We start from the raw sequence: 72,089 nt of genomic DNA, 5'->3' as shown, positions 1-72,089 counted from the left end.
CCTTGTGGAGTGGATTCTTCCTCTCTCATTAGAAAACGGAGCGCTCAGAAAACAAACTGCTGTATGAGCGTGGAGGAGTCTGTCTGAACGGCACCTAACAATCGCAGAGGAAAACCACACAAATGCTTGCTTGGGGGGGGGGGGGGAGGTCTCTTCAATTACACACCTGGTTGCCTTTTGAGATAAAGTGTCTATCTGTATGTGTTTGCAATCAGGAGTGAAATGCATCATTGTCAGTGCGTATCTTAATGTATACTATGTATGTTAATGTATGTAGGAGGAGAGGGTGGGTGCTAAAACTATCTCTTTTGCTGTATCTGTGTGTGTGTGTGGTGTGTGTGTGTGTGTGTGTGTGTGTGTGTGTGTGTGTGTGTGTGTGTGTGTGTGTGTGTGTTTAAAGAGTCTTCTAAACTTTGTGCTGGTAAAGGTCTGAATTTGGGTGGAATGGGGGGTGGGAGGTGTTGACATAGAAGGATGTTTTGGGGTGGCGTTTGGGGAGCGAGTTGGGGTGAAGGTGTAGAATGATGATAGGAAGGAGGGATATGTGATAAGGGTTGTTGTGTTTTAGCGGCTAAGAGTTTGGGAGTATGGTTTTGTATGGTGTGCGTTGTTGTTGTATGTTTGCAGACATGCACACACTTTCTAATTGATCTGCTTTTGCTCATACTTGTGTCTGTGTGAGATAAAACAAAGCAACAAAAATCTCCCACTCATATGCAAGCAACACACACACACACACACACACACACACACACACACACACACACACACACACACACACACACACACACTTACACAGATGCATGCCCACGCACACACACAGACACACACATACTGATATCTAAATTAATGGTCTCCTTGGGGAGTCATCCAAAGGCCACGGGCGTTTGGGAGAAAAGATTCTTGGAAAAAGGCTTCATCATCAGAACATGTGCTCATTAGTAACCCCATCTTAGCCATCCAGAGAGAGAGAGAGAGAGAGAGAGAGAGAGAGAGAGAGAGAGAGGTGCACTAAGGAATACATGGACAAGGTCATATACTTATCATGTTGAAGAGGTATTTACTTTACAGTCTCTCCATATGAAGATGAAAGTGGTAGACAGAGGCAAATGTGGATCAGCCGTTGGTGTGAGGAGCAGAGACACAGGTAACGAGGTAAAGAGCATAAATGGTTCAAAGAAAGTCCAGACACAAAAAAAGAGTAAAAAAAGAAAGATTCTCAGCGAGTTAGACTCCCTCTGTCTCCTTCAGTCTCACTCTGCGCAGGAAGTCATTAAAGAGTAAGCCAATAAAGCTATGTCAGATATATTGTATCCCCGTCCTCCACAGGGATATAAAATATTGGCCTCCCATTCTCATCAGACACAGGGATCAGCATTTTACAGGCTCACAATGTCCTCCTTTGGAGTTCAGAGAGTTTACTGAAGTTATCAACTGTCTTGTTGTTGGTTTTCAACATAATTGTTTCCGGTTTTATTGAGCATGACTCATTCAAAAGGGGCATCCTGGGTAACAAAGGTTTTAAATGTGGAAATGTTCATCTTAACAAGTCAGCAACTCAAGCATTGGGCCTTGAAGTTTGGTTTTTGGCCACTAAAACAACAATTAACTTGATTTGGGAATGATCCTTATCTGGAAAGCTGCAATGCGGCCACGAGGAGGCACATAAACATCAAACAAACATCATATCCTAGCTCATAAAGTTGTTATAGTATTGTGTTAGCATACGATTGCCAATTGCAATTATGTGTTTTGCAGCCACTGAGCACCATTACATTCATTTGGAGTAAGCTTGTAAGGCTACCTGACGAATGTAAATGCAATATTAGCTTGTAGCTATCGACTCCTGAGAAAGAAATGTTGCTATTTAGCTTGTTACTGCAGATGATCAACCAGGCACTTTAACTTCCTCTGTTTGCTGTTTGGTGCTGGACAGGTAGCAAACAGTGGGTTTATTAGAGTGTTTTGCTAGAAACCATTGCATATGAGGGTTGATGAGAGTGGTAAGACTGCAACATACAGTAGATTTGCAAGTAAAAACAAATTCAATTTTTGTACCATACTTTGACATTTAACAATGTTCGGAATCAATGCAATGATTCATGTTGTGGGGGAACTCCACTGGAAACAGGTGAGGTTATTATTACTCAGTACTAGCTTAAGCATAACATTTTATACACCGATGCCCACACACTCACACACACACACACACACACACACACAAAGGAAGTGCTTGATACATGCTCTTTCTTTGTACTCTGTCTTGTTTTCCTCTTCAGATTCAGATTTAACATATTTGGACAAGTATTTTATATCTTGTGCAAACAGAGAGGCTAGTTTGGAGGAAAAATAAGCAGCCCCTGTTGCTTTTTCTGTCGATAAGACTCTTCCAAAATAAACATGCACCATATTAGAAATAGAGCAAGAAGAGAATGTGTGTCATGGAAATTTTTAGTGTACTAGTGTGTTTTGTAGAGAGATAGATAGATAGATAGATAGATAGATAGATAGATAGATAGATAGATAGATAGATAGATAGATAGATAGATAGATAGAAAATGAATGGTAGGAAAAGAAAAGAGCAATAAAACATGATGGAGGGATAGAGAAGGAGAAAGAAGGAGTAAGGAGACAAGGTTAATCCAAACAGACGTGTGCCAGGTTATTTTTACGACAGTCCCATCAGCCATTATCTGCCTGCTCTGTTATGGTTAGGGATAAATACAGACCTGGGCAATACCAAGGAGGAGTAGATTTGTGTGTGTGTGAATGGTTTTGCGCCTGTGTAACAATGTGTAGTTTCGTAGGCGTACGTATGTGGTCCCTCTCCTTTTCTTTGGCTCTACTCCACTGCAGCAGCCAGGGAAGATAACCACGACAGTTTATTCCATTTCATCAGACAAATCCTCTGGCCATTTTAGCCCTAATTGACACAGAGCAGAACTCCTCGTTTTATCTTCTTGCTCAATAAAAATCTCAGGGCCAGTCTGCTCATGAGACTCTCTGTCTCTCTGAGCTAAATAAATATCTGCGTATTGAATGAGCTGGTGAGTGGGGGGAAAAAGAAATGTTTGAGTCTGTGTGTTTGTGATAAGTGAAGTAGAGGGGAATTTTCTGTGGGAAACAATTGTGTGTGGAAGAGAGGACTTGAACATAGTTACATGATAGCATGATATCTGGCATCAGACTCATCTGTAAGCTCTCCAAACACCTGTGTTTAAGGCGTGGAGTGAAGATAAACGAGGGGTTTAAACTTAGACATAAAGAAATTAATCTGTGTGCGTTTATGTTTGTGCATGCAGGCATGTGTTTGAAAGATTTAGCGTTATGTGTATTTAAAAGCCCTTGACACTATTTTTATCATTTAATGCTTATTTAAACGTGCATTTCAGTGTTGCCTATGCAACTATCGACAGCATTTTAGTTTACACACACCTGCTGCCTCAGGGAAAGCCCACAACCATGTGTCAGGCAAGTGTATGTGTGCATGCTCTCATCTCCCAAGCTCCCATCTGGCCATGTGAGTGTTGGTGCGAGAGGAGAAGAGGTGACGGTGAGTTTGGAGCTGCGGAGAAATGATCTGCAAGGTTTATTATCTTTAATTAGCATTCAGGGGGAAGGAAATAGATAAGGACCACCATTTCGCTGATGGATCTGCTCTGTGTTTTTTCCCCCAAAACCAAGAAGAAAGAGTGTAGTATAAAAAGCAGGAAAAACAGAGTGAGGCATCATCAGTCCTGGAAAGTCCAGATGCATCCAGATATACCTTTATTTGTAACACAGATGGCTATACTGCATAGGCGTGATTTACAGGGGGGGTGGTTACAACCCTCCCAATAATCAAAACTAGCCAGTGCACCCCAAAAACCTATTATAATTTCCTTTACATAAATAAAGACATTTGCACCATAAATTAATGCAAAGAAATTCACCAGAATGCAGAAAATGATGATGTTGAACCCAAAATGATGCCCCTGTATCTCCAATTTAATATGTTCTATGCCCAACTACTGAATTACCTAAACTGAACACTACATAAAAAGTTCCGTATGGATTAGAGATGTTCTGATCCGATACTGCCTAAAACGCTGGTATCGGTATCAGGAAGTACTGGAGTATATGCACCGATCCGATACCACATAATACAGCCCTAAAGAAAATCTACATTAAAGTAGTTTATTTATTATTATTATTATTATTTATTTATTTTTCCGTTATAACTGACTGTCAAACTGCATAATAAAAGAAAGTTCTGTGGCATTCATGTTTCACAAAGAGTTTAACCTGAGCCAGACCGACAACAAAGAAATAATATCACATCCATACAGATGATAGTATTCAGCTGTTAAAACATAATAAAATATATGACACACTGGTATCGGATCGGTACTCGGTATCGGCCGATACGCAAGTTCAGGTATTGGAATCGGTATCGGGAAGCAAAAAATGGTATCGGACCATCTCTAGTATGGATCTACTTTGCCTCTGTGAATCCTCTAAAAATGAACATTTCATTTAAATAATCGATTTTGGTGTTGAGCATTTTGCTATGTTGAAAGAAGAAATACATTTACCAGTAGTAAAATGTGTCATATCATGACGGCAATGATGATTTTTACTTATTTATTTAAAAAGTTGAAGTTGAGTTTTTAAGCAAACTTATTTAGCTAAAAATTAAAACTATTAAGTGTGGGGATGATGATGATGATGATAAAACTAAGAATAACACAAACACACACACACACACACACACTTCTCACCTCTTAAGATGCAGATTGCTGCTGTCAAATAAATAAGCCAAAAAGTAAATACAAACCAAACAGCTGGACAACAGCTGATAAACCACAGTCTAAGTGAGTGAGAGGAAGAGCAAGAAAAAAAGAGATTCACGTGTATACCGTGTGTGGTATGTGTGTGTGTGTGTGTGTGTGTGTGTGTGTGTGTGTGTTTCAGAAGCAACAGCACTTTTGGAATATGAGATTAGGTAATTGCCTAACCTCAAAAAACAAGAAGAAAGGCAACAGGAGGGAAAGCGAGTTATACACATAAACACACTACACATAAAGAATGAAAGGAGAGTGGAAAAAGAAACGGAGCGCTAATCAGTTTAAAAGTCAAACCTTTTCAGAGCACACAACATGGATTTGAAAGAGCAGGATTCGATTTGTGTGTGATGGAGGACAGAATCTTGTGCGTGTGAGTTTAGTTGACACTAAATGATTAAAATCACATTCACTTGGTTGGCAAATAGTCTACTTTTAAGCCATTATCGTATTTTGATAGTCAAGTGATATCATAGTGACCGTGTTAGCTTCGTATTAAATTCTATTTCTAGTGTGATTTTCTATTCCTGTTAGCCTTTCAGATGTGTTTTTTATTTTTTTATTTCTTCGTTTTCTGTTTATATGGATCATTTTAACAGACAGGAATTATTTGAACCAGTACTGCCCTCAGAAATCCAATGCTACTGATATGAGGTAGTTGGGTTTACTGTGATCTGATCAGATAACACAAACTTTATGCAAAATGCTAGATGTCTGCAGCATGGCTTTATTGCATTCTGCCATGGTTGGAAAAGTGAGAGGCCTGCCTCTGTTATAATGGATTTAGATGGATATTTCTCTGAGTGATTGTGTCGAACACGGTTGCAATGGTGCTTTTTATGAAACTCTTAAAATGCTTAGAAGCAGATAGCTAAGAGTTTAAAATGTCAGTCAGTCTGGCAACAATAAAGTACAGATATTCTTTTATAACAAGTGCCTGCAGTGTGGCGTCAACATGCACTTGCACTCTGTAATTCAGCATGATAATGTAATAAATTCTACAGGTAACATTTAGCACAGAGATCAGCAGACATCTGTTTGTGGTTACGCCGTAAAGGTAAGGTGCTGTTGTGTCTGTCCTCCGCTACTAAGTGGACCTGTCTGTTAGCTGCACCGGAGCTTGGGTCACACTCACACACACATACACACACACACACACACACACACACACACACACACACACACACACACACACACACAAACAAACACGTGCACACTAATGAGCTAATATGCACACACACACTTGTCTGCTTCCTGCCTTGGGACTTGGGGTTCAGAGGATCTCAGGGGTCTCTTGAGATTTGATGTTAGACGTGTGTGTGTGTGTGTGTGTGTGTGTGTGTGTGTGTGTGTGTGTGTGTGTGTGTGTGTGTGTGTGTGTGTGTGTGTGCATGTGTCAGGGGCTTTTTTTTATCAGAACTCACATCTCACCTTTTAGTCATCTCCTGTTAGCCTCCGGTAGCATTATGTCTGCGTCTCGTGGGAGAACTGATACACACAAACACAGATTAGGTTGAAATGAGATGGGCGAAGGTGCTGCTAAGGTCAGCTACCTTAATCTTACACACACACACACACACACACACACACACACACACACACACACACACCCCATCGGTTGAGTGATATGCCAAATCACAAGTCTAAACAGCCAAACATGTCCGCTCCATTTAATAATTTCAAATTCTTTTCTTTGGCTGTTTTTTTTATTTCCTTGTCTCCAGTTTCACTTTTCTATCATAAAGACAACCGATGGTTTATATTACACGAGTGTAGGAGATTTGTTGTTGTATATTCTATGACTGGCTTTATGTGGGTGTACAGTGTGTGTGAGAGTGTGTAAGAAATTGTACATGTAAGTTTGTAGAAGGTCCCTCCCTGTACATCAGGCCCACTCCTAGAGGAGGGGAGTATCAGCAGAGTAGCCTAGGAGGAGCCTCGATGCTGGGCCTGGTGGGGGAGACAGTTCCCTATGGGACCTGGAGGGAGATTGTAGGCCGGAGGGAAAGCAGCCAGGGTGGGATGACGGTATGTGTAATATCTTCACCCACAAAGGCAGAGGTTTTCCTGCATTTGGGGCAGTCAACACGTCTCCGGCTATCAGCAGTTCTGGATGGTTTACCCGGAGATATCGGCAGGTTATGTGGGTGTATCTTACTCGGGCCTGGAGTTTGTTCATGTGGACAAGAGCAGGCTAACACCCCCTCTCCACAGAGACACATGCAAAGAAATACATAAATGCAAACACACACACACACACACACACACACACACACACACACACACACACACTACTCACAGTGGTGTCTTTAGGGACTGTTCCTATCTCCCTTCCTGGGGTCTGATAATACTCTCCCTCTGCACAGTGATCTACAGTAATTACCACTGAATGCCAGTGAAAGTTATAGATAAACAGTGTGTGTGTGTGTGTGTGTGTGTGTGTGTGTGTGTGTGTGTGTGTGTGTGTGTGTGTGTGTGTCTGTATCAGCGGTCTGTTTGTGTGCAACTATGAGCTAACCGGCCCACTGAGACAGAGGAGATATAATGTGGTGAGATCACTTCATCTGCAAGGGAAAAAATTATATTTTTTCAAAATAAAATAAAGGCGCTGCATTTACACACAATAAATATAATACTCTACAAACAGATTTTTATCCTCCTTGGTAACCACTTATTTAATGTAACGTGTTACAAAAATGTCTACATATACAAAAAGACACACACACCTGTCGCTCCCCACCCCATTCCTGAGTAATGAGAAAGAGGATCAAAGCACAGAACCTGATCCAGCCAATAAGAGCGCAGCACTGTTTATCATCCCTCTCCATCATCACCCTCTGCGTTAACAACAGCCTGAGTAATAAGGTGTGAATAATATCAGTGAAGGTCCAGCATTACATCGCTAATTAGGTGTGTGTAATGATAATCCTGACATTAAATCTCTTTTTCATTTACAGAGATATAGAGATATGAAATGATTCTGTCTTGAATATGTGGTACTTTATGAAATCCTTTACTCAAACACTTGAACCCCAGTGATTTGTGCATTCCTCCTTTGAATCTTAAATCATGAATGTAATCTCTAAAATTAATGTTGAGTCTCTGTAAGGCACGCTGAGAAGCTCTAAACTTAGAATTGTGTAACATTGCAAACATCACACCACAAATCTTTAGTATGAGGCAAAAATCTCAGTAATAAACTTGTTTCATTTCATTTTTGAAAACGTAGTTAAAACATTTAAACCAGATTTTTTTACTTTCAAATCTTAGTTTTAATTTAATGAAATGTAAGTGATAGGCACAATCTTGGATCTTTACAATATAAACCTGATTTTACAGAACATATATAGCATATAATAGCATTGTTATTTATTTAAGATAAACTGAAATGATGGCAATGGAGTCTTTATCATTCCATCATTCCAATAGGTTGTTATTGGTTTGTCCTTTTATTTGTACTTCAGCTTTTATTGCCCTGTGTACACAAGGCACCCATGCAAAATACAGTGAAAAATTCTCATTAGACCAACCTATATAGATATAGGTAAAAATGAATGTATTAATACAATGAATTAATGTATTTAACATTAGTAAAAGCAGGTTTCACTCATGCCTGTGTGAGCCAAACAACCACACATCTCAGTTTACTGTAACCTGGCCTGTAGATTTAAAGATGAATACCACTTTAAACTACAGGTATTAGTGTTTAAACAGGATTGAGTGTGTGGCTGCATCTTGGCTGAAAAGCTTATTTTTGCTCAACTGTTTTGACTCTATTTGTTTTGGCTGGATGGAGTTGACCAGACATCCAGCAACAGAGAGTGGAGTTAGTAGAGGGGACAGTGGAGAGGGGGGGTCAAACGGCTGCTGTGAAGGATTTAGTAGGGTGCTGGGAGTTCTGGTCTGTTGGAGGATCAAACCACACACACACACACACACACACACACACACACACACACACACACACACACACACACACACACACACACACACACACACACACACACACACACACACACACACACACATCCAAACTGTCCAACTGTGTGAGATAGAAAACTGAGCAGTGTCCCTCTCCCTCTCTCTGTTTATTAACTGTAGCATCACTCACAGTGACAGAGACCAGACCTTTGACTCTGAAACCCAGCACTGTCCTACACTGCCCGGTGCTGACAAGTAAAGCCACACACACACACACACACACACACACACACACACACACACACACACACACACACACACACACACACACATTTTATCTGTGTATCCGATCAGCAAGCCACAAGTTAGACCAGAGGTTGCAGCAGAGGTTAGAGAAGTGCCATACTGTAGCACAACACATGCTCACACACAAACACACTCAAACTGCAGCTGCATCACGTCTCACTTACTTCCGACAGGCCACTTTGGGCAATCTGCCAATTCAAGTTCAAGCCAATACAACTTAAGTAACAGTGTGTGTGTGTGTGTGTGTGTGTGTGTGTGTGTGTGTGTGTGTGTGTGTGTGTGTGTGTGTGTGTGTGTGTGTGTGTGTGTGTATTCTGAGCCGAGCCATCAATGCAGCAGTGCCTGTTGGACATTTCAGCCACAAAGTCAGTTCAAGATGCTGTTAATATCTGTGTCAATGTGTTACTTCTCTGTTTCTCTCTATTCTTCTTTCCCACAATTGATTTGTTCCTGACTGCCAACTGTCTGTTTTGATGTGCCTTCCTATCGCTATGACAACTGGCTTTAAAGAAACTTTAACTTTAAAAAGAAAGTAGGCTAGAGGAACATCAAACTAAAAGGTGTGGTCAGACAGACACACTCTCCTCTCTTAAAGGACAAATCCAGGATAAAATTAACCTAGGGGTTAATAACATATGTGTACCTAGTCGAACATTCTCTGGGACATGTTTTCATGCTAATCGAATGCGTCTCTAGTTTTTAACAAGCTACCGCAAAACCGTTGATTAGCTGCTAACACTAGCTTTCGGGGCAGAGGGTAAATCACTACTTTCTACCACTAACAAGGCTCAAAATAGCACCACACTTAAACGGTAGCATAATGAGGGTCCCTACATGCAAACCGAAGCATTGAGAACTTTGTAAATGTACAGGCAGTTTATTAAAAAGATAGATTATAAAGACAGTAGCGTTCTTGTTTACATTTGGCCGCCATCTTAGAAAACAGTCATGAGCAGTCGAATCATGAACGCTTTGTTTGAGCTATGTTACTGGTTACTGGTTGCACGGCGTTCGTGGATGTTTTCCAAGATGGCGGCCAAATGTAAACACAACCGTTACTTTCTAAATAATCTATCTTTTTAATAAACTGTCTGTACACTTACAAAGTTCTCAATGCTTCAGTTTGCATGTAGGGACCCTCATTATGCTACCGTTTAAGTGTGGTGCTATTTTGAGCCTTGCTAGTGGTAGAAAATAGTGATTTACCCCATGCCCCAAAAGCTAGCGTTAGCGGCTAACCACCGGTTTTGCGGTAGCTTGTTAAAAGCTAAAGACGCATTCGATTAGCATGAAACACGTCCCAGAGAACGTTCGACTAGGTACAAATATGTTATTAACCCCTAGGTTCATTTTACGCCGTAATTGTCCTTTAACTTTAATGACACAGATTCATAAAGCGCAAGGGTACATGAACAAGGATACATGCGTCAAACACTTTGCAGGGAACATCTTTTGTTGTCGTTCCAGCCACACAGGTTGTTCATAATCATACCACAAAACTGAGCTTTTCTAAACTGCTTGTAAAACTTGATAAATCTGAAAACGCTGGCCCTGTGGCCAAGTGGAAAATTGTGCTTTTGAAAAACAATGACCTGGTCAGAGGCTGTAATTAAGTTGTAGGCCTATTTATGATGATTTTTGGTGTTTGTGATTGTGGAATAGGGATTTCATCAGTGCCTCAGCACAGCATTGCAGGGGTTACTCTTGACTAAGCAGATGTTGGCTGAGATGCACAGTTTTGTTGTTAGAGTCATTAGCCACTATCCTATAGATTAGGCGCTTCAGTGTGGACGGAGATCTTTACAAAAACAGCTGGAAAACACAAAGGTGTCGTTGCACTTAATTGAACAGGTACGGGTGTGAAAATGTCCACCATTATCCTCCTTTATTCAAGCTAATACAACGTCTTTGAGCACATTGAGAACATCCCAGATTTGTTCTAGTCAAAACACACTATTGTTCATATCATCTGATTGGTCAGTGAGGTTTAAGAGAGGACATTTACTATAAGCAGCCCTGCATATCACACGATTTCTTCACATCACGTTCCACCACATCCATATCCATCCTTCACACACATCGTGAAACCCAATACATTTACCACAGATGCACACATATGCACTTATGCAGATAATGTGTGCAAACATTCCAGAGACCAATACACTCCAACTCCCTCCCACTGTAAGGACAAGACTTCCAGGTCATTAACCTACACTGTGACAGAATATCAGTCTTATTCTGTAGAATCACTGTTAGCCTCCCCCCGGATATTCCTGTCACTGAATATCAAAGGATTGTAGTCTTTTTGAAATATAATATGATATTCCCACTCCGATAAACTTCTTCATAATTCTCTCTTATTGCCTAGTTTGTCCGTCACATCCTTTTTTTCCACCACTCCCTGCTGTATTTGTGCACTTTCTGCAACCTCTTTTTTAGTTGTTTTACTTTGATTTTTCTTCTTTTTTTAGAGGTACTTGAACTGAGGCGGAAACCAATTTCTGCATACGTGTGTGTGTGTGTGTGTGTGTGTGTGTGTGTGTGTGTGTGTGTGTGTGTGTGTGTGTGTGTGTGTGTGTGTGTGTGTGTGTGTGGCTGTGAAAAGAGACAGGGAACTGGAGTGCTTAGACAAAGATGGATGATGTTTTTCTCACCCCAAGCCTCACTCTAAGATTAGCCTACAGTTTCTCATTCTGTTCTTCCACCAAGCAACTTCTTTCTTTCTTTTTCATTTTTTTGTTTTTATTTCTGTTTTTATATAGGCCTATGTCACATAAAAATTCAAGTGGAATGTTTTGCCAATAAATAAACCCATATTTTGCTACAGATTATGCTCCCTTTCTCTTACATTATTCAACTGTTCCTCTCTGAATTGTATTCTCCTCAAGGTGTTTTTGCCCTCTTCAGTTAAGGTTGTAAAAATTGGGTGAGGAAAGAAGATGAGAAAAACAAGTTTTTATGAAAGTGTGTCTATGAGAACATCCAATTGAAAAAATGAAATTTGATAGAGGTCAAAGGGAATCTTAATCTTCATAACCAGGTTAATTATTGGGAATAAGAGCGACCACTGTTGATAAACTAATGTCACAGTGAAGATACAGGAGCTTTTAACATCAATTACAGCTTTTTCTTGTTTTCAGTTTCTATTTTTGTTTTAAGATTTTGAAGTCAAATTTGAAATCTCACTTGTTTGTGTAAGAAAGCAATGGCACTTGAAATCCTGATTGAAAAAAAAAAAAATAGACATATTTGTGGAAACAGTATCTAAGTTTCAAGGCTCTCGATGGGAGTTTCTCGTGTTTTAGCCTAACTTGCTAACGTTAAGCACTGATTCCCACAAGCCGTTAATTTTCAATCATGTTATTTCAACGCCTGTAGAGTCATCATCAGCTCCTGCACACAGTGTTACATTTCCCATATATTATAGGAGGGCGTCTAGCTTGCGTTAGCCGTCTCTTTTTAGTGGGTCTAGTTGTGATTGCAGAAAATAACCAGTCTGCCAAAATTCACAGGTAGTCCTGTGTATTTGGAAGCCTGGTCAATGGCTAACAACGTCGGCGCCCAGCTGATGTTATGGTCTGAATTCAAGTTAACAATTTTTAGTGCTCACCCACACAGATATCGGACCATTTAAATATTTTGTAATCACAACAAATTCACACTCCCTGGAGCATGTTATTATGTATTCTACAGGATATTCCCATAACAATTTCACATATAGATCCACCGTGTCTCAACATATGCATTTAAAAAAGGTGTTGTGTGCATGTGTGTGTGATAGAGAGAGAAATGATAATGACCCGAGGCATCAGGTGTCCCCCTCGGTGGCCCTGCGAGCAACATCTGGAACCCGTCCCTTCGTGGTGACATCACACAACCAGCCTAACCTTTGACCCCAAACCGGCTAATTAGCAGCATGTCCCTCCATAACGGCCAGGGTCCCCTCTTTTTTCTCTCTCCATCTTTCTCACTAACCCCCCCCCCCTCCCACCCCCTCTCCACCTGTTGTCTCATGTCACCGTGTGTGTGTGACCAGGTCTCTAAGTGGGAAAAAAGCGATCACTGAGAAGGTTTCCTAAACAATCGTTTTACATCATTTTACCATTCACATGAAGAGCCGTTAGCCTTTGCAAGTGCCAATGATAATTATGATGGTATTACATTAGGGTCAGTGTTTTTGTGACGCACAGGGCTGTGCTCTTTCATGAGCTATTTTAGTTCATCTCCCTCTCCCTGACTCTCTCTGTAACTTTCTGTTGGATCCATGTATCTCAGAGATGATCATCAATCTAGCAGACTCTATTATTACTTTTCCACAAAGTGCTTTGATTTCCAGCCCACCCAGGAGATTAAGCCCCTCCCCCTCCTCTCTTTGCTCTCCCTCCGTCCCCTCACCTATCTATTCCTTTCTCTCTCTTTCTGTCTGCTCTGTGTAGTGCTTGTTTTTAAAGCTCACTTATTTTTTGATCCAAAATTCAGCAGATTCTAGTGGCTAAATCGTATGTGCTGGTGCCTGTTTAGATGCACTGTGACACCGGAAGCAAAGAGGTTAAAGGTCAGCTCTCATGAGACACACCTCTGATCCATGCACACGCATCAGCTGTGCAGGCAAAAGCATTGTGCGCACACACACACACACACACACACACACACACACACACTGACAATGAACAATTTACATAAAAAGGAAGTCAGCGAGATGCAAATGACTATCATCGGTAATCCCCTGGTGCAACATAACGTTTTTCACTTAAAGCAGCTCCAGAGATTTTGTTGTTTGGACTTGGCCCTGAGAGCATGGAGCATCAGTGTGGAATGATGTGGAAGGCCAAACAGGGGATTGTGGGTGCCGGGGTATCCATTACATCAGAGGGGACCAAGGCGCCAGTTAGCCATTTGAGACGTGACACCCCCTTGTCCTTGCACTTTATCCTGTTAACTGGCAAGATGTGCTGAAAGTTATGTGGGCGCTGTGAGTGGAACAGGCTAATACCAAATACTTCGACATTTTAATTGTAAGGTAAAGTCTACAATATTATTATGCAAGTATTGATTTATGATTTATTTAATACTAAAAATAGCACGTTGTCTACATTATTTTAGTTTTACAACTTTGGATTTAGGGAGTAGTGCAGCCTCTTTAAGATAATATTATAGAAAACAAAATAATCAAATGAAGCATTTTCTTTTATCTAATTTCTATGAGAATAAACATTCTAATGAAAATAACATCACAAGATGATACATAAAAATCAAGTTGACCAAAGTTTGAAAAAAAAAAAATGTTTCAGGTTTTTAAAAGTGCAACAAAAATGAGAGCTGCACATTAGAACCTGCCATCACTCCCAAATTATTATTATTTTTACATCAGTAATATTTGTAACCACACTCAATCAGGACGGACAAAGGTTAAAAGTCTAAAATCTTGAAACATATGTGAATATTACAGATTGAGCCTGTGTTTATAGGCCCCAGACGTTTCTTTCTTTTTTTACAGATATACTATGAATCACAAAGTAAAGTTCAGCCTCCCCTTAGGGTTTCCTTATGTAAATAAAAATATATCAGTAGGCTAATTAATCCATCTTTTCGCAATTGTTCATTTTCCAAAAGGAATACATTACATTACATGTCATTTAGCTGACGCTTTTATCCAAAGCTACTTCCAATTAGGTGCTTTCAACCATGAAGGTCCAAAGTCTGGACAGCAAGAATCAAGTGCAAGCACATTAGCTTCAAATAAGCCAAAAGACAAAAAGTTACATGTAAGTGCAACTGTAAGATGACGTTTTAATAAATACTTAGTGAGTTAAACTGCGGTTAAAATAAACGTTATAGCCTATTCTGCATTTTACTGGGGACCCATCCAGGGTCCCTTCAACACATTTCCCTTGGGATCCTGGAACCCTTTGGGGACCAGCGTCTTAGATCAGCACCAGTGTCTCCTCCCAGCATGAGGTAACGCCCTCTCTATCCATGGAGATAAAAGTCTGTTCCTATCTGCTCTGTTCACGCACAGTTAGCAATTGAGGAACACATGCGTTTGACCACTCTGTTCATTCGTGTCCAGCCTCAGCTTCCTGCTCCCATGTTTTGAGCCTACGGCAGTTGGAGACAGTTCACCATGTCCACCGGGTCTCTCAGCGATGTCGACGACGAGCTCCTGGACGGCATTCTGAAGTTTGGCTCCTCCGGTAAAGACTCCAACGAGAGCACGGAGGAGAGCTCCAACTGCGAGGGCACTTGCGCAAACGACGCGCCGGGCAAGAAACGGAAGACAGCGTCCAGGAAAACGGCACCCAAGGGTGTGGCACCGCAGGAGGGCAAGCATGTGCAGAGAAACGCGGCCAACGCCCGGGAGAGAGCCAGGATGCGCGTCTTGTCCAAAGCCTTTTCCCGGCTGAAGACCACCTTACCCTGGGTACCAGCGGACACCAAGCTCTCCAAACTGGACACACTGCGCCTGGCGTCCAGCTACATCGCGCACCTCCGGCAGATACTGGCCAACGACAAATATGAAAACGGATATATCCACCCCGTTAACCTGGTGAGACTGGGCTAGAGTGGAGGGGAAACCCAGCTAAAAGTTGATTTAGCCTATGTTGAAAAAAAAACAATCAAATCAATGATGATGGTTTGTTTGCCTAATTATAATAATATTTTTTATCTAATGCTACACAACTGGAGTAGCCTATATAGATCTGTAATGATTTTAACATGAGTTGCAGACTCTTGCTAGGCCTCATTGGGACCAATGTGACACATGAGGATGTTAGCTTTGTAAAGCAGGTGCATGAGAGGGTAAAAGCAACAATTTCTATTTATGCTGCTTTTTTTTAAGGCAAAACTCAGGACAAATATCACCCTTTCTGAAGCATAATGCTATAAGAAGGCCTAACATTTTTCGAAATATTGCAGCTGATGCAGTATAAAACTGGGCCTTCAATTATTAATTGAAAATAGCTTAAATAATTGTGCAATATCCTAAATATCATACTAGATCTCCAAATTTATTTATTTTTTATCGCAAAGACACTATGCTATAAAGCCATACACTGTTGAGTCGATTAGATACATTTTAAATCATATAATTACGCTTTTTCTTAATTCAATGCATAAACATCCGGTGTACATTCCTGCCTGAAATCCATTATGTTCACCTGAACCTTGCAGGTGATTCATTGACACGTAATTGGTATGAATTGTTGTCTGACTTCGATTTAATGACTTGATGAACTGTATTGTAAGAAGCTGTCGGTCCTAATTGATTGTATTTTCCTCCGCAGACGTGGCCTTTCATGGTTGCAGGCAAGCCGGAGAACGAGTTGAAGGAGATGCTGAACACAACCCGGTTATGTGGAACAACGGCGTCATGACGAAACCAAGCGGACACCTTTGTACGTTTTCAAAGGAAATATGATTTTCCAAGACAATTAAAAAAAAAAGATTGTGACTGAAATGCACGTCTCATCTCCGCAGACTTTGAGTGGGAATAACGGAGAGAGAGTATCCCCTCTCCTTCGTTCCCGTAAAGAAAAGTTGAATTTTATTTAAATGCATTTCTGTCACCTATCTTTGTCTTTGCTGGTTCAAAGATAAATTGCTTGTTTGTGCTTTAAATTGCTTTTTTTATACTCTGCAGATGCATTTTTACTCATGCAAGCCTGTTTTGGCGGCTGCATTATGATGGATGGATGTGTCCACTGTCTCAAATGGTTGTACAGATTTGTATATAAAATATATTTGTATCACTTTTACACCTTGTGTGTATTGAATGTTTTATTTTTTTATTCCGTTTATTTCTGTTTTATTTCCGTGTGTGGGCCAATGCTCTGACCTGGTAACCCTTCTTATCACTCCACTCCTTCACAATAGCAGAACCTGAGCACCAACGAAGCGTCAGTGCAGATACGTGTCTCTCTGTTGTTTCTAAAAGATAACAGTGGACGCGGTTGTCATTACATAAACAAACGTTTGCCTACAAAGACTATTTGGGACCCTAAAAGCAGTTAGTCCTCTTGTAGTTTAAACAAGTCAATTTAAGTTTACTTCCCTGCCAATTTCATTGATAAATACACGACAAGTTAAAGAAACTCGGCAAAATAATGTGAGACTTATAATGAGCTAATACTGGTATAATTCCACTTTTAAATGTTTTAATATAACAGGTCACTCAACAATATTAGACTATAAATTAGGCTGTGTAAAGCTGTGGCTTATTTTTTATAGCAACAACAACGCCACTTCACAAGTTTACATGTGAAACAATATCACTACGAAATGAGTGTCGGATGGTATTTTTAGGTAGGCTACAGCCTAATTACATCTGGCTATGCTAATTAACTGTGGTAAACTATATAGGATTCAGCCAATCATAAGTGAGGAGCGGAGCGGCGCGAGTTGTTGGAGGTCAGAGGACATTTTAGACATTTTGAAAGTTGTAGAAAACCTGCGGGCTAAGATTTAATCCCGCCCAGACCAGTTGTTTTAATTCGCTCGGGTTATGACCGCTATGTTTACACCACGCCGACAGTTATTTATGCAGTCTCTCTCTCTCTCTCTCTCTCTCTCTCTCTCTCTCTCTCTCTCTCTCTCTCGCTCTCTCTCTCGCTCTAATGGTCCATGCATTCACTGGAAGCATAACCTGCCAAACACTGCATTATAACTCCATCATATGTAAAGGCCTTCTAATAAAACACATAGGCTATTTGTATTAAGACAAATAGCCTTGTAAATTGTAATGACAATCAGAATTGCATTCTTTTGAGGTAGGCTATGAAGGAAGTCTTGTATTTTACTAGGGATCTTTTATTTCATGCTATAACTCTTCCACTTCCCAATGAGTGCTTCTGCTTTTGATACTTTGAGAACAATTTGCCAATAATACTTATGCATCTTACTAAAGAACATTTTGCATGCTTCAACAACAAATGGAGTTTTCTCATTTGTCATGGAGATATTGTTTGTGTATTGGTACAGTGACTAAGAGGAGGGATGTGGCTGACTTTAATCAAACATACTTGTTCACTTCACTTTGCCCACGCAGAAAGGACAGTAATAAGTATCCTTTACCAGGAAGGAAGAGTGAGTGCTATAGCAATAAAAGAGTCCCACCGACATCTCTTCAAGGACCCTCACCTAATACATCAGCGGCAGCATGGCAGGGGCCTCGCCGCCACCTCAAAGGGACCACCGTGGAGAAAATAAACTTGGCCGCCTCTCTCCTGGGGCCAGCTGCAGAGAGCGAGAGAAGAAGAGAGCTAGAGAAAGGGAGGGAGGGGTCTGCATTAGAGCAGGGCCGGGATTCCCATACTTGCTAATTGTTTTGTTGGACCGCTGCCCAAACCGTGATGTGAAAAAGGTCCACAGACTGAGGGGAGGAAAGAAATCACATTGTGTTCCAGCTGATCCCATCATGTTTTCCAACTGCCCTCATGGTTCCTGTAGATCATTTGCTTTACATTGGCATGGCCAATTTCAGGGGTGATGTGGCTATTGCATTATAATAGTGTGAAGGCTATAATCAACAGTTTATACTGTGCATTCCAACATCTCTATCTCTCTCTTTCTTTCTCTCTGTCTGTCTATACATACATATTGGACAGACTTATGAGCCAATGGAGGGACATATACAATTTGAATTGAAATATACAATTTCATTACTATCCCAAAACTCTCCCCAGGCCACACATCTGTCTGTGCATGTAGTGACCTAAGACTGCCATCTTCTGGACAAAATATAATGTGTTTTTGGGGACATCTTTGGACCTGACGATCAAACTCCAGGCATCCCTTTAACACCAATGAGAGTGTTACAGTAAATAACATGTCATTTCATACTGTGAAATGTTACATATAATAGTCCCTGGTTTGAACATGTCATCTCAAAAAAGTCCACTAAGCGATAGAAGAAACAAAAATGAAAATGAAAATTATAGATTAAGTATATGTGTTCATTTTGGTGATTTTAAAGTCATGCTGATAAATGAAGATGGTAAATATTATTACTATAGCCTACTACTATATACTATTACATTGACTGAGTAGACTTTAAAAACACATTAATCAATTAATTAATTAATTAATTAATTTTAATGTATTTAATTTTGCTGGGTTGTTCCAAATTGTATTAGATTGGCATCACATTTTGAAAAGCAAAAATCCACTAAATGTGCTGTGATTGGTTTCATTATCAAAGATTGCATTCTCCTCTGGGAGGACCAAATGTAACTCATCACCAACATTCAGCTCTAGAGCAACAGCATTTGACAGGTACTCAAAATGGCCATTATACCTGTTTTGCAAATTAAACATGGATCTCCCGTTATGAAATAGTTGCACTCCCATGAGGCCCTTTGCTGTATGATCACATATTGTAAATCTGAAATAGTATACTCCTTTCTGCGGTGCAGTGAAGAAGCCAGTGGTTGGACTACAGGCGCCACCAACATTGGTGAAGACCTTGCTGAACTTTAGGACTGTTGAGTATTGTAAGGCCCTACACCTTGTGAGTCTGTCAAAGCAGCGTAAAATGCCACCTTTGTATTCTCTTTGATGAGACTATCCACACTGCTCTCAGTAGTGTTCATCCTGTCTATTACAGATGCCAGCTCAACTTCTTGAGCTGTGTTATGAGCCTGCAAGTCATCCATCCTGCCTGTTAGGAGCTGCAGCTCACTGTCAGACTGTCACTCTGGCTTCTATGGATAAAAGTTGAGCTGCCTGGTTTTCAAGATTAACCCTCAGCTCCATGTTTTCTTTCTTTAGTTCTTCCACTTGCTTCTCACTGGCTCCCAGTCTCTCCTCCGTGGTAGTGTGATCTCTCTTCAGCTCCCCCAGGCTGGTTTTAGTTAGAAGGAGATCCAACTTCTGATCATCTGCCTGCATCTCTGTCTCCTTCAGCCTGTCCACCATGTCCCTCAGCATCCTTACCTCCGTCCAAATGTCAGGGCCGGTGTTGGTTTGGTCATGAGGCTCATCAGCGGTGGTATCAGGGTCCAGAGGTTGCTTTTTTCAGGCAGGAAATCGTGGAGTTGGGTCTCTCCTGCTTCACTTGCTTGCAGGGAGAGAACACATGAAACCAAGAGGCAGGGCAGCAAAACCAGCAAATATAAACCTGCCCTCATTCTGATGTCTATTGATGCCCCTTCAGGGAAATATAGAGCTGAATGGGGCTTGGTTACCTTCTTTTTATAAGCAAAATACGTAGCTGATGTTATGAAAGCTGCAGCATGTGTTTTTGCTCAACAATTATAGAAGTAAAAGGTGGCACAAAGACAAGTTGCAGGCCAGTCTACAAGGTCATGTGAAAAACTCCAGATGGTGCTTCACTGGGGAGGGTAGGTGTTGTGGTCGGGTTGTTTAGGGATTCAGAACACTTTGAAGAATGTTTACAGCTAAAAAAAGAAAAGCTTGTTAATTCCTTATTTATTTTGCACTATTTTTGTAATGTATACATCATTTTATTCCATATGAGTAGTATCATCTTTCTTCTGCCAGTTTTGAGGGCTGCAAACAACTGGAAACACAATATTGAGTGCAAAAGTGAAAAGAAAGAGAGTCGCTGGGGTCCTATATAGCTTGTGAAAGAACTAACCAAATGTTGAGTAAAAAATACTATTAGGCATTTTTTGTTGTGTCATTTTCTATGAGTGACAGAAGAGGTTAAAAGAAATGGATGAATTTGACACAAACTGACATCATCATCACCATCATCATCATCATCATCATCATCATCATCATCCTTTTTGGGCAATATTTTAACGCACAATTGATATGCAGCTTTACATAATTTAAGATGGCACAGAGATGTCCATCACAATGTACCTGCTAACACTATCTATTTAAACCAGTAGATGGCAGCAGAGGATCCCATATAATGAAAAGTTGTGAAAGTAAACAAAAACAATATGGGCAAAAAATGTAGGGGAGGGAGAAGTGAGAAATAAAGATGCATCACATGAATCTTTGAGGATTTGGGGCCATTGTAAGATGATGACAGGGTCTAGCAATTAAATGGGGCACAGCGAGTGGACACACTGGAGCTGAGGTAAGGGTTGTGGAGGAGAGAGTAGAAAAATACAAAAGTGTGTAAATGTTTTGGTGAAACAGGACTGACTGTTATGACCTGTCTGCCTCTTGTGCTTTTTGAACACTTGATATAGTCAGTGTTGGACGTACATGTGTAGCTTTAAAGTATGTAAAACCACACACTCATCATGCATTTAAAATAATTGCCAGATATACTAACATGACTGAGGTTAGGGAACAGCTGGTAGTGGTGTCAATTTGTATCAGATGGTATGGCAGCCTGGCACAGCGGCCACTAGAGCAGAGGAAATGCCAAAGATAGCGTTAGGCCTGTGCAGATCACCTACCCATGTTTATTGGCATGCTCACACTCTGTGTGTGTGTGTGTGTGTGTGTGTGTGTGTGTGTGTGTGTGTGTGTGTGTGTGTGTGTGTGTGTGTGTGTGTGTGTGTGTGTGTGAAAGAGATTGTTGGCATCAGTTTGTGATTATTAAATGGAGTACAGGTGTCTGCCATGAGACTTCTGGCCTTTACGTCATTGCTGGAGCAATCTTTTAATCTTTTTCTCCTTCATTCATTTTGTTGCAGAAAACTGACTTTTGCCTTAAAAGTACTCAGGACATTTTGGATAAATCACAAAAAAATAATATTTGTAAATACCGTTAATTGTATTGAGCCATACAGGTAGGCTAGTTTTGTTTTGTTTTTGGTGTGTAATGATCTATAAAGCCATATATCATGGTTTGCATGTACCAATACTTTGAACCTTAATCTATTTGACTTAATGTGTGTTTTCTCTGTTCTCTGTCAGTTTGACTTTTTGTCAGTTTGTGATTTATCATTGAGGTGGCTAACAAAAATGCCATACAGTGTGTATAGGCAAAGGAAACACACATTCATTTGTTAGAATAACAATTATGTTTTTTTATGAGGAGAAAAGGCGGGGAAAATGTCCTGCATGTTTAAAGGATTAATTTTAATATTTGGGGAAATAATAACGACGTCCTGAAGTCTCTGTTGGTTGCCTGTCAACCTCACAGTGACAACAAGTCTCTAGAAAGTCGCTGCATAAGGCCAAGAAATAGCCCTGTACATAACTGCATTTTACATTTTGTATGGATTAAAAAAAAAAAAGCTAAGTATAATGTGTTAATTAATGAGCTTTAGAGGTGCTGGTACCGTTGGACAGAACCAGGCTAACTGTTTCCCTTTGATTCTAGTCTTCTCATCAAACTCGTTGCAAAAAACATACAGATTTGTACTTTATTTTGGCGCTTTTTGTAGAAAAACACTTAAAAGCTTTGCAACTTGTGTTTGTTTTAAACAACTGGTGATGCATTACAGTGTACAAGTGATGCCACGGCCTGCTACTTATCATAGTCAGATCAAAGCTCAGAAAACATGACACTAGCACACATAGCTGTTAGGTAGACAAGTAGAACAGATGGATATCCATCACTGCTTGGATGCTTTCAACCATTCTCCTCCTCCTGAACGATTATACAGCACATAAGTGAAAAACAATAAATTTCACTGTGAAATGTTTGTTTCTCGAGCCTTGAAGTACAGTACTTGCTTGCACACACATAGATTTATGTAGCCTGACTTACTTCACATTCAGCAGACTGTGAAGGAATTTGACCTAAACACGGTGGCTGTCAGCCAAGGCTTTAGTGATTATGTTACAATAATTAGAATCACTAATATGGACTAACAAGCACCTAGAGGCCGCTCATTCTACAAGGTAAAGGAGACAAGAAAACAATAACAAAAGGCTATTTTATTTGCACCTGTCCTTTAATTAGGTAGGCCTATTTATTTGATATCTGGAAGACTGAGGATAGATGGTCAACTTTACAACAACATGGTTGGTTGCCTGCACAGACAAGCAGTCATTTTACTCAAAGCCTTGAACTTCTAATCTTATAAAATACAGTATTGTAACTGGATGGTTTAGGACTTAGGGAGTGTTTATAGTCAAATGCAATTTGGGATCAAAGAGCATACAAAGGGCACGTGGGCACACACACACACACACACACACACACACACACACACACACACACACACACACACACACACACACACACACACACACACTGTAAGAACAGTGTTAGGAAAAGGAAGGGGCGCCTGACTAAATGATGTTTTCCCAGGTGGGCACAATTACCTGTGTGGTGTGTGTGAGTGTTTCTGTGGGTGCATGCACACAAGCCTCTGTATGTGTGTGTCTGTGTGCACATAAGAATTATCTACATGTTGTTTTTAGAGGATTCAAGGATTACAATTAGGAAGACATGAATCAAAGTCAGACTCCACTTACAGGTAGAGAACCATCAGCTGAGCAGTGGAGAGTCAGACAGTGTCCTGATGCTTTTCTTATTATTACCACTTAGAATAATACCGTGCAGACAACTACGATACCTAAGCAGCGTCCCGGGTTTATTGAACAAGTGGCTATTCATTCGCGGTTAGAGCAGAGCACTCACAAAGCCAGAGGGAGCAGGAGGATGATGGGTCACTGCATAGGGGAGCAGAACACAAGCTCTCACTGTTGAGTCACGGAGTTTATGAGAAGCCGAGGCTAATCCTTAGTGAGTCTGTGTGTGTGTATTTGGACAAAAAGCCAGTGCCAGTATATTTGTGTGTAGGCACATGGCGTGTGCAGGATTTCACTAAGGCAGTGATACAAACACCTGCTTTAGTGCTTATCAAATCGGTGAGTGTGTACGTGTGGCCTTGTGTGTGCCCATTTGAACTGGCGAACATGTGTCTCATTATAAGCTGAAATCACTCACAGGTGACTTTGTTTATTTGATCTCAATTAAGCCTCCGCCTCTTCCCACATGGAAATCTGAAAAAAAAAATCCACTTCTATTAATTCCAAACAGCGTTCCAAGGACTGTGGTGAAAATGCAAAAGAAGAAGAGGAAAAGAAACAGATTTGTCAAAACTGTGCCCGCCCTGATGGCTGTAACAACATGCCATTTTTATCCACTCCACCAAAATGGGAACACCTCAGAATACCGAGCACACATGGGCTCAATTATTATCCCAAGGAATTCTGCAAAAAGTAAAGTCGGCGATAAGGAAAATATTCCTCTAATCTGGGGTCTTCCTCAAGCTGGGTGTGAAGGAAATTTAGGGGGTCCCCATTTTAATTGGGTCCAGATTCGACCACCCTATTGAAACAGGACCTGGACAGTTTTTTTAGTGGGGTTATTTTGTTGGAAAAAACGGGACTATTTTGGTTGTACGTGAATAAATGTCAGATTTTTCTGAGGGGGTTTCTGCAAAACCAGATCAAACTGCCCCAGTGTTATAGGAAGCAGATGGACAAGACCATGGAAAGAAAACAGTGAGTCCCACAAGAGAGAGGTTCACAGTGAATTACAGAAAGAGTTAGCATGACAGAAGAAAATGTGAGAATGAGAAAAAAGAAAAATTGCTCTCAAGTCTCAGCCTTATCAATCAAACTGTGTGAATGCAAGAATTAAATAGTTTAAGACAGTATGAGTATATTCTGATCACCTACTTTTTAATGAGTTTAACATGCAAGGCCACACGTTTAACACCATCAAAAACCACTCATCGCCACACACACACGGTCACACACACACACCTGTAGTTTGACAGATTTATCTGGTGAATGGAGAAACGCAACTCACAACAGCACTTTTCTTCCAATGACAGCTCTAAGAGGCCGCTGTGAGAGGAAAAGTACAATACTGCAGTACAATTAGCAAGAGGAGGGTGAAAATTGAGTGACTGGCATATGGAGAGTAAGAAAGACATTAAATTCATCCAAAAAATCTTTAAAAAAAATCTTTATTTTTCCTGTTTAAAATAATGTAATACAAATCGTAGTATATAAGTCTACAATAGCACACTGTACTCTACAGCCTTGTAATTCAGAGTAACGTTGTAAAATATAACCATTTCCATGTATATATAAAAATTTCCAATGTATATTTGTAGAAAAAGTTAACAGTATTCTTTACAACAACACAATGATGTTCAACAATATCAATCTATTTTCTGTGCAAATAAGTGTTCACAGATATCCAAACCATGTAATGAAATAAAATAATTAATACAAATATCAAATAAAAAGACATAAATAATCAAATAAATGTATTGCACTTTCTAATGACACCATCATGTATTTTTCCTTTGTATAATATTTCATATTACTTTTATCCTATTCCCTTTCAGTCTTGGGTTTAGTAAATGTACGATCTTACTGGCATAATGGGTCACTAGTAACATTTGGGCATGTAACTAATCTGATCATGTTTGCTTGTTCACACACTGTGATACAACAGCTTCCAGTAGATGTGCCTTCCACACTGACAGCAGGCACTACAGACACTAAATCACATATTATAAATTGTCATAATTTTCAGCACAAATTTCCCCTTTTCCAAGCTTTCTGATCAAGTCAAGTCAGTTTCATTAATGTAGTGCCGAATTATCTGGCATAATTATATATATTATAAATATATGAATTCTTATAATATTCACTCAATGAGCAATCCTACCTGCCCACTCTGAAATTATGAGCTCATGGCTGCTGCTTGGCTCTTCGTTGTCACTGTTAGCAGCAAACTGGACTAGTGGCTGCTGCCACTTTTTTTTTTATATATATAAATGAACGTCCGTTACATTCAAGCCTTTGCCAAATGAGTTGCTACAAAGCTAATTAAGACTATCAGCTCCACAAAACTCTCTCTCTATTTCTCAATATGGCTATGTTCAGAAACTGCTGTCGTCCGGTGACTTTTGCTCTGTAGTGCAAGAATGTAGCCTAGCCCTAAAGAACGGTGGGCTGCAAGAAAGAAATATATAAAAAAGAGTGGGCAGCCTAGGGACAGCAACCATTATATATTTCAACTATGATTTTAACCCAGTACAGTGACTGAACACCACCGGCCCTCGCGACCAAAAAAACAGACCGGCCCACGGTGCTCCCGATTTGCCAATTCGGGCCTGAGTACACCTGAAAAAAATTTCAGGTTTATTGGTCAAAACTAAAAAATATAACATGACTCTCTTACTGTAAGTGGTAACAAAATCACACAATTACACATTTTACAGTAACTACTAAGTGAAGGCAATTATTAGAATGCAAAAAATGTTTACACATGCTGCCTCATTTCATTTGCAAATGAAGTGATCCAATACCTGTGTGGATAATTGATGTGTTACTGTAGAGTGTAGGCAATAGAAAGCAGCACAGAGGGCATCAACTCAAACACTGAAGAGTATACATCAGAAATTACCTTGATTTTCCTCACTATTGTCAAGTTTTTTTAATTGTGCCTTGCTCAAAACTCATTGGCTTTTTCAGTTCTGCAGTTCAGAGCATCAGCCATAGTCTTAGTTTTGACAAGATTCTATTGAAAAAGTCACCTTGCAGCGTCATCAGATATAATTTTGCTTCTTTGAAACGCCAAAGGCCCAGTCACACCAGTGACCCAGTTATTTTGGTGGCAAAATAAATTAGTTTCAATGAAATTGCTTTGGTGAGTGATTCACTCACAGGGGCAAAGTAAATTGATTGCGTGAATTTTTCATATCAATCCACTTTGGTGAACTTCGACAGTCAAATTTATGCAAAGCACAGAAGAGTCAAAATTAAGGAAGCTATTGTAGCATGTTAGCTGTGTAGCACCATTTATTTTACCTCCCCAAAACAGGAATGGTTTGCAGACAGTAATGAGACAGGAGTCAATGGTACAAATATATCTTTTGAATAAACTGTGTGAGCTTATAGTGACTGAGCTAACAAACTTACTAGCTATAGATAGAGAGGATCCCCCCCGCCCGTGGCGAACTAGCACTAGCACAGCTACTAGCCGCTGACTCGCCAGCAGCGAATAGTCCCCGTGTCTCCGCCTTTTTTGTAAAGACTAGTAGATTAATTTTGCTGTGTCACTTTCTGGTGTGACAAGGCCTTAAAAGTAGGGAAGAAAGACACCTCTAAAAGGTGGGCAAGTAGAAGAAAAATAGATTTATTAGCAATACTATATTCTCAAGCTACTTTTATGAGGGAAAGAAAAAACTCTCTTGTTCACACGATTACACTATACTATTAAATAAAGAAACACAGTGGGGCATCTTCTCTTGTATGCCTGCGTTAAATTCACACAGATGTATGAGTCTATAGGTTTTGAATAAACTTATGTGTACATGAGAGTCAGCAAGACAGAGGCACTGTTACTAGACCACACAAGTTGAGTTTCATCAGCATGTTAACAGTGCTCTGTCTGGAGGAAAAACACTTCACCCTCACTCTCCATCCCGTTCTCTCTAGATGCCATTTGTCCACCTTGGTACTCTGATGCCCTTCCGGAGAGCCGAGTATCAGCTTTCTTCCCCAGCGGCCCCCAGCTCCCTCCATCATGCATATTTAATGGACACACTCGTGCAGCGGACAAATGATTTTTATTTTTGACAGGGGAGGGTTGGCTCCAGTTACATAGGGATGAGGAGGGAGGGAGCGAGCACACACTCGAGTGTGCACGATGACAAATGCACACACACAAGACTAAGAAGGAAAGTCAAGAATGACCAAGCTATCCCCTAAGTGCTTGAAGACCATCTTTCCAAAAATGCATATAGACAGCCTTATTAGACCATGTATTTATTTAACACACACACACACACACACACACACACACACACTTGGATTATGATGGGCTGAAGTCCAGGATGATGAAAGAGGCAAGAAGCCCACCAAGCCCTTCATTAAACCAGGATTAGAGCCAGTCTAAACCCATTAACTCTGGCTTAAAACCACTTTAATTCCAATCAAATCAGAATTAAAATTCACACTGTGAGACTATGTGCATACATTGTGACAGCAGTCTGCTGTGTGTTAAACTGTCTAACCATGTGTGTGCTTTACATTATAATCTCTCCTGTGCTGGCTTTGCCCCTGGACTCTGTGATTCGTTCATTACGAGAGGAGAGATATCACAGAGTACTCTGAATAGAAACTCCAGTATTACCAATAAAGGCATATTCCCTTTAATTTGAGGTGAGATGAGTTAAGACTTGAGCTGAGATGTATAGATATAGGGCAACACAGGAGGAAATTAAAAGAATAGTTCGACATTTTGGGAAATGCTTATTGGCTTTCTTTCCAAGAGCTAGATGAGAGATAACATGCTGAATAGACAAGTCAGTTATGCAATATCACGTAGCCACAGCCTCAATCGAACAGTATATTATTAGTGGGAATGCTGATTCAGCAGCATTCCAACTATTGTTATTCTGTTCGGCCATTTTTATTATTCTGTATGTTTTTTGGCTCTTCGTAACTTCTGCATACGTTCAGCTATTAAAACCATTCAACTTTTAAAATGTTCAGCTCTTTCAGCTTATGATAGGACTTCTTCAACTTTTTTTCTACTATTTATACTTTTTTAAATATTAAGCTTTTTGACACTTTTTTTTAACAGTGAAGTCAATGAGAGCTTCAAATCCTTCAAATCCTCTTCTGCTTCCAAATGTATCTCCTCCTACATTCATTCACCTACAGACGTGATTCAAACTTTAAACTGTTCACAAAATATTCAGGTATTCAGGGTGTGCTCGGAGTTTTGATATCTTTTACAGTTTTTGTAAAAAAGCTGTTAAAGTTTAGTGTTCGTTTCAGGAAATTTTATTTATTAAACAGAGTGTGTATTGCGTGAGCTAGAGTGGATGATGTCATCGCCAGAGCACAGAGCCTTAAAAAAATTAGCTTTGTCCCTTCTCTATAAATTGCTCTCACACTCATAATTGTTACTTGTCATACACAATTTATACATCAAAACGTAGGTACTTTTGTCTAGTTTCAGCCTATTTGCTGAGTTATGTGATATGACATACTTTTGGCTCAGTGAGCTTCCAAATGACAAGAGTTCCACACCTTCCTCCATTCGCTGCCCTGTTTAACATTCTCCACATTTCTGAGCGAAACGCAGCGTGAACCACTTTTTTAAATCGATGATATGCACACATTTTCAAGTTTATCAACATAAATTTTATATGCATACGTTCACAAAGGCCTTGTGGTGGTCACGATTACATCATTTGACTGATACTCCTCATCGTTTTAGCAGTCTGAGCCTTTATTTGAGAGCTTGCTCTCAGTGTCTTTGAATAGCTACAATGTGGCACAGGTGACAGTTTCAGCAGGTGACACGGCCGTTAACTGATTAAAGATGAAAGAGATCTCATCACAGAGATCAAAGGGTGTTGTCACTGGTCATACGTTACCATGACAACACTTTCACAGACAGTTGAATTGAATACTACTGGCAGTAATATGAACATTAGTCTATATCTTTTGCGTTCCACTTCTCTCTGTCTGTCTGTCTCTGTCTCTCTGTCTCGGTCAGTCTGTCTCTCTGTCTTGGTCAGTCTGTCTCTCTGTCTTGGTCAGTCTGTCTCTGTTTGTCTGTCTGTCTCTGTCTGTCTGTGCCCTTCTGTTTCTGTTTCTCCCTGTCTCTGTCTCACTGTCTGTCTGTTTGTTTCTCTCTGTCTGTCTGTCTCTGTCTCTCTGTCTGTCTGTCTGTCTGTTTCTCCCTGTCTCTGTCTGTCAGTCTGTCTGTTTCTGTTTCTTCCTGTCTGTCTGTCTCTGTTTGTTTGTCTGTCTGTCTGTCTGTTTGTCTGTCTGTCTGTCTGTCTGTCTGTCTGTCTGTCTGTCTGTTTCTGTTTCTCCTTGTCTCTGTCTGTCAGTCTGTCTGTTTCTGATTCTTCCTGTCTGTCTGTCTCTGTTTGTTTCTGTCTGTCTGTGTTTGTCTGCCTGTCTCTGTTTGTCTGTCTGTCTCTGTCTGTCTGTGCCCTTCTGTTTCTGTTTCTCCCTGTCTCTGTCTCACTGTCTGTCTGTTTGTTTCTCTCTGTCTGTCTGTCTCTGTCTCTCTGTCTGTCTGTTTGTTTCTCTTTGTCTCTGTCTGTCTGTCTGTCTGTTTCTCTTTGCCTCTGTCTGTCTGTCTGTCTGTTTCTGTTTCTCCCTGTCTCTGTCTGTCAGTCTGTCTGTTTCTGTTTCTTCCTGTCTGTCTGTCTGTCTGTCTCTGTTTGTTTGTCTGTCTCTGTCTGTCTGTCTGTTTGTCTGTCTGTCTGTCTGTTTCTGTTTCTCCTTGTCTCTGTCTGTCAGTCTGTCTGTTTCTGATTCTTCCTGTCTGTCTGTCTGTCTCTGTCTGTCTGTCTGTCTGTCTGTCTGTTTCTGTTTCTCCCTGTCTCTGTCTCTGTCTCCCTCCCTCTTGTCTGTCTATCCCTCCCTCCTTCTGTCTCTCTCTCTCCCTCCCTCTTCTGTCTCTGTCTCTCTCTCTCTCTCTCTCTCTCTCTCTCTCTCTCTCTCTCTCTCTCCCTCCCTCCTCCCTCCCTCTAGTGTCATTTGTGATTTGATCCATGTACAGTGGGGAGAACAAGTATTTGATACACTGCCGATTTTGCAGGTTTTCCCACTTACATGCATGTAGAAGTCTGTAATTTTTTATCATAGGTACTCTTCAACTGTGAATGACGGAATATAAAACAAAAATCCAGTAATTAATTTGCATTTTATTGCATGACATAAGTATTTGATACATCAGAAAAGCAGAACTTAATATTTGGTACAGAAACCTTTGTTTGCAATTACAGAGATCATACGTTTCCTGTAGTTCTTGACCAGGTTTGCACACACTGCAGCACTCCTCCATACAGACCTTCTCCAGATCCTTCAGGTTTCGGGGCTGTCGCTGGGCAATACAGACTTTCAGCTCCCTCCAAAGATTTTCTATTGGGTTCAGGTCTGGAGACTGGCTAGGGTCACTCCAGGACCTTGAGATGCTTCTTACGGAGCCACTACTTAGTTGCCCTGGTTGTGTGTTTTGGGTCGTTGTCATGCTGGAAGACCAACCCATCTTCAATGCTCTTACTGAGGGAATGAGGTTGTTGGCCAAGATCTCGCGATACATGGCCCCATCCATCCTCCACTCAATACGGTGCAGTCGTCCTGTCCCCTTTGCAGAAAAGCATCCCCAAAGAATGATGTTTCCACCTCCATGCTCCACGGTTGGGATGGTGTTCTTGGGGTTGTACTCATCCTTCTTCTTCCTCCAAACACGCAAGTGGAGTTTAGACCAAAAAGCTCTATTTTTGTCTCATCAGACCACATGACCTTCTCCCATTCCTACTCTGGATCATCCAGATGGTTATTGGCAAACTTCAGACGGGCCTGGACATGCACTGGCTTGAGCAGGGGGACCTTGCGTGCGCTGCAGGATTTTAATCTGTGACGGCGTAGTGTGTTACTAATGGTTTTTTTTGGGACTGTGGTCCCAGCTCTCTTCAGGTCATTGACCAGGTCCTGCCATGTAGTTCTGGGCTGATCCCGCACCTTCCTCATGATCATTGATGCCCCACGAGGTGAGATCTTGCATGGATCCCCAGACCGAGGGAGACTGACCGTCATCTTGAACTTCTTCCATTTTTTAATAATTGCGCCAACAGTTGTTGCCTTCTCACCAAGCTGCTTGCCTATTGTCCTGTAGCCCATCCCAGCCTTGTGCAGGTCTACAATTGTATCCCTGATGTCCTTACACAGCTCTCTGGTCTTGGCCATTGTGGAGAGGTTGGAGTCTGTTTGATTGAGTGTGTGGACAGGTGTCTTTTATACAGGTAACAAGTTCAAACAGGTGCAGTTAATACAGGTAATGAGTGGAGAACAGGAGGGCTTCTTAAAGAAAAACAAAGCAGATGAGCCCAAATGGTATGTATCCGTAAAGATATGAGGGATAGACACGATACCTAATATCATTGCCAGCATTCATGTTAATGCTCAGATGCCTAAGGTCATTTTTACAGTTCATTGTCCGTCTGGTTTAATTTTCTAAAAAAGCTTGTAAAACATCAACCCTGTTGTCTACAGTCAATTTATGAACATCATTTGAACATGAATCTCACAGATATGTATTGATATCACACACATATCAATAAAAGCTAAGCCAATCTCCTGTCTAAATCAGTTCCCATATGTATTAGGAGCACACACTGTGAAGAAATAAACATTATAACTTATACAGTTGACATAATATATAAATAAAAAAAAAAAAAAGTCCAGATGCTTTTGCCCTCATGACATTCACTTATGCCAATAATCAAATAATAATGTCATATTTATTGAAATCACACACACAGCAACGTTCTAAAACAGTTCTCCTATATATTTGGAGTCATGCAGTGCAAAAATAAACATAATGAACATTATAACTCATGTAAAAGGACAAACTCTTTACATTTCTTCAAAAAAGGCCCAAATGTGTGCCACATCTCAAAACATTCTTCTCTGTAGAACAGTAATAGACTGGAGTGACCTATCTTGCCACTCTATAGCCTTTGTTCTCGCTCGGATTTGCTGGAGTGATCTATCTTTCCACTCCATAAACTCTTTGTATGACGGACCTGCCTTCCCATTGGTTGAAAGACGTCAACACAATCTCGCAAAGCACCATGGGATATTCAAAATGGCAGCTAGCATCGAGCTAGCGGCAAAAATGACGGAAAATTGATAAATTATGGACATCAAGTGGATAAATCTTGGATATATGCGTTAGGATTTATTGGTGAACAACTCCGAGAAGAGGCACAACTTCCAGGCTGGATAGAAAACCTTCTGTAAAGGCTACAAAGACACCAAAGACACCCCCGTGATGGCTAAATCCTTAGCTTTTAGCAGGAAAAATCGGTAAGTGGCTAAATTAAACCGTTATCAAATTATCTAAATATTAATCAGAGGTGCCGTTTCGTACGGTACCGTATTGTGGATGATCCATTAGGGCTCTTTTAAGTGTGTAGTCACGGTCATCAAACAAAAAACAAACCTTGTTCTTGTGTTATTCCACTGCCAAACTAGTTTAAAGGACAGGTATGGGGTACCGAATGTAAAAGTTTGGTTACAATTACATTTCAACATACAATACAATACAATTTCAAGATACATTTTCAACATTTAGCTCACTTTCCTCACATTTAGCGCATTTTTATTATATATATATATATATATATATATATATATATATATATATATATATACATAAATGTTAAATGTTAAATCTAAATGTTATATCTAAATCTAAATGTTAAATATATATCTAAATGTTAAATGTTAAATCTAAATATTATATCTAAATCTTAAATATATATCTAAATGTTAAATGTTAAATCTAAATGTTATATCTAAATGTGTCACCAAGTGTAAAGCTAAATATTTAGAAAACATTCAAATTCCCAAGGAAACCACGCCCACTGCAGTGGCTTCAAATTGCGCTGCACCGCAATTTTCAGTCAACACCTGTTGGTACAGTAAATACTGACTACAGTGGAGCTGTTCGACTAATGTTACTGGATTAAAACACATTTCGGTCAGTATTTTGTATTATTGACTTATATCACAGAAATGTCTTAATATTTGTGTGTACTATAATGTCGTTGTTTTGTTTGACTCATATCTCCTTGTGTGTTTAACGTTAGTTTGACTCATCCTTCACAAGCAATCTAGCTCACACACTGCAGCTAGTCTGTTTGAATCAGCAGGCTGCAGAAACGATGCAACAAGTCAGTGTTTCCAGATTGGTCTGTTTTCTGCCAAGACAGTTGGGCAGTTTTTTGTGTCTTTGGCTTGGAAACGTAATATTTTTCTGGCAACACTGCTTGTAGTACTAATCCTACATTTTCCCATGAACACCAAGTCATGACGCGTCAGACAACCGCTGTCTACGTGCCTATAACGTGCGTGTTATTGATCATGAGCTATGCTGAAATGGAGAAGATGAACGGACCGGAGCCAAACAAAACAGAGGAGCTGAATTTAAAGTAAAGTTAGAAAAAAAGACAAGAAAACGTGGTTAAGTAGAAAATCGGATTGACTGGTAACTTTTAAAATCTACTAGCTGTGTTGGCTGGTGAAAAAAAACGTTAATTTAAAGCCCTGGATATGAATATAAAAGTGGTACACACAGTTGTTTTCTTTACATATTTGAAACCACCCTGAACAACCTTGTGTCTTGAGAGGATCAATCTGAAGCCCCTTTGTAGTGCTGGTGGGGTGTTGTTTTTTGTGATGCAGAAAAGCCAAATTGACAACTGAAAGCAAAGTATGTGTGTACATGAAATAATGTGACAAGCTACAGCATCAAGAGGAAGTTTGAGGTGTGATTATTTTGTAAAGTGGTGACACATGCAACTGAAACGGAGGCAAATTAAGGAATTCTTTATACGTGCAAACAGATGGCAGAACCAGGCAACCTAAAATGCTGAATAGACAAGTCAGTTATGCAATATCACGTAGCCACAGCCTCAATTGGACAGTATATTATTATGAATTAAAAGCAAAAGAACAACATGTCAGGAAAATTAGCTGAGGGGAAAACCACATTTCAGACCCGCCCCCAATAACAAAACAACTACATTCATTGAAATTAACAAAACAGACTGGTAACCACGACTAACAGATAACATCAGATTGAATGTACTTGCTGTGTATGCAATTTGTTGTATTGTATTAGTTTGACAAGAACTGTGCTTACTGATCGACAGAAAAAGTCAAATTGAGCCAGAGTTAGCCTAAAGGTTGTCGCTATTGTCCCTAGCCTAGCTAGTTGGATCTACACAGCATAAATTGTTGCTCCAAAGGTGCAGTAGTGATAGAAAAAGGTTGCACTCTATAACAGGAACTGAACAAACGAAAAAATACTGAGGCTCACACTTTCACAAGGGGAAGTGTTAGCCATTCCCAGTTCCAATGAGATGTGGGACAAGAACTGGTTCTGTCAAGTCAAGTGTTTGTGACAGAACAAGTCCTCAACTCATTTTGTAAGGTAAGAACATTTATTTTATATTTCAGTGATTTTGTGTCAACAAAAAAATCATTTTAAAGCTCAATGTTTGGCGCATTTAACTAACAGAGGAGGCTTATTATTATTATATTATTGGGCTTGGAAGTGGCCTGGATTGTTTTGCAGCATAATCCAGCACTTGGATCACATTGTGAGTAAAAAATGCGATATATGAATGCCACTGCAAAGCTCATATTTATAATAGAACTGAATGTGGAATTGCATTCATATTTTCAAATTGAATGTACGAAATTCCTGCAACAGCATTGTGAACTTTTCACAATATAGTGTAAGGTAAGAACAACGGCTGACGTGGTTACCCGGGCGAGCCCCACTTCAAAGCCGACTGACCAGCTGTCGTCACAGGAGAGGATCGCTGCCTCGCGGCGAAAACTTCTGAGGGATGCGGTAATCAGACGGTCCGATGGCCTCCCTTGCCTGAACCGGCCAAATGACAACGTTCCTCAAAAACAATCTCCCCCACCGAATGGTAAGCAATATTCCTCTTCCTTTTCTTGTCCATCTGAAACCGATACTGCCTGTTTTGTTCCTGCCACCGGCCATTCACGCCCCCGCACTCCTCATCCGCTCTTCCCCCCAACCACACTAATTATTGGTGACTCCATCACCCGGGATATACGTTTTTTTAATGCTGTTGCAGACATCCTGGCTAAAGCTGTGGACCTGATACCCTCACTCCCGACCTCTATTAAACGCATCGTGGTCCATTGTGGACATAACGACATATCCTATCAGCAGAGTGAGCGCACAAAGAAAGGCTTTGGTACTCTCATTGAAGCTTTAAAAAGCACTGGGAAGAAGATTTTTATTTCAGGCCCACTTCCATCTCGAGGTCGCGGAGTATTCCTTTTTAGCAGACTACTCACCCTCAACACCTGACTCCAGCATACATGCAACATCCACAACATAGGTTTTATTGACAATTTTAATCTGTTTTGGGAACGTGGCTCCCTGTTCAGTAGGGACGGGATTCATGCCGTGCAGACCAAGACCTGGGTGCAGACCCAGACCTTAGATTGACTGTCTGCACCCCGTAAACACACGCACAAGCGCACTTCCCAGTCTCACTCTCCCATAAGCTCTCCCTCCTTTTCAAATAACTCTGCTAACCCACAGACCAGCTATATCATTCCAGTAAGAATCAGTAATATCAGTAATCACAGGTACAGCGCTACACGCTCCTGTTTTTGTCATGTGTTGTCCTAAAATCAGATAAAATAATTATTGTAGGTGATTTTAATATTCATGTGGACGTTGACAGCAATAGCCTTAGTACTGCCTTCAACTCACTACTAGATTCAATTGGTTTCAGTCAGAGTGTGCATAAGGCCACGCACTGTTTTAACCACACCCTCGACCTTGTGCTGTCATATGGCATCAACATTGAAGATTTGATAGTATTTCCACAGAATTCCTTATTATCAGACAATTTTTTAGTAACTTTTGAATTCTTACTACCCGACTATATGAAATTAAATAAAACCTTCTACACTAGATGCCTATCTGACAGTGCTATAGCTAAATTTAAGGAAAATATTCCAACAGCATTTAACTCAATGTCGTGCTTTAATATAACAGAGGAGCTTTATGTTAAGTTTAGTCCCTCCCAAATTGATAATTTTGTAGACGGTGCTACGGCCTGCCTACGGACAACTTTAGACTCTGTTGCTCCCCTCAAAAAGAAGATGATGAAGCAAAGGAAACTACCACCTTGGTATAACTCCCAAACTCACAAATTAAAGCAAATCTCACGAAAACTTGAAAGTAAATGGCGTTCCTCCAAATTGGAAGAATCTCGTTTAGATTGGCAAGACAGTTTGAAAACCTATAGGAAGGCCCTCAGAAATGCCAGATCAGACTATTACTCATCATTGATAGAAGAAAATAAGAACAACCCAAGGTTTCTTTTCAGCACCGTAGCCAGGCTGACAGATAGTCACAGCTCTACTGAGCCCTCTATTCCCCTAGCTCTTAGTAGTGACGACTTCATGAGTTTCTTTAATGATAAAATTATAACAATTAGGGGCGGAATTCATCACCTTTTGCCCTTAACTTCTAACGGTTCACTTTTGAATACAGGAGTGCTAGAAAGAACGATAGGACCTGACATATACTTAGACTGCTTTTTTCCGATAGACCATCAACAATTAATGTTAAAGGTCTTTTCAGCAAAGCCATCTACCTGTCTATTAGACCCCATCCCAACGCGGCTACTTAAAGAAGCGTTATCTGTGGTTAATACTTCGTTACTAGATATGATCAATATGTCTTTATTAACAGGTTATGTACTGCAGTCATTTAAAGTAGCTGTGATAAAACCTCTTCTGAAAAAACCCACCCTCGATCCTGAGGTCTTAGCCAACTATAGACCTATATCGAACCTTCCCTTTCTCTCCAAGATCCTTGAGAAAGTAGTCGCTAATCAGCTATGTGACTTTTTACATAGGAATAGTCTATTTGAGGACTTTCAGTCAGGATTTAGAAAGCATCATAGCACAGAGACGGCACTGGTGAAAATTACTAACAACCTTGCTGCTGACAGAGGACTTGTCTCCATACTTGTCTTATTAGATCTTAGTGCTGCATTCAACACTCTGGACCATACCATCCTGATACAGAGACTGGAACATTTAGTTGGCATTAAAGGAATCGCACTAAGCTGGTTTAAGTCCTGTTTCTCTGATCGATCTCAATTTGTCAATATCAACGATAAATCCTCCAAGTACGCTAAAGTCAGCCATGGCGTTCCTCAAGGCTCGGTGCTTGGACCAATTCTTTTCTCCTTGTATATGCTTCCTCTAGGCAATATTATTAGGAAACACCCAATTAACTTTCACTGTTATGCGGATGACACCCAATTATACTTATCAATCAAGTCAGACGAAACCAGTCAAACTTCAAGTATGCATTAGAGATATCAAATCATGGATGACCTACAATTTCCTGATGTTAAACTCAAACAAAACTGAAGTTATTGTGCTGGGCCCTAAACACCTCCGAACATCATTATCACAAGATATAATTACTCTAGATGGCATTACCATGGCCTCCAGCACTACTGTCAGAAATCTAGGAGTTATTTTTGATCAGGATATATCCTTTAACGCCCACTTAAAACAAACCTCTAGAACAGCCTTTTTTCACCTTCGTAACATTGCCAAAATTAGGAACATCCTGTCTCAAAACGATGCTGAAAAACTAGTCCATGCATTTGTTACTTCCAGGCTGGACTATTGTAACTCCCTATTATCAGGATGCCCAAATAAAACTCTTAGGACTCTCCAGCTGATCCAGAATGCTGCAGCGCGTGTTCTGACAAGAACTAAGAGGGGAGATCATATTTCTCCTGTGTTGGCTTCTCTGCATTGGCTTCCTGTAAAATCCAGGATTGAATTTAAAATACTTCTCCTGACCTACAAAGCTCTAAATGGTCAAGCACCATCATATCTTGAAGAGCTCATAGTACCTTATTGTCCCACTAGAGCACTGCGCTCCCAGAATGCAGAGTTACTTGTGGTTCCTAGAGTCTCTAAAAGGAGAATGGGAGTCAGAGCATTTAGCTATCAGGCTCCTCTCCTGTGGAACCAGCTCCCAGTCTGGGTTCGGGAGGCAGACACCGTCACCACCTTTAAGAGTAAACTTAAAACTCTCCTCTTTTATAAAGCTTATAGTTAGGAAGTAAGGAGTTGCAGCGTTCGCCTAGACCGACGAGGGAAGGTGTGTAGCCACAGTCATGACGCACCGCCTCCCTAGCTCGGCTTCTCTTCATAGAAAGCTTACTATATTTAGGGTATGAGGAGTTGCAGCGTTCGCCTAGACCGGCGGGGATGGGTGTGTAGCCACAGTCATGGCTCACCCCCACCCTATCTCTGCTTCTCCCGATATAAAGCTTACATATACTTAGGGAGTAATGAGTCGCAGCGTTAGCCTAGACCGGCGGGGGAAGGTGTGTAGCCACAATCACGGAACACAGCCTCCCTATCTCCCCTTCTCTGCAGCTCTTAGTTATGCGGTTATAGTTTTAGACTACCGGGGTACCTCCTTGGACACGCTGAGCTTTTCTCTCCTCTCTCTTTCCATCTGTGTGTATACATGTCACAGAAATGCTTGTTACTAACAAAGCTCCGGGGAGCTTATTGCCCGGAGTCCTTATGTTCTTTTTCCGCCCAGCATCATCATCTTGGATCATGATGGCACCTACATCATGGTGGCAGCTGTCGCCGTGGTCGTGCCCTACGCCCTGCTGTGCCCTATTACACCCTGCTACGCACTGCAATGCCCGGCTTCGACTTGCTATGTCCGGCCAACGCCCTGCCACACCCTGTTATGCCCTGCTGTGCTCTACGACACCATGAACTATTATAACTATTACAATATCTTTATTGTGACTATTATTGCCATTGTTCATCATACCCCCAACGGGCACCGTCAGACACCGCCTACCAAGAGCCTGGGTCTGTCCGAGGTTTCTTCCTAAAAGGGAGTTTTTCCTTGCCACTGTCGCACTTACGCATTTATGCATGCTCTTGGGGGAATCACTGGAATTGTTGGGTCCTTGTAAATGAGAGTAAAAGAGTGTGGTCTAGACCGACTCTATCTGTAAAGTGTCCTGAGATAATTCCTGTTATGATTTGACACTATAAATAAAATTGAATTGAATTGAATTAATTTTTGATTTATCATATTTCTTTAATAGATTTGTACTCACGCCAAGTCATATGTTCTGTGGAGGCTTTCTTAAAGATCGTACAATGTACAAAATAAACAGCAAAGTGGCCTGTTTATTAAGGCTACCACTTCATTGGGATTTAAAGAAAGGGAGGGAATTGGCTGTGCTTTGTGCAAATTCAACATAAAAGGACTGCTGTGATAACCAGAGGTGGGAGTGGACCGGTGGTTGGGATGACATTGGGAGTCAATGGTCACCTCTTGACATTCGCTCATAACAACTCTCCTTTTGATCTTCATTTACCTTTCATTTTTTTGCAGTTGTTTATTTGTTCTGTCCATAAATCAGCGATTTTCATGCACAACTGCTTACAGCATTATTTTACACGTGGGTGTGTTTCCGTGTTGAATATGAATTTCTTTTTCAAATACTAATGTAGATGTTGTGTAAAACAAAATGAAATCCCCTGTCTTTAATGATTGATCAAAAATGTCAACATGCGTCCAGGTTGCAGTCCAAGTCCAGGCAGCCTCTTTATTCATAACAATTACTGGATCTGCACATGGGGCGTCAATCCTTTTGATGTTTCAGATGGAATCAGCTTTTTATTTTGAATTGTGATTTCAAATAGTCTGGTGGATTTAAAAGGTAAGAGCCTTCGCAGATTTTTGTAAAAATCAAAAAAAAAAAATAACTGGATGGCTCCCAAAAATCAACTTTGCCGAAGACAGATAGAGAGAGTAAAGTAACAAACTTTTTAACAATACTTTGTTTTTATCGTACCTTGACAGCATTTGATCTACTTTGAAGACACAATATGATCTTCATTACTGCTGAAAAACTACATTTTGTTTTTTATTTGTCAATAGGTGAGTTTCTGTTTTTTTAAATCGACTTCTTCCTTTTGACTTCTTAAATCAAATCATATAAGTACAATTTAGTCAGTTTGGTTGCATGCTCTCTAAACCATGAAAAATATGCATTCACTAACCCAATTAATGCTAAATAGTATAGCATGTATGTATGTGTTAGTTTATTTTATGTTATTGTTTTATGTATGCACCTTCAACCAAGACAATATCCTAGTAAGTGCTACATGCCTGCCAATAAATCTCTTTCTGATTCTGAACAGAAGTGAAAGTCTCATTGTTTGTATCCAAAGAATATTCCTTTATTATTGATAAGTGTTTTGTTTTTTCAAATGTTCTTTCTTTGATCAATTTGACAAAGTTAATGTTGGACAATTTTGAGGGATGTTTTTTTGTAACTTCATGCTACATCTCAAGGGGCTATCCTGATACGTAACACATTTGATAAATTACAGCACTAAACGCTGTGCATTCATTGTACAATATTGATTGAAATATTCATGACAAATCTCTGGGCTGAACATTTTACTATGTGTTTCTGCTGTAGGTCTACTGAGTCTACCACTGCTTACAGGTTAGTAAGTTCTATTTATGTTTGATGCCAAAAAACACATGCACAATTAGATTTTTAGATTTCTACAACCAAATCTAATAAAAAATGACTTTTTGTTATTGAGTTTGGTGACACGACCTACAGCTATTTCATTACAGCTTTCATTTTTCATTTCTAGAATGTGACAAAATTAGGCTGGTCGGGCCTTCCCGTTGCTCTGGTAGACTTGAGGTCTACCACAGTGATAGTTGGGGAACGGTGTGTGATGATCACTGGAGCATTGCCAACGCTGACGTGGTGTGTCGAGAGCTAAACTGTGGGACAGTTCTTGATGCCGAAAAAGGCGCCTTTTTTGGAGAGGGACAGAACAGGATCTGGTTGGATGATGTTCAGTGTACTGGTCATGAGCCTTCTGTCCTCAAGTGCTCACACAGACCAATGGGGGAAAATAACTGTGGCCACAGTGAAGATGCAGGGGTTGTCTGTTCAGGTAAGACTGGGTTCATCCTTATAGTATATTCTTATCTCAGTTATGTTTGCTTTGCACACACTTGTGTTTTATTTAAAGTTGAATTACTGGTTGGATACGACTGAAATTCCACACTACATTACATTCCTTTATTAAAGCAATAGTTGGACATTTGTCTTTGGGAAATTGGTCTTCTCGCAGAGTTGATAAGATTGATACTACTCTCATATATGTCCATTAAGACCTTACAACTTGACAAGACTGGGAATATGGGAAACATAAAAAGGCGAATTGTTATTTTTACACAAATAGATATGCAGATTATTGAACTTTGGTGCTGGTAAGTGGACTTTGTCACCTTTGATCAGAGCCAGGCCAGCCGCATCCCTGTTTCCAGTGTTTCTGCTAAGCTAAGCTAATTGGCTGCTGGCTTATTTTCATTGGATATGAGTTATATCAATCTTCTCATCTAACTTTCCGTCTGTAAGCGAGTAAGCATATTATCCAAATTATTGAACTTTTTCTTTAAACATTAATTAGGCACTAACCTCTAATGACAGAGTAAGCTCATAAAATCAAAAATCACAAAACCCTCCATTACAAGTGCCTTGCTCAATTAATATGAAGACAGGAAATGTGGAACTGTCAAGAGAAATTGGGAAATACAGCTGTGGACAAAAGCAGCTAACGCAGCATTTATCTTAGCAACTGATCATATTATTGCATCAAAAACCTAGTGATTGTATTGTCAGCAAAGCGTGTGAGCAGAGCTCAAGCAGGAGGATTTTGGATGGAGCGCAGAGCGGATTTTAAAATGATGTAGTTTTATCTCCGGCTTTGAGCAGGGGAGCTTTTCAAATCGTCCATTCTTTTTTGCAGTTTATTCTACTTGCACACAATCATTTGTTGTGTATTTGTTGATTTTGGTTCAGTTTCGATCTACATATTTTGCAGAATATGTGAGAGTGGTCAACGGAAGCAATCGATGCAGCGGTCGAGTGGAAGTCCACCATGATGGCAACTGGAAACGAGTGTGTAATGACTGGACCAAGGCAGACGCTGACGTGGTGTGCCGAGAGATTAACTGTGGCACTCCTGTCGATCAGGCTGAAGTGCTATATTTTGGAGAGACACGTGACCTGGGTGGCGTCAAACCCAAGTGCTTTGGGAATGAGAGCTCTCTCTCACAGTGCAGACTTCAGGAATTTAAGGAAAGCTGTGCCGATGCTACTGTTGTCTGTACAAGTAAGTCATATATGTGTTCAAACTACGTCAGTAATTTTGTATTGAACGTATTGTGGTTACTTTTGGATGGCTTCTGAAAAAACATGCCATTGTCTTTTTTTCCTTTTCTATCTGACAGACAATAAACTACTACGGCTGAGTAACGGGACTAGTCGGTGCTCTGGCCGAGTTGAAGTCTACGATGGACAGTGGGGAACGGTTTGTGATGACAGATGGGGGATGCCGGAAGCAGATGTTGTATGTCGAGAGATGAACTGTGGGAGTGCTCTCTCCGTCCAGTACAAGGCGTTTTTCGGCAGAGGTCAGGGTCAGGTTTGGATGGACGATGTTGAGTGTACTGGTCATGAGAAGTCTCTTGCTGACTGCCCTCACAGAGGTTTTGGAATACACAACTGTGACCACAATGAAGATGTTGGTGTTGTATGCTCAGGTAACACATGCTTTACTAAGTGTAAGTACATTACATGAATGAAATCAGGTTCAAAATCCTGATGACACCCCAATTTCGAGTGCCAGAGCAATATAAAAAAACAAACATGAAACAGACAAAATTATGACTTTGTACTTCACCAAAACAAGAGCTGAAAAAACCACACTTATCTTTCTCTTTTTTAAACTCCTGCATGTATACTGATTTTGAATTTTCTTTAACATTACTTCCAAATTTCTACTAGAAAATTACTAAATTAGAAAATCCTCTGCAGCCTGGCACAATCATGTTTTTGCTGTTCCTCTTGTTATAGTTGTCTTTGGTGCATTATCACATATTTAGAAGCAGTGCTGTTGTACTTGCCACAAATCATATTTATGCCATTTTTGAAATATTAACATTTTTCTTGAACATTTTAAATACAATACCTTCTTAACTGCTTTCCAGATTCAGTCAGATTGTTCAATGGGACTGACCGCTGTTCTGGAAGAGTGGAGGTCTTCCACAATGGCCAATGGGGGAAAATTTGTAATAAGTGGGGCAATAAAGATGCTGCAGTGGTATGTAAGGAACTCAATTGTGGCCCTCCAAAACCACCTCAAGAAAGCTTAAATTTGGGTGACAGTGGACTGAGAGCCTATACCAGTAGATGCTCTGGCAATGTGACCTCTATTTCCCAATGCACACTTCAAGAATTGACAGGGAGATGTGAAGGTGTTTCTCTTTCATGTGGAGGTAAGACACAAAAGATAGGAATATACCGTACTGTAGCACAGTTCAACTAGAATAGCAAAGGACATGTGGTCATTAAAAACAAGATTGGCCTATGTGTATTAAATCTTCTTCTTACTTACTTAAATAGCCTGATTGTGATAAATAAATAACTACAAAACTGAGTACATTTGACAGATGAAGCCCACTATTTCATAATTTGACTTTAGCTTGTCATTACTTTTAACATGAGTGGATCTGTCCTCAGGTAATCCAACACTAAGGCTTGTCAATGGCACTGACAGGTGTTCTGGTAGAGTGGAGGTTCAGCATGACGGCCAGTGGGGAACAGTGTGTGATGACGAGTGGGACATCAAAGATGCTCAGGTGGTGTGCAGAGCCATGGACTGTGGAACAGCTAAGACAGCCAAATCCAGTTCCTTCTTTGGTCAAGGCCAAGGAGATATCTGGCTGGATAATGTAGGCTGTATCGGTAATGAGACGTCTCTTATGCACTGCCGACATTCCACCCTCGGAGAACATAACTGTGGTCATGGGGAAGATGCCGGTGTGGTGTGCTCAGGTATCATCTTGGTTATTGTTAATAATAATAATATCATAGTTGTTTCTGCTACAATACCAATCAGAATATCATATACAATTTGAATTAACCAGCTATTCTTTTCAAATGTGTCCAAACCCCAACTAACTAATGTCTGATTCTCTCTTCTTTTGCTTTCCAGCTAACATTAGACTGATCAATGGGACTGACCAGTGCTCAGGCAGGGCGGAGTTCTACCATGGTGGCCAATGGTCAGCAGCACATAATCTTAACTGGGGAATGAATGAAACTGCAGTGGTGTGCAGAGAGATGAATTGTGGAGATCCTGTCAAGTTCTCAGGATCATATGGTCAGGGCAGACATCCAAGAGGGTATACGATCAGTTGTAGCGGTAGAGAGAGCTCTCTCACACTGTGCACACTGAAAGAATATGTCAGGACCGGGCACGATCGCTTTGAAGAGGCATCTGTCGAATGTTCAGGTAAGACTTGAAGTTGAATTGAAATTTGAATTCCCCTCACACGCTCTCATGTGCTAGCGAACTAATACCCCCCACCCCCCACGTTGTCTCAGAGCAGAGAGAACTGCTTATTTTTCACAATTTTGAAACCTAATTTTATGTGTCGAATTTTTTAGTCATTGAGATTTGGCTGGGTGGTTAATAACACATTTTCCTGTGGGGTCACAGCCTCAGGACAGACATTTATTTTTGCTTTACCAGGGGGTTAAAGACATTTGTCTCTACGTTGAACATTTAGGAGGACCCATCATGCTGTTCAGTTTGTACTTCACCTGGAAAGTGGAAGCTAGCATGTTAGGCTAGTTAACCTAGCTTGCTAACATTTGCACTGATTACCACTAGGTGTTACTTTTCATTCATGTTAGGCCTATTTCAACACCTGCTGAGGCAGGTTCCGAAAGGGGGCCTAGCTAGCCTTAGCTGCCCCTTTTTTACGTGTCAAGATATGGTGACTTTCAAAAGTCAAAGCAATGAGTCCAGTAATAGTCCAGCAACCTCATTACTCCGTATGTTACCTTGTCATTTAAATCATGGAGTAACTAACATAGTCATGGAATAATGCAAAGATTGCTCAAATCACAGATGGGACCCAGCAACTTCTAACAATGTTGGTGGCCCCCCCGTCTGGGGTTTCAATTGAAACACTTATGTAAGGGGGCGCTATCACGGCAGAAAAATAATTAAAACTTCAATTTCTTCTTTTAGGTAATTACAACTTTGACCAAAAAAGTACACAAATAAAAACAAACACCAAAGTTGGACTGTAACTTCATATAACAACTGTCATTTCCAGGTAATGTGAAGTTGTCTGATGGGCCCAGTCAATGTGCTGGAAGAGTGGAGTTCTACGACAAAGGCCAGTGGGGGAATGTGTGTGGTGAATCCTGGGATGTGAATGATGCAAATGTGGTGTGCAGACAGCTGGACTGTGGGAGGACTCATAAATTTACCACTGTGGCTGAGTATGGCCATGGCACGGGACAGACCTGGATTGATCAAATTGAATGCAGTGGATTGGAGTCAACACTGAGTCAGTGCCCACAAAGACCATTTAGAGACAAAACTTGCAACACAAGCTCAGTTGCTGGTGTTGTCTGCACAGGTAAGAAAAAGCATACAAAAATGACAAAAGATAATACAGTCTTGTTTGTTGTTCAGTTGTATCGCTCCCATAACTATGTCAATTTCATGTATGGCTTTTTTCGCTTAGTTTTACAAAACTTGTTTCTATATATTGCCACTTTCAATCTCATTCCCACATGGCTTGACAGAAAAGTTCACACTTACTTGGTGTTTCAACCACATGTTCTGGTCTTCCTTCACAGAAACAGTAGAGTTGTCATGAAGATGGTTTAGTCGTTATTAAATACCTAAGTATGGAATTTCGGTCATGTGATAATAGGGGCTTGTAAATGCTGGGGGGCGTAACTTCTGCCACTGGTCAAAGATCAAGAATGACCTTTCAAGCTGAACACAGTTTTTTCATTGCTCTCAGTGTGACAGTGTCCCCATTAACTTAATGACTACATTTTAAATCCATCATATGAAAGAAAGGAAAGAAAAAAATAGATTGTCTCACTCTGCCTATTAAGGCTGTATTAAAGCTATGCTTGAATAAATTCTGATGCAAGGTAACTTGTCTTTCTACTGATTAGTGTTTTATCAGCACGTCACAGGTTCTTATATTATATAGAAACCATCATACATGTTTTCATTACCTCCCGTTTGGACTACTGCAATGGAGTCCTGTCTGGGGTCCCCTAAACAGGCTCCAGTATGTCCAAAACTCTGCCGCCAGGGTCCTCACCCACACCTGGCAGCACATCACCCCAACCCTCATCCACCTTCACTGGCTCCCAATTAAGACCTGCATCAAATATAAAATCCTCCTTCTCACCTACAAGTCCCTCCATGCCCTGGCCCAACTGTACCTCTCCGACCTCCTCCATCCATACACCCCACCCCGAAACCTGCGTTCCTCAGATGCTGGCCTGCTCTCCATTCCCAACCCCAGACTCTGTACCTTCGGAGACAGAGCTTTTAGTGTTGCAGCCCCATCCCTCTGGAACACCCTCCCTGCAAATGTCCGAAATGCTATTTGACTACATTAAGACGAATTTGAAATGTCTGATACCATATAATCATTTTAGTTTACTCTACATTACAGGAAGTTTGGAGGTCCGGTTGGCTAATGGTAAAGATGAATGCTCTGGCAGAGTAGAGGTCCGTCATGGCAATGTGTGGCAAACGGTTTGTGACACAGACTGGACCCTGAGTAAAGCTGAGGTGGTGTGTGAGCGGCTGGAATGTGGAAATGCATTGAGTGCTCCTGGCGCTGCCCACTTTGGCCAAGGCAGTGGATCAGTAGTGGAGGCTAGCAAGTCATGTTTTGACAATGTGACATCTCTTCAGCAATGCTCACTCAAAGGTTTCAGAGGAGCAAGGTGTGGGCACGAACATGATGCTTCTGCTCTATGTGCAGGTAATAGCTTTTAATGTATGTCAGAAATTCTCTCATACAGTTGGACAAATATGACCTCACCAGCATTTGTTTCACAAATGTATACTGTTTACACAAGTAAAAATTAATAATTACACATACTTCTTTAATAAAGTGCAATCATCCCTTAAAGAAATAGTTTGACATTTTAGGAAATACATTAATTTGCTTTGTTGTCAAGAGTTAGATGTAAAGATTGATACCACTATTACTTCTGTGAGGTAAATAAGTAGCTGGAGCCAAAAGCTAGTTGGCTAAGCTTAGCCAGAGCCCATCTACGGAGAGCCTGTTCACTCCCTATTCAAACTCCATTGTAATCGACTTTGGTTGCAGTTCCACCAGAGTTCCCCTGGGGGTGACCGAGTGCAAAATGAATGGGAGTCTATAAAGCTAGACGGCTTAATTTGTCTCTTTCGCCTGATTGTAGTTTTTGCAAGTTCAACATGGATTATAGGTCGAAAGTTGAATGAAGTCTTACAGGTTGAGTCGTTGTTACCCATAACACGCTAGCATTCTGCTAATGAATGCTGATTGGTCAGTGAAGGACTGATTACGACCAGAGGTCTCGCTTGATGACATCCAAAGTGGAACCAGAATGTCATAGTGAATATTTCGGCGTGGTCTTTAAAACATTAGCAAACCTCTTTCTAGCGTGTGTATTGACAGGAAGAGCCTAACCTGTCATCACAAGTTGTCGATGCTCGGAGAAAAAAAGGAAGTGACTCAGAACTTGCCGCGCGCGGCAAGTTCAGCATTCCTGGTCAAGTACGATATGGCGCGATCGCCCACTCGACATTTTTAAAAAGGTTTTTAGAACAAAAGCGACTCTTAAAAAAATCTAACACCCAGCAGTGTGTATTTTCTTAGCCTCCTTTCAAATGCAACATTCAAATTACTAGACAAAAAATTATATACTGAGAAAAGTGGATTTTGAGGGGTATAGTCTATTAGATCCTCCATCTATTCTACCAGCCTCGTGAACTAAATATATGGAACCAGAGTGGAACTGCAACCAGTTCAGAAGCCGGAAGTTTCCAGAGAGTGGAAGTTCTCCCCTTATTAGACATTCTCTGGCTTAGCATAAAAACTGGGAAAAATGTGAAACAGCTACCCTAAATGAATTACAAACAAATATAAAGTGCTAATTAGTTAGCTTTAGAGGTGCTGGTCAGTTTTGTTAGCTTCAGACAGGGTGAGGTTAGCAGGTTTCCAGTTTTTATGCTAAGCTAAGCTAAACAGCAGCTGGCTCTAGTTACGTTAACTTAACTAACGCTCAGCACAAACGCAAATTAGCATATTTCAAAACTCTGAATGTCTAACTATTGCTTTAATGTTTCACCTGCATGACAAAAGTGACATAAGTCATATTCCACATCATTATTTTTCTGTCAGTCCAACATTGTTGTTTTGCTGTTTAAATTACAACAGATATGATGGTGGGACAAAGAGTACTTTCAAAATACAATATAAAATGTATTGTTTTAAAATGAAAATATGTGTATTCGTACATGCAAATGCAATTACAATAACATATACACTACAATTCTGTGTAAATACATGTCTCCAGGACTGTCCCATTTGGACTCACTTAATTTCTTTTTTCATATGCAGCACAGATACGGGCGGTCGGCAGCTCACGTCAATGCTCTGGTAGAGTGGAGATCTTATATAAAGGCCAGTGGGGAACTGTGTGTGATGATGATTGGTCAATGACCACTGCTGATGTGGTATGTAGACAGCTTGGCTGCGGTCATGCCGTTTCTGCTCCTTTAAGTGCCCACTTTGGTAGAGGCACTGGCCCAATATGGCTGGATAATGTGGAATGTAGAGGCGAAGAGTCTGCTCTCACACAATGTACGCATCTTGGTTTTGGAATAAATAACTGCGGGCATGGTGAAGATGCTGGTGTTATCTGTTTAGGTAAGAGACCTGGCTCATTTTTAATCTGTGAATGACTTTACAACAGGTATTAGATGAAGCTGCGTTTGCTGTTATGAAAACACTTATCTGTTTCAGGTGCTCTACAGAAGCCCCAAATCACTTTGAGTCCGGCTCCGGAGGTAAACTGGGGTGAAAGAGTTGAGATCACCTGCAGTGTAGTAACAGAGCACTTGGGTGGGACATTCGTCCTTAAGAAGACTCAAGGATCATTTCAAATGGAAAAAATCTCTGAGAACGAAGCTGCAACCTTTATCTTACCTAAAGCGGACTTCAGCCAAAGGGGGTCATACTTCTGTGAATATCAAAAGAAATTACCCAATCAAGTCATCTATTATCCTCAAGGAAATACTGCTGAGCTCTCTGTAATAGGTATTGTGTGCTTTGTTTGTCCATTTGAACATAATTGTTGGAAATTTGACTATGCAAGATTGCAATCAGGTTTTATGATCCATATGAATTTGTAAAAGTTGGTTTTCTATTCTGCAGTGAAATTGGAGAAGCCCAGCATCTCCCTGACATCTCCGCATGCAATGGTGATCTACAGCCCTGACAAAATATTGGTCACCAAAGGCAGCAGCTTCTCCATCACATGCTCCATTTGTTCTACATATGCGGGAGGTTTCTTCTATCTGACGAAGTCTAACAAGAGCACAGTCGCTTCATTGCCAGCATTTGGCCACTCTGTCTTCTACATGGCCTACTTTGAATTCCCTGCTATAGAGTATACAAACCAAGGAGAGTATAACTGTGTCTACAGGCTTAACATGTCCTCGATGTCCTTCTGTTCTGTTCCCTCCAAGTCACTTCAAGTCACTGTAATTGGTAAGACCCAAAGAGTCCTTGAGAGTGTATTTGTCTTATTATAACTAGTTTTCTCCCTCGCTAACTCTACTACATTATCTTTTAACCCCTACAGCAACTTCATCCTCTTCAGTGGTCTCAGGACTAGTGGGTGGGCTGGTGGTGTTGGTACTCGTGCTGGTTATAGGTTACCTGGTCTGGAGAAGAAGAAGGCGAGGTGCTGGTAAGTGACACACTTCTTATTTTACAAATTTAGCCCGATGCCCCCTTTGTTTTACTGTCATATAATGTGTTTAGATAGTTTAAAGCTGCACCAAGTAATATTTGATATTAACAATGGAAAGAAATGTAATTATAATATGAAATTTCCAGCTTGTCGTGACACACCCACTAATAATTATCACTCGACTGTGCAGTTCAACCACGACTTTACTGTTTTGATTCACAGTGTCATTTTTTTCGGCAAAAATTTAAAAAATAAACGTGTACCTGACCAGCAAATGGTGCACAGATTACCTTAGCAACTAGTTTGTGAACATAGTGGAACATTTTGCAGCAAAAGGTGATAATACGGTGGTGTTGGGTTTACAGATTGTTGCTGACTCCAAGAGGTTTATTATGAAAAAACGACAATATGTAACAGATAATTATCATTCAATTTTGCATTTCCCCCTCAGCTCTAAGGAGTGTTTTAACATCTTTCAGCTCATTGTTTTGGTTTTTCCGGCCCGCAACTTCACTGTTTCGGTTCAGTCTTTGAGCTGCAGCACGCAGCTGTTTTCATTCAAAAAGCTCTAATGACCCAGTGAGCATGAGCTGCCCAGCACCACAGCAGACAGGCAATGTTAGCGACTAGCTGGTGAACATAGTGAAGCATTAAGCAGCTAAAGAACCAGATATTTTTCACAGTTATTGAGCTATACATATCTAAAAGGATAGTGAACTTGCACTGTAAGCACCAAATTAATGCTAATGTTGCTCAGAGGGGCTTATGGAATATGTCAATGTTGTGTTTACGGCTTGTTGGGCTGCCTCCAAGTGGCCAAACAGTTAATGCAGGTTTATAAATGACAGACTTAGTTTCTCTAGATTTCCCCTGTATATGATTCAGCTGAAACTATTTTATTTATTTTTTTACTATTTTTTAGGTACCATCGTTCAGTTTAGTAACAGGTTTGGAGAAGCAATAAAGCAGGACGTGAATGAAAGTCTCAGCCCAGAACACAACGATGCTGATGTTGATAACTCTGTTGAGAGGGTCCCTGAAGACCTGGCAGGGAAAGTGTGTTATGAGCTTGAACCACTCGTTCTCTCGTGATAACAAAAGGCTTCAAGAAATAATGTCATGCGATTTCACTAAATTCAAAGAGTAACATAACACCAGGCTGAAAAATATGTTTTTACGGCTCTCTCTGGTTAAAAATTTCAAGTCTGGCGCACCTGTAACCTCACCCAACACTGATGTCGCAGTGTACTGACACACCCTGGCTTACACTTTTACATCACAGCAACAAAAAGAGAAGTTAAACCACTGGAGGTCTGCTAAAAACAAGATTTTCAGCTGGTGTTCAGTTGCTATCTAACAAACCTGTGTGTGTGTGTGTGTGTGTGTGTGTGTGTGTGTGTGTGTGTGTGTGTGTGTGTGTGTGTGTGTGTGTGTGTGTGTGTGTGTGTGTGTGTGTGTGTGTGTGTGTGTGTGTGTGTGTGTGTGTGTGTAGATTGTAGCCAAACTGGAGCTGAACTTCATTCCTGCAGCCAATAACAACTTCTAACTCAAGCGTGCACACATACACACAAACACAGACTTGGTTAAACACATTTGCACTCAGAGAGGTGACAAGTGAGGATAAAATGATTTTCTGTTGAACAAAATTGAGTGTGACAAAATTGCTTGAAATGCCCTTGTCAGCGTGCATCGTTGGGAAGTGGGTGTGTTTTGGGTCGTGTGAGTGAGTGTGTAGCAATGAACGTGTGTATGGCTTTAAAGCTTTCCTGTTGGTATGTAAGGACATTAGCTCAGTTTCACTCCCCCCCCCTTCTCTTAATCCTCTCTCTCCCTCGTTATAAGCTTCAATTTGGAGCCGGCAATGAAAGAGACTTGGCTTGATATCTGCTGAAAATGTGTGTGTATGGTATACTGTATGTGCGCCTATCATATGATCGACACACTTGCATGCCTAAATATTAAGTATGTGCTTGTGTATCTGTAGGAGTGTGTGTTTAATGATGTTAACAAGTATGTGTGAGAGAGAGAGAGAGAGAGAGAGAGAGAGAGAGAGAGAGAGAGAGAGAGAGTAATGCAAGCCTCTTTGTGACACAGCAGTTGGCAGATAGAGGGGACTAAGTTACCCAAGCTCCCTTGGGGCATCCACATTGTGGTGGGCTGTCTGGGGCAACGCAGTGGTATGTATAGATGTATAGGGTGGGTGTGTGTGTCCTGGCAAGGAAACATGATGGTTCAGGGATGACAGGAAAGGAGGATGAAATTTGGGGTATGAAAGAGAGCGGAGATGAGAAGGACGAAAGAACAGCTTGTGAGAAAGAACAGAAACACAATGTGTCAACTATAAAATAGGAACAGATAATAAAATGCTTCAAAATACATTTGGCGTGCTGATTAAAACAGAAATGCAGAATCTTTTCTGACTTCCATGTTTTCTAGCTACTAAGGTGATGGTTTGTTTGTATAGCTGCTTATGAGCTTAAGAAATGTTTAATTGTGCATGTAACCAATTTACTTTATTGTATACATTGCATTATTTGTATGCATATCTGAACTGTTTCAAGAAAACTAAGACTTAAATGTGTTTTTGAAAGAATACCATATTAGAAAAGTAAACTGCCTGTAAAAAAATATTTTGAAAAAGCTACACTGATCCATATTCAGCCCTGTCTCCTAGAAAAAATTACATTCACAAATGCATTTCTTATCAAAGTCAACATTTATAGTCCAATGTAGGAACGAGGCCGGGGTGGATGGGTGGGTCAAACAAACACGGAAACGTTTGTTTCCTGTGTGAAGACTAAATTTCTTGTTGACTTTTTTTCAACTTGCATACGCAAGTTCAGTTACTTAACAAACATAGGCTACTCGTTTTAACACAACCACAATGTTTTCCTGAACCCAATCACATAGTTTTGTTCCAATTCATAACGATAACCACGTGTTTAAAAACTGTGACCGTTTCACAACGTGCGCCTATCACTGGTAGGAGGACGTGTTGAAACAAATGTAATCCGGGAGATTTCCTCAAAACGTAATTGAGAACGCAGTTTAGTTGTATAGGAAAATAATTTTTAGGAGACAGGGTTGCAATATTTGTAATATTAACAATGGATTAAATGACTATGTGTAATGTTTAAGAGGTTGCTCGTAGTGACAAACCCAAAGACAAATATCACCTGTGACCTGACAGATTAGTCCGGTGGTCCGAAACACAACTCAAAATTCTATTGTTGCTCTGTTTCTGCTGGATGTGTAAATTGTAATCTGTTTGCATTTCATTCCTAATAACAACTTTATATGATCAGTCAATGTAGTGTTTTCAACTGTCCCCAAGAGCTCAACGAAAAAATACCTCTTTAAATTCATCTTTTGATAATTTTCATAAAAGTAAAGTACATTTGATGGAAATGCTAGTTTGAGGCAATATTGAGTTAGCCTTGATATTGTAGGCTGAACACAGCAGCAGCTGCTGAATGTGACCAAACAGATGGCACAGGTAGCACACACACACACACACACACACACACACACACACGCGATCCACTCGCCTGATGTGATGCATTAGGTATGCACACCCACCTGTCGGTGTAAGATACGAATGAACAAGGACGAGATTTAATGGCTGTTTTACATACCCATTATCTTACTTTCTCTCCGTCCTCTTGCCCAGCCTTGTTCTCTCGCCATCTCCCCTCTCACTGCCAGCTCCATTCAGCCCAACCTAGTTGTTTGAATGAGAGGAGCAGACCACCCTGGGGAGAAATGGGAGGGGAGAGATCACATTACTCCCAAAAATGTAGAGGGCCTACAAAAGGACCATGAGGCATCGGGGTGAGAGAGAGAGGGCGTCAGAGAGGGGAAGAAATTGGAGAGCACATGAAAGAGTGCATTAGTGAGGGGGGAGGGAGATTGATTGGGCTGGAGAGATGAGGGAATGGATAAAGAGTGGTGGAGGTGAGACACTTTCTTTTTTTATTATAATGATCTACACGTTTGCATTCAGCATTGTATGCATTTACACCTGCATTTCATGCTATTCTTCAATCTCTGTTTTAGTCTGAGCTTGATCTCTTCTTCTTCCTGTATTGCTTTTTTTGTATTTTGGTTTAAATATTTACATTACAAAAGGGAAATTACAGTTTTATACAACTTGGGGCTGTTTTTTGTAGTTTTGGTCATCATTCCTCTCAGTAATAATTGTCCTCATTAAATTATTTGCTGAGATCTAGGAATGTGGCAACATTGCTACACCAAAGTCAGACAAGACAAGAAACACAAGAAGTCTGACGATCATAGGGGTTTTACTAGAAAAGCCAGGGTAGTCATACGAAGATGCTAACATACGCAACATTTAATTTGCTTTTCCAACAATATCCACTCTTATAGGAACCAAAGCATGGTAAAACTGTACAGTTATAATTAAGCAATAAAGGCAAAAAAAAAACATTTTTGAATGAGTCATTGCTAACTTGAGGCATGAGAGTGATATTTTTAGTAGACTATACTATGTCAGAAACCCTCCTGCACACACCTTAGTTTTGAGTTGACTTAAAGGAACACGCCGACTTATTGTGACTTTAGCTTATTAACCGTATCCCCCAGAGTTAGATAAGTCCATACATACTCTTCTCATCTCCGTGCGTGTCGTAACTGTGTCCGGCGGCCCCACCGGTAGCTTAGCCTAGCACAGATCCTGGAGGTAACAGGTTCCAACTAGTCTACTGCTCCCAATAAGTGACAAAATAACGGCAACATGTTCCTATTTACATGTTGTGATTTGCATAGTCACAGCGTGTACAAATAACAAGGTCACATGAGACACAGCCATCTTCTAACCGTATATAAACTGGGAACTATATTCCTTAGGGGTTACGGTAAATAAGCTAAAGTCCCAATAAGTCAGCATGTTCCTTTAATAGTTCATTTTCTCTTCATTGAGTTTGTTGACCTTTTGACTTTGTGTACATTTCACACCAGTAACCAGATAAATGATGACACATAGCTTTTGTTTTATATATCAGTTACCCCCACCAAGAAGGTTATGTTTTTATTTGGCTTGTTTGTTTGTTTGTTTGTTTGTTTGTCTGTCAGCAGAATTACGTACTGTGCTGATTTCAAATCCTGGTGGAAAGGTGTAGCATGGGCCAAGGAAGAACCAATTACATTTTGGAGCAGATCCGAATCACGGGGCAGATACACATATTCATTTTCACTTTTGTTAACATTGCGAAAAAGGGCATTTCGCCTTGGTGGAGGTCTGCGCACTCCAACAGCCCTTCTAGATTTTTGGGTGTTGTTGGCAGTATATTAGTTTGTTTTTGTAGCGCTCACATGTAGTTAGCTTCTGTACATCACACTTTAGTTAGTCTTTAGATAAGTTTGCTTTGAGTCATTCAAAGTTTGTTGACTTACCAGGGCTGAAAGTGCCACTGCTGGCAAACATTTAGTCAGACATGAGCAAAAGATGGCCTAAGCAGAGCTCTTAAATACAAGAAGTGGCCAATCAGAATGTACCAAGTGCCCCCCACATCATGGGGGTGATTTTGATTTTGATTGATTGATTGATTTCTAGTTTAGAGATTTTGTTTATTTCTTAAGAGTATAGTAGTTTGTTGGTGTTTTTGTTTTGCATAATTGCAAACGTATTTATACTGATAGAAAAGATTTCCTGTTTTGTTTTATTTGTAGTTTGGGTGGTAGTGTTTGTCTTTCTGTTACTCTTTTGTCTCAAAAATGGTCTGATCATCCATTATTTGTGTTCAGTACTTTTGGTAAATAACATTTTTGAAAATCCACCTATGACTCATGCTTTTCAGCCCGATCTCTTAACTTCACCCGACATTTCTGGACTTTATATGACCACCCTCCACCCAAGGTTCAATACTGCAATAAAACACAGCTCTTGGTTGTGGCCCCCAAGGCGCTACTCCAGAAGGTTGGAGAGCTCATCCTCAATGTTAATGGGTGCGCCATCTGCCCATCCTCTGAGGTCCGCAAACCTTGGCGTAATCCTGGACTCCACCCTCTCTTTCAATACTCACATCAAATCCATTACCAAATCCGCCTTTTTGATCTCAAAACATCTCCAGACTCCGGACATCACTCTCTGACTCAGTGGCTGAAACCATCATACATGCTTTCATGACCTCCGTTTGGACTACTGCAATGGAGTCCTGTCTGGGGTCCCCAGCAAAACCCTAGACAGGCTCCAGTATGTCCAAAACTCTGCCGCCAAGGTCCTCACCCACACCAAGACCTGGTAGCACATCACCCCAACCCTCATCCACCTTCACTGGCTCCCAATTAAGACCCGCATCAAATATAAAATCCTCCTTCTCACCTACAAGTCCCTCCATGCCCTGGCCCCACAGTACCTCTCCGACCTCCTCCATCCATACACCCCACCCCAAAACCTGCGGTCCTCAGAAGCTGGCCTGCTCTCCATTCCCAACCCCAGACTCTGTACCTTCGGAGACAGAGCCTTTAATGTTGCAGCCCCACATCCCTGGACGTTTAAAAAGAACTCCTGAAACACCACCTGTTTACCACAGCCTACAACCTCCTTTAGTATAGCCACTGTAATTCTGTAAAGTGTCCTTGGGTTTCATGAAAGGCGCTATATAAATTAAAAGTAATTATTATTATTATTATTATTATTATTATTATTACTGTAACACTTCCTGTACTGGAAAAAACAGCTAACATAATCCTGGCAGCAATCCCATTTGCTTCAAAAATGTCATTTTTAGGCACCCCTCAAACTTCTTTGCCGTGTTCACTGATCCCGGCATAACAAATAGAAACAATGGCCAAAACTACGAAAATAAGAGAATGCTCATTTAAGTCAGCACAGGCATGAATGTGACTCATACACACATTTTCAAATCCTGCAAACCGCTTACCACACTGATCGCTATCTAGAGTATCTATTCAAGTTAATGTATACCTGTTGATTCAGCAAGACAGATATATATTATTAAAGTGTAAACTATCCTGTATGACTCAGCAACATAATTGTAGATGTGAAACAGTAGCTTAATGGAGGCTGATGGCTTAAGGCGTTCATCTCATTAAAAGGTAGTGATTCACACACAAGGTCATACATAGCTTTTTCACACAACTGATGTCATCTTCTCTTTCGCACCCGCGCTGCGTCAAGGAGAGATACAGCAAGTCTTTCCTTCCTGCTGCTCCCAGACCACATGGACAAAACACACACACACACACACACACACACACACACACACACACACACACACACACATACCAGCACTGATAAACTGTGCAAAAAAAACGTGGCTGTGCAATACTGTAAATACATTTTACTTTTTACTATTTATTCTCTTTACTTATATTTATTCATTGTTTGTTTATCTGTGTCTTGTACTTTCCCCCCTATCCCTTGCTGCTGCAACAGTGTGAATTTCCCCATTGTGGGACTGATAAAGGATTTTGAATCTTGAATCTTGAATTCACAGAAGTAACTACATCCTTTACTGAAGCTGCAGTTTCTAACAAATGTCCTTAGGAGGCGCTGTGTGTCAGGGCTTTGGGATTTATCTGAAGTGTAGCTCTTCCTAACGCCTTCATTGACATTTAATGATAATTATAACTAGGGTCACACCAGGGGCAGATGCACACACACACACACACATATACACCCACACACACTGCCTGGTTAAAAACATGAAGACATTAGCGGTAACTTGATGCTGAGTGAGTATTGATCTACTCTCAGGGGGCTTAGAGAGTGAGAGAACACTAGACAGCACTTTATCACAGCACTTGACCATCTAGGCTTGTGTGTGTGTGTGTGTGTGTGTGTGTGTGTGTGTGTGTGTGTGTGTGTCTTTGTGTTAGAGAGAGGATGATGGAGATTTAACTAAACACTTTTTTACATAGAGATTTTGTAGAAAACAAGAATAGAAACCTAACCTGTCAAACCTGTCTTTGAAATCCAGTCTCATTTTATTCATACACATTTTAAACTTGTACTTCACTCATTACTAAAAAGCAAACTTTGTTTTTGCTTCCTTTTTCCTTCCATCCATTCATCCTTCCTTCCTTCCTACACCATCTCTACCAATATCCTCCTGTGAGGTCCTGACTGACACATTCAATCTGCATCTATAACATTATAAAGACCAGACTGAGTAGTAATCAGGCCTCTGTGTGTGTGTGTGTGTGTGTGTGTGTGTGTGTGTGTGTGTGTGAGTGAGAGAGACCAGTAGGGATTTCATGATTATGATTGCTGAGGACACGTGCTGCTCAAATTCTTCAATGATTGCCTCCAAACGGAACAGAAATGCCAAACAAAACAATAAAGCCAGAGAGAGAGAGAGAGAGAGAGAAATGACAACATCATACTTGGTCTGTTTCTTGAAGCTATCCAGACCACAATAACATGAGCAAAAAGTGACCAAAAGGGACCTAAAAACAGGGAGCAGATGGAAAAACGACCACATAAAAGTGCACACGTGTGTTTCCATGCGTGTGTTCTTGTATTTATACATTACTCTATGTACACTGCACTCATTTAGGCTGTACTTGTGGTGTGCTAGTCCCGTATTATTACATTTTATGCTTGTTTTCACCATTCTGTCACATACAGCTTTATCTAGTCATCCATCTATATTTGAAAATCGTTCCTCATCTCACACACACACACACACACACACACACACACACACACACACACACACACACACTCCTTAGAAGCCAAGCCAAGTCAAACTACATAGGTGCTGGTTCAGACAGACAGTTACTGTATGTTATCTGTCTCAAACCTTCAGGCCATTGGCACATCTCCCTGTTTATCTCTCTTGTATTCTTTCTGATTGTCTCTTAACTTGATATCTGCTTACTGTTTTGGCTCCAGTTCAGAGCCATGTTGTCACTGATCACCAAGAGATGGCCTGCCTTTGATCTCTCCATCCTGATTTATTCATTTTCAGCGTCTTTATCTCTCACACGTATGATTAATGAGTAGCACACTCACAAAAACTACAGTACAAACAAATAGCTTTGTTATGCTTTTTAGTTTAGTTAAACTCTGTTATGTTAAATGTGATTGATTGTCTTTTTAATGTTTTGAGACAATAAGTAATTTCCACACGGTTACGAAAACAATCCATAGTGCTTTGAAATTCTTCAGATTAATGTGTTTATTTCATCTGATTAGTAGAGAAACGGGACTTTCAGTAAAATAACAGCTGACGTATTCTACTCAGTGGCTCCTTGGTGCTCTCTGGTCAACATCGAATGATTGATCGTTCAAAGGGGATTTTGAGAAAGTAAGAAAAAAGTGCAATATGCTGGGTTGGCGTCATTCCTTTGAGCTAAAGTAATGGTTTATACAGGAAGAATGATGATTTGTAGAGAGAAAAGTAAAAAACAAACCAAAAAAAAACAGCTATGAAGGTTTTTATTCCAAAATGTGAAATCTGCCAGATCATTGCTCAGTTGCAAGTTAGCACACTTAGGGATCAATTTTAATTTGATAACTATGAACCCCATAAACACACCAATACTTATAAAATGGTGCATTTATGTCAAGCAGCTTTTGGATAAAGGTATGAAAACTCAATTCTAAATGTCAAACCTGAAAAGTACACTTTGCCTAATTAAATTTATTGATGAGTAATCACCTAAGCTGACACTCTTTCCCAATTGACAGACATATAAAGTTCGAAATTTATCTGGGTAATCGGGAAACAAAATATCCCCTCATTACCACATTTGAGCAAATGTTGTGTCAGTCAGTGCCTGATCTCCAACCTTCATTAGCCCTGAGAAAACTGGGCTCAGAAACACTCTTCATGTAAAACATGCAGAAGAATACAAATTGAATGATAGACACCATTTTCTCCCCCTATTTCCTTTTTTTCCCTCAGTATGTTTTCTTCTCTCAATCCTTTTTTCTCTCTTTTAATTTGGCCCCTCTGTTTGTTTCTCTTCATTCTTTCATTAGTTGTAAAAACATAGCAGGAATTCCAGCTGTAATACCACTGAGATTCAGTATCAGTGTGAGGATTCTGAGTGTGAGTGTGTCAGCGGCAAACAGACAGAGGGAGAGAGAGAGATGGCAGTATACTAGAGACAGGAGGCATTGCCTCATAATGATTCATCCCTGTGCTATGCGTGCATGTAGGCAGACGTATCAGCCACACAGGGGCATTATGGGAATACTGGAGATTCCTATTGAAGACAATGGGACTGGCTGAGAGCTGCATTTTTGTTTATTAGTTTGGTTTTAGCTGGATTATAACCATGAAAACCATGTTACTGCAGACAACCTCCATCCATGATTGGTGCATCATAACACGCTAGATGCTAGCATTAGATAACTTTGACTATTTCCTTCATTGCAAACATACATTTACATTTACAGCCATGCACCAGAGAGATATATCTAGAAATTAATTAATACATTTAACTTGATATTCATTTTGACGGATATTAAAGCATGTACAGGTTGTTTTTTTCATTTATATAGCCCAAAATCACAAATTCGATCCGTACACCCTCAATCCTTAGAACTTCAGATAAGGAAGATCTCCCCAAAACTGGAAAACATCATGAAAACATTATGAAAACAGAGCAAAACATATTTATATGATTCAACAATTCTCTAAAAGTATATATATATAATATATATACTAGGGCTGTCAATCGATTAAAAAATGTAATCTAATTAATTACATACTCTGTGATTAATCAATCAAAATTAATTGCATACATAATTAACTTACTTTATAAGTAAATAGATACTTGAGATACTTTTTAAGAAAGTAAAAAAAGAAAAGAAAAAAAAAGGGTACAACAACAGTTGGTGACATTAAAGAATGGCTTGTTTATTGCTAAGACCATATGGTCAAAATTAAATGATTTAATAATAATGTATAACAATAACAATAACTTATTTCACTAGTAAATTGCTGTTCAATGACAAAAACAACAACCAGATAGGAAAAGGACATTTACAATAACTTCAAATGCACCACGAGGCTGGAGTTTACCAGTTTCATTGAACGCACCGTCTGTGTTGTTTCTCCGACGGCAGCTACAGATTGTTACATACCGGTGTTGAATCCTCTACAGTAAAACCAAAGAATTTCTAATAAGGAAGTTCCACTCTCTCGTTACTTCCGGCTTCTGAACTGGTTGCAGTTCCATATAGGGGGCGCTCACAGGCCAGTGCAGAATGAATGGGACTCTATGGAGCTATACCCCTCAAAATCCAAAAACCTTTTCTCAGGATATAATTTTTTGTCTAGTAATTTGAATGTTGCATTCGAAAGGGGAGGCTAAGAAAATACACACTGCTGGGTGTTAGATTTTTTTAAAGTGGCTTTTTTTGTTCTAAAAAGCCTTTTTAAAATGTCAATGATGTCATACACATATACGGCCAGAGATACTGCTTTACGGCAAGCTCTGAGTCGCTTCCTTTGTTCTCTCGAGGCATCAACAACACAGCTGACAGGTTAGCCTCTCCCTGTCAATACACACGCTAGAAAGAGGTTTGCTAATGTTTTAAAGACCACGCCGAAATAGTCACTCTGACATTCTGGTACTGCTTTGGATGCCGTCAAGCGGGATCTCCAATCATAATCAGTCCTTCACTGACCAATCAGCATTCATTAGCAGAATGCTAGCGTGTTATGGGCAACAACGACTCAACCTGTAAGAAATCGAAAGGACACAAGTACTCGTTCATTCAACTTTCGACCTATAATCCATGTTGAACTTGCAAAAACTACAATCAAATCTGAGATTTCTCAACGACAATCAGGCGAAAGACACATTCAGCCGTCTAGCTCCATAGAGTCCCATTCATTTAGCACTGGACCGCGATCACCCCCAGTGGAACTCTGGTGGAACTGCAACCAAATTCGGTACAATGGGGCTGAATGGGGAGTGGAACGGCTTTCCGTAGACAGGCTTTAGTAAAACACAGTCAAACTTTACACCGTTTAGCATTAGCTGTCAGCATTTTAACCGTGTTTAATCCAGCTACTAGCTAGCGGTAGGCTAACGTTAGCTGCTGTTGAGTATTGTGTTAACTTGTGTTCACATGCAGCGGGGTTTGTGTTTCCTGTAACGTCTGTTTCAGAGCAGCAGAGAGAAGCGCAGACATATCAGTGGCACCAGATTTTCGTCTGTATGCAAACGTCAATATGGAATGGATTAATGTGCGTTAATTTTTTTAACGCGTTATTTTTTCTCAGATTAATTAATCGAAATGAACGCGTTATTTTGACAGCCCTAATATATACCATATATGTATAGTGTATATATAGTATAGTATATATATATATATATATATATATATATATATATATATATATATATATATATACACACAGTTAGGGGACTCACAAGGTCTAGACTAAAATAAGAATGGTCAAAATCAAAACAGCGGAGGCCGAGTAATCCAGACTTTAAGTCCCTATTATGGGGTCAACCTCCAAAAACACTGGATCCTACATCTCCAATAATACAACTCAATAGCATCTTTTATTGGACCCGTTGTGGCTTCTAAATGTCTTTCAACCCCCACCCCTCCAGTTTATTAATGCAGGCTAAAGATTAAAGTAAAGCACAAGCTGAGATAACCTGAATGACATCAGGGTTATGTTTGCTAACTTTAGAAAACACTTTTAGAATTACAGAGACATTATACATCTGTTTTCTATACACTGTACTCCTCATGATGAGTAAACTGAACATAATGTGTACATTCAGTGGAATGCCCCTTTAAGGTGGACTATACCAAAAAAAGAACAGGGAAAGCCTGCGTGATGACTGACAACACTCAGGTTAGCATTTAATTGGTCACTGACATGTCAAAACGTTACAGAGACAGACCAAGTTTTACCCAACTATATTGAAATCTCTGAAACATAAACTAAATATTTAAAAGTAACAATTTAATATTAAAATGTATATGAAAACATGTACAGCAATAAAAGATTGTTGTTGGCACTCTGCAGTAAAGCGAGATGTTTATTTGGGTTGTCTTATCCTCACTGACAATTCAGCTGGAAGGATTTTAGCATACTCACGAAAATACGGAAAGACCATTTCTGGGAAAGTGTATTTGATGGTGTGTACAGGTGTTTTCCTATCGAGGTCGAAAAATGAAAGTATTCCATGGTCATAATCCAGCTGCACTCTGACCTTTTGGGGACATGAATGTCTAGGTAGGCCTACAGATTTCACATAATCCTCTGGAGTAAGTTCACGCAGAATATCAGTGCAACTACACCTGTAGATGGCCCAGATCTTTGTAGAGGTTTTTGCAGCCACACCAACAGCCCAAAAAATTCCCCCCACCACCACATCCCAGCTGTGTTTTCCGGACCTAAAACCTTCAGAGCCAAAAACGTCTGAGTTGTATAGCCTTTCTGGGTTTTCAGGAAGCGCCTGACTCTTGTCGCTTATTGTTGAACGAGTCATGTGTTCTGATATAGTCAACATCGAGGAGCCAGTGTTGGGGTCCAGAGTTACAGGAGCTTCAGAGAAAAACAAATAAAAACAAAAGGGAAATTTATTGAGATGGTTTATTAAAGGAGACCTAATATGCTTTTCTATATTTTCTGTCATATGTATAATATTACTGTCAGATGTTCATATTACACATGGCCAAACCTTCAAATAATGAGGTAAACGTAAAAGAAATCCACGTGAGCAAAAACCTCAGATTTCCTACTGTTCTGAACACTCTAGTTTCACAGCTATAAAGATTTTTCTACTCTGGTCTTCGTATAATGTCATACCGAAGCAGGTTTCTATATGGTCATCTGCTCCAGGCAGGCACGCTACGGCAGTGTTTACGTTACATACCCTGCCCCATGTAGCTACATGCTAAATCAGGGAAAGCTGTAATCTTGGTTGCAGATGTTGTTAATTTCTGCCCAATTTCAGATCACATTCCTGCTGGAGCATGTCCAGTTGTGTAATATTTGGTTTAGAAGTCTTTATTGGTGGTTTTTTCACAGTATAAAGCCTCGCTATATACTTTGTTGCAATCAGTCTCCAGCTGCAACGGACTGTACAGAGGCAGCGGCAGCAGAGCTCAGACCCTGCAAATAAACCCATTTCGGTCCTGTGTGGGGCCACTGAGGGCTGGAAATTGGGTCCCATGTAGTCAACCATATATATAATAATAAATATAATAGGTCTCCTTTAAAGTAAAGGTAAAAGTTTTACTGAAGGCATTACAGTGTATTCATAGAATAACCTGGTGATGCTTTGGTGATAAGGTTAATCAGTTACCTGTACTGTACATGCCAGTGCAGATTAAAATGTTAACATATGGCGAGGCACGACCACTTTGCTTACTGTATTGGATTATGGTCTTCATCTTCTTCCAGACTGTGAACTGCAGGTTCCCCAGGTGTTTGGCCTCATCAATCAGGGCTTCTGATGGAGTCTCTGGGTCTGGCAGGTTGCATTGAGCTCTAAAGGAATATTAAGCAGCCACAGACTACTAGTCAAATATTTTTTAAATACCCCAAAATTAGTATAATTTTTGTTTGGTGCAAAGCCTTAAAGTGCTCATATTATGCTCATTTTCAGGTTCATAATTGTATTTAGAAGTTGTACCAGAATAGGTTTACATGGTTTAATTTTCAAAAAACATCATATTTTTGTTGTACTACACATTGCTGCAGCTCCTCGTGTGTTGAGCTGTCTGTTTTAGCTACAGAGTGAGACATCTCACTTCTGTTCCATCTTTGTTGGGAGCTGCACATGGTTCCCCAGGCAGTAGCTAGGTCAGCACTGCTAGCTAGTCAGTTTCAGAGTATGAGGGTATGCCACGCTAGCAGCTAGGCGAGCATTATAACATGTGTTACAAAGTGACGCATGTTCGTCACGGAAGTAAAGGCTGGACTACAACAGAGCTGTTTGGAGCAGTTTGTGAACAGTGTTTTCTCTGGAAGATGTTAAGTCCCTTTGGACTTAAGTGGACTTTGGGCTTTTTCACTTTGTAAACATATAATGTGCACAAAAATATACAACAATAAAGGAAAGGGAAAAGGCATAGTAGGAGCACTTTAAAGTTATAATCCTTTAAAGATTTTAATCAAATCAAACCCATTTTTCTCTATTAGTGAAAGCTGGTATTTATTTTTCTCTAGACGTATTTACACTCATTAGTTACCACTCTAGTAATTCCACTTTTCCAAATTTGTGTTAACTTCTCCACCTAAGATCAAGCTTCCCTCTCCCCTACACTTTTGAATGGGATGCATCCAGGACTTTCCCCCCACAGTGAATGAGACCGTCCCAAACTACCATCAGCCCTGACCAACATTCAGCTGGGATTTGATAGGTGTACAGGAAGCGACTTACCGCGCTATAGTGTCTTTGATATTCTGTCGAATAAAGAAAATAAAAACAGGATAGTAAACACCTATAATTATTTAAAATTTTCAATATTAAGATCAGAATATTAATTCACACAGGTAATCACTGAGTACCAGCATGAATGAGAAGTCCTCTGCCTTCATCTCGCTCTCTATGATTTGGATTTTGTCTGTGAGCGAGGAGATCTCTGCAGTCAAATTAACCATCCTGATGTTCATTGCCTCACTCTTGCGTATAGCCTCGTTTCTCACTGCATCGATCCTCACAGCCTCCTCTGCTCTCAGGAACTGGTAAAGCTTCTGAAACACCTCTTTGATTGTCTTCTCCGTTTGCTGAGCCTGGAGCTGAGGAGAAAACACATTTGTGATGGAAATCGACAACACATGTTGCTTTCTGCCTCTATAACCATGACAGTATGTCTGTGACTTACCTTGATGTGGCTGGCCATTTTATCACAGGTGAGTTTTTGTGCTTTGAATGATCCCAGTTTGGTTTTTAAATGCAACACCTTAAGCTTCAGTTTAGCCTGCAAATAAAGGTGCATGTTTAATACATAGCAAACTGGTTTCAGGTTCATAATTGTATTTAGAGGTTGTACCAGAATAGGTTTACATGGTTTAATTTTCAAAAAACATATTTTTGTTGTACTACACATTGCTGCAGCTCCTCTTTTCACCCTGTGTGAAATTGGTTACACAACACCTACATTTGCCTATATGAGCAACATGAAGAATTATTTCTAAAATTATATTAACTACCAAACAAAAAATCTCTCTGTTGTTTTTATTAAAATATATATGTTCTTACCCTACAGGGTTCTGCCGCTTCGTTGATGGGGGCGCAGTTGTGTTTCTTATGTTTTTGTGCATCCCTACAAATCACACAGATGAGCTGTTGATCATGCTGACAGAAGAGCTTGAGTTGTTCACTGTGCAGACTGCAGATCTCCTTAGATTTAGCTCTCTGACTCTTCTTCTCTTGTCTCAAAGTGTCAGACAGGTTTCTCAGTGCCAGATTACGTGGAGGCTGAGCCATTGGAAATATTTCCTTACAGACCGGGCATGTCTGGAGTGCGCTCTGTCTCCACCACTCCTGAAGACAGTGCTTACAGAAGCTGTGACCGCACAACAAGACGAGAGGATCCTTAAAAATATCACAGCACACAGGGCAGGTGCAATCCACCTCAGACGGTGATACGTTGGCTGCCATTCTGATCGGACAGCTAACTTACTTTCACTTTCACAAATTCACTCGTATTTAATCAGCCAGAGCTCAGGTTCAGTACTTTTAGTTCCAGGAGCTTTTACTAAACATACCTAAATCCCCTTTTACATCAACAAAAAGCCTTATTTGTTGGATTGTCTTAGTTTATTTTGTTTTCTAATACATTACCGCGAAGCAGTTTCAGGTCTCGTCACTTCTTCCTGTTTCCTGTATAAAAAGGGAGGAGTCTCTTCAGTTGGGTCCTGCCCCGTGCATACAGAAACACATTCATCTGGTTTAGCCAACGAATAAGGAAAGAAATGATCCTGTTTATCTGATTGGTTTCTATTTCACAAAATGGTAAACCTACTGTAGATCATACAACCTGTACACCTCACTATTGTAAGGGAAGAGTAACATTAAGATAACTTAAAGTGCCAACACAAATCGAGTGGTGGAAAAGTACATGTACTCAAGTTCAATTTTAAAGGAATATGTAGCTACTTTACTTGCCTGTGTTAGAAACTAGATATGTAGTTAGGAACAATCCACCTTAAACCACCCACACACTTTCAAAATATACCTTGATTGGTGATTTTCTGTAAGTATGATAATAGTTTTAAGGATCAACTAACATGTAGGCCTATATGATTTACCATTACGAGAGATTTCCAGTTCAGGGATAACTGATTTTAGGTGAAAGAAGAACTTTAACTTCACAAAACATGTGCGATCTAGTGTTGAAGGCTTTCCAGTGATTATAGAAGTATTACTTCCCAGAAATATATCACTGTTTTCCCAGGATTCCACCTGTCGATTGCCACTAATCTGCCCTATAGCTCTGTTCTGCATATATGAAAAGCAGCATGGTTTACATTTACACAGTTTCCTTCTGCTCCTCTGTTATCTAAACATATTTTTTGCCACACAGCTTTATTGTTAACTGCCATTTTGGCATGATAAAAAAAAAAGTTGATCCAGTTTACTGCCATCACAGCAATCATGGTTGTACTATATCTACGACAGTTGTCTGGTAGTGGCAATGAGGTCTGGAGAGGGTGTTTTCTTCAGAATATAAATAGTCAGCAGTTTATGAATACACATCCTAAAAAAAAAATAAAAAAAATAGGATCAAGCTGGTATTTATCTCAGAAAATGGGACCAAATTTTGGAAAGAATTCCTGTGAAATATCTATGAGGATCTCAATTCCTGGTATTCAACCCTTAGGATATCTCATCAATTGTGAGAGTGGATGGGTGCAGTAACGTCAACTATCCTGCAGGAGTAGGTGGGAACAGTCCTACATACACATATAATAACACAAAATGCATATAACCGTATTTCTCTAATGCACACACATTCACATTAAAGCACACACATGCGCTACACACGTCAAAGTCCCAGCAGTGAAAATCACAAGTGATTTGCCCCTTGACCGCTGCAGCAATAGCTATCAAAGGCTAACTATTTTAACATGACAGCACACACACACACCACCATTTGACCAGCTGGTGTGGTATACTCTTTACCTTCTCTCTCTTTTTCCTTTTCTCACATAGACTTGAAAGGAGAAAACCTAATCAATCTGTCTGGCACTGTTCAGACTGTGTCCTCTCCTTTTCAGTCTCCTCTAACAGCACAACATGAGAGGTAAGAAGGTGAGAGGAAACAAAAAAAAAAACAACAATTTAAATATAATTTTTTTTGGGCTGATCCAATTATGTGACATCTCAAGATAAAGATTGTTTCTGCACCAAAATTTAGCCTCAGTTATTTTTGGTTCAGTGTGGTTTGATAAGGTTTGTGTGTCGGTGTGTAAAAACCTCAGTATTGAGGTTGGCTATAAAACTGACAGTCTATAGTGGTGGAGGAAATACTCAGACCTGCAAATGTTACTTAAGTTTTTAAGTATAATCAGTGAAATGCACTTATTAAGTAAAAATACATTAATGCTCACATTTGTGAAGCTGGAAACAATTAAATAGATTACCAATATTTGCCAATAAATGTTTGTTGTCAATTGATTAATCGACTAAGGGTTTCAACCGCACTTTTCATATGTTTTGTGTGCAAAATCTTAATTTGTAAAGTAACTAAAGTTTTTTAAAGTATTTTTGTGTAGTAGAGTAATATAAGTATAACGTGGCATGAGATTAAAATACTTATGTAAAGGACAAGTACCTTAAATTTGTATTTGTACTTGAGTAAATCTACTTAGTTACATTTCACCACTATTATGAGCTCAGTTACATAACTTCATGCTCATGTCACTCCTACAGACTTTTCCCACTTACCGCTCCTATGCTGGTGTGATTATTAGGGCTGGGGATAGTGGTTCGGGGGTGGATTCATGTGAGTCTGTTCCTATACTTAAATATTATGTCCATAACCATAAAGCATTCAATCCACATAAAGCCAAATGTTCTGGATCTGGCCACAGTAGCCTCCCCAGGGTGGTGCAGTAAAACAGCCCTGAGCCGCCATTAGGTGGGAGCTGGAAGAAATACGGGACAGAGGCTGGGACCGAATGAGAGCCAGAGCACAGCTGATGGTAAAATAATTTTGTTGACCTGATATACCCCCCCACACACACACGCACACATGCACACACTCACACACTGTAAGGGATTTTTCCAAACTGTTATCATCAGAAACACACACACACACACACACACGTGGTGCAAACATCCTCATCTGTTTTGCAACTTTAATTACCTTTTCTGTATTCCTGCTTATCTGCAACTTTAAGCCATAAAGGCCTATACCGATTTTATGACTTCAGCTAAACTGTGCATCAGGGACATTTGCCTTGAACCACTTCCTCAATGACTGCACACAGCTTCTTTTGCAACGTGCACAAATATAACTTTAACTGCTAATATTCTATAATGTCTACAATAATAGAAATATCTCAACAACACACACACACACACACACACACACACACATGCGGTATGTGTTGTGTTCACACACACACAGAGTGCACGTCTATGTGGGACACACATACTGTTCTGTATCGTCATGCTTCCACTCAAGGGAGGAGTCTCTTAGGACGTTGAATGTGGGACAAAATCACACTCTCGCTCTCTTTCTCTCCCTCCCTCTTTCCATCTCTTCCCTCAACTGCTCTCACACACTTGATCACCATCCCAGCGAGTAAGGCATATGCTCCATCATTTGCCTTGAGGGACAAAAGAGTGGGAAGGAATTCAGCAAGACATTGTAGCACTTCTCTTCAGACTCTTGGAGAGAGATTTGCTGTGTTTGTGTGCGCTAACAGCGTTCAGCTGCACAGCTTTCCTGTCTGTGACACAGAAGAAACTCTATACAAGTCTAAATCTGGACTTGATATTCAATGTACACAATTTTAAATGGAGAGAAGAAAACATGTTAATGCTAGAAATCATTTTGTAAAGGCATATGTCAAGCTTTTAAATTTTAAAGCCTTAATTTGAAATTGCCACAAGAAGGTTAGAGCATGTGATACTAAAACCATTGTCTGCCTATCTGATGCCCGAGATATTTTCTATATCTCTGAGGAATAATGGGATACATTGCAGTGATTACAGGAGGCCACACACAAAAAAAGAAAGAAAAAACATGCGGAAAATAATTTATATTTAGCGTTAACTTTCTTTTACTGTGTTATGTTTGTCTCTATCTGTCACCAGACACTAATAAAGAGTCAGCAAAAAAAGTTGTAAGTGTAACTGGAGTGGCAGCTCCTCGGCAGGACATTACAGGAATTTACGATGTGTTAAATGTTTCCTTTGTTCCTCCCTGTGGTAGCTCGCTCCGGCAATTAGGGAAGGCAGCGGCCTGCAATGAGATCATTATCCCTCCCTTTCTATTTCAAACATAATTTCCATGCCGAATTATTTGATTGATTGATTTACTGATTGATTTATACTTCCAACAGTAAGTCATAATTGAATCAGCGCTCTTTTAAATGTTTATAAAAAATAACCCTTGCACTTGCATATTCATCTAGCTGACAGAAACATGAAAGCAGCACGCATTGGACTCGTGCACCACCATCTTAATTGACCGAATAGATTAATTAAATATCACTTTTGTATTTCTATTAATATTGTGATCAAATCTGAAACCCAACTGTGGCACTTTGCCAAAGTCTAAAATTCTGTGCACTCCGCCCCTGAAATAAACCCCATGTGCCATTCCATTTGGCAAACCAATTTGGGATGGAGGGTGGGGGCAAGAAAGGGAGAGGTATAGTAATAATCATAAATCACCTCTGAAATGCTGCCATGTCACATGCCAGACTGTGCCACTAATGACCAAGCCCATCTTTCACCGGGTATTTTTATCTGAGTGCCCTGACACTCGACTTCTGGAAGCGTCCTCTCGTTTTACGTCGTCAGCACCTTGGCCCGGCCTGAGCACAAGTTCCTCACATATCTATAAATACCAGCCAGCTCTGTGACTTGGCAAAGGGACCCACAGTCCACACCACTAAACATCTTGGGGCTTAGCCCCCCCACCTCCCACCCCAGCATCACCCACCGGAGAACAGCTGGCTAAAAAAAATAGATCCATCTGCCACTGCCTTCAAATTCCAAAGTGGATTCAGTTCAATTAAACCTGTTGAAATTGACTTACTAAAAGTAGCAAATAGCGCATTGGTTCAGTTAAAGACCACCTGTAGGAATCATTTCTAACACTGCAGGTGTAGTTAAAGCATCAACATAGATTAGTGCTTGTTGACTCATGTATATACCCAGCAGAATTGCACAAACACCTGTACATGCTTACGTTGTGCAGAATGTTCTGCCAAGTTTTTAAGCTTGCTGGCATGTGGCACTAGAGACTGCAGGTCAGTGACAGCTTCCTGCTATTTTGGGCTCTGTCACAGCTTGAGGTTTTAATTTATTCTGCCAGAATGTGTCAATCACAGAGTAGCAGGGTTCAGGCCTGAGTCTGCTGCAGGAGGAAGAGGGAGAAGCCACAGCTGGTAGGGCCTTAAAGAGTCAAGCAGGACTAAAAACAAACCAATATTATGAAGGAAAGTATCTGCTTGAAATTTCC

General features: G+C 40.3%; 3 protein-coding genes across 3 annotated transcripts; 2 read left to right on the top strand and 1 right to left on the bottom strand.

The window, feature by feature from the left end:
* The first annotated feature begins 14,989 nt into the window (after positions 1 to 14,989).
* tcf21 (transcription factor 21) lies at positions 14,990 to 16,801 on the top strand. Its single transcript, XM_078274930.1, has 2 exons — positions 14,990 to 15,597; positions 16,337 to 16,801. Exons 1-2 carry the CDS (start codon positions 15,175 to 15,177, stop codon positions 16,424 to 16,426), a joined length of 513 nt encoding a protein of 170 aa, XP_078131056.1. The 5' UTR covers positions 14,990 to 15,174; the 3' UTR covers positions 16,427 to 16,801.
* Positions 16,802 to 33,339: 16,538 nt separating this feature from the next.
* LOC144533393 (scavenger receptor cysteine-rich domain-containing protein DMBT1-like) lies at positions 33,340 to 54,898 on the top strand. Its single transcript, XM_078274716.1, has 16 exons — positions 33,340 to 34,932; positions 40,432 to 40,509; positions 41,057 to 41,083; positions 41,241 to 41,552; positions 42,486 to 42,776; positions 42,895 to 43,206; positions 43,654 to 43,941; positions 44,186 to 44,500; positions 44,661 to 44,960; positions 45,793 to 46,101; positions 47,167 to 47,481; positions 49,111 to 49,419; positions 49,516 to 49,809; positions 49,927 to 50,262; positions 50,357 to 50,464; positions 51,390 to 54,898. Exons 2-16 carry the CDS (start codon positions 40,458 to 40,460, stop codon positions 51,557 to 51,559), a joined length of 3,738 nt encoding a protein of 1,245 aa, XP_078130842.1. The 5' UTR covers positions 33,340 to 34,932; positions 40,432 to 40,457; the 3' UTR covers positions 51,560 to 54,898.
* A 4,976-nt stretch (positions 54,899 to 59,874) lies between these two features.
* On the bottom strand, positions 59,875 to 67,271 carry LOC144533229 (zinc-binding protein A33-like). The gene is made up of 6 exons (XM_078274462.1): positions 66,647 to 67,271; positions 66,270 to 66,365; positions 65,953 to 66,183; positions 65,825 to 65,847; positions 64,811 to 64,929; positions 59,875 to 63,981 (listed from the first exon to the last, which is right to left on the bottom strand). The coding sequence occupies exons 1-6, from the start codon at positions 67,046 to 67,048 to the stop codon at positions 63,473 to 63,475; spliced, it is 1,380 nt and encodes a 459-aa protein (XP_078130588.1). The 5' UTR covers positions 67,049 to 67,271; the 3' UTR covers positions 59,875 to 63,472.
* Between the last annotated feature and the right edge of the window lie 4,818 nt (positions 67,272 to 72,089).

This window comes from Sander vitreus, chromosome 18 (genome assembly GCF_031162955.1).
Source record: "Sander vitreus isolate 19-12246 chromosome 18, sanVit1, whole genome shotgun sequence".
In the NCBI taxonomy this organism is placed as follows: domain Eukaryota; kingdom Metazoa; phylum Chordata; class Actinopteri; order Perciformes; family Percidae; genus Sander; species Sander vitreus.
This window is presented reverse-complemented; position numbering and strand designations above follow the sequence as displayed.

What these genes read in the sequence shown, in the direction of transcription:
- tcf21 (XM_078274930.1), top strand. Translation starts at nt 15,175, where the DNA reads ATGTCCACCGGGTCTCTCAGCGATGTCGACGACGAGCTCCTGGACGGC. An exon ending in ATATCCACCCCGTTAACCTG is followed by an intron (nt 15,598 to 16,336) that starts GTGAGACTGGGC and finishes TTTCCTCCGCAG; the next exon opens with ACGTGGCCTTTCATGGTTGC.
- LOC144533393 (XM_078274716.1), top strand. Translation starts at nt 40,458, where the DNA reads ATGATCTTCATTACTGCTGAAAAACTACATTTTGTTTTTTATTTGTCA. An exon ending in TGTTTTTTATTTGTCAATAG is followed by an intron (nt 40,510 to 41,056) that starts GTGAGTTTCTGT and finishes TTTCTGCTGTAG; the next exon opens with GTCTACTGAGTCTACCACTG. An exon ending in TGTTTCTCTTTCATGTGGAG is followed by an intron (nt 43,942 to 44,185) that starts GTAAGACACAAA and finishes ATCTGTCCTCAG; the next exon opens with GTAATCCAACACTAAGGCTT.
- LOC144533229 (XM_078274462.1), bottom strand. Translation starts at nt 67,048, where the DNA reads ATGGCAGCCAACGTATCACCGTCTGAGGTGGATTGCACCTGCCCTGTG. An exon ending in AAATGGCCAGCCACATCAAG is followed by an intron (nt 66,184 to 66,269) that starts GTAAGTCACAGA and finishes TTTTCTCCTCAG; the next exon opens with CTCCAGGCTCAGCAAACGGA. An exon ending in AGGACTTCTCATTCATGCTG is followed by an intron (nt 65,848 to 65,952) that starts GTACTCAGTGAT and finishes TTTATTCGACAG; the next exon opens with AATATCAAAGACACTATAGC.